Source organism: Panthera pardus, unplaced genomic scaffold (assembly GCF_024362965.1).
Source record: "Panthera pardus isolate Hobbes unplaced genomic scaffold, ASM2436296v1 HiC_scaffold_8, whole genome shotgun sequence".
Lineage (NCBI taxonomy): Eukaryota > Metazoa > Chordata > Mammalia > Carnivora > Felidae > Panthera > Panthera pardus.
The window spans coordinates 12,020,658-12,081,605 of NW_026527013.1; the positions used below are offsets into that span (position 1 = coordinate 12,020,658).

The 60,948-nt window shown below is 47.3% G+C and overlaps 6 protein-coding genes across 6 annotated transcripts; 2 read left to right on the forward strand and 4 right to left on the reverse strand.

Annotated features, from left to right (window-relative positions):
* Positions 1-788: 788 nt before the first annotated feature.
* LOC109247952 (olfactory receptor 10H3-like) lies at positions 789-1,388 on the reverse strand. The gene has a single exon (XM_019417225.2). It carries the CDS (start codon positions 1,386-1,388, stop codon positions 789-791), a length of 600 nt encoding a protein of 199 aa, XP_019272770.2.
* Positions 1,389-5,611: 4,223 nt separating this feature from the next.
* On the reverse strand, positions 5,612-6,556 carry LOC109247988 (olfactory receptor 10H3-like). Its single transcript, XM_019417258.2, has one exon. It carries the CDS (start codon positions 6,539-6,541, stop codon positions 5,612-5,614), a length of 930 nt encoding a protein of 309 aa, XP_019272803.2. The 5' UTR covers positions 6,542-6,556.
* A 14,307-nt stretch (positions 6,557-20,863) lies between these two features.
* LOC109247989 (olfactory receptor 10H3-like) lies at positions 20,864-21,808 on the forward strand. The gene has a single exon (XM_019417259.2). The coding sequence runs from the start codon at positions 20,879-20,881 to the stop codon at positions 21,806-21,808; it is 930 nt and encodes a 309-aa protein (XP_019272804.2). The 5' UTR covers positions 20,864-20,878.
* A 7,984-nt stretch (positions 21,809-29,792) lies between these two features.
* On the reverse strand, positions 29,793-30,752 carry LOC109247990 (olfactory receptor 10H1-like). The gene has a single exon (XM_019417260.2). The coding sequence runs from the start codon at positions 30,750-30,752 to the stop codon at positions 29,793-29,795; it is 960 nt and encodes a 319-aa protein (XP_019272805.1).
* Positions 30,753-41,114: 10,362 nt separating this feature from the next.
* Positions 41,115-48,427, reverse strand: CLEC4OP (C-type lectin domain family 4 member O). The gene is made up of 7 exons (XM_019416161.2): positions 48,292-48,427; positions 47,852-47,959; positions 47,292-47,345; positions 47,106-47,195; positions 44,700-44,851; positions 43,726-43,829; positions 41,115-42,324 (listed from the first exon to the last, which is right to left on the reverse strand). Exons 1-7 carry the CDS (start codon positions 48,371-48,373, stop codon positions 42,186-42,188), a joined length of 729 nt encoding a protein of 242 aa, XP_019271706.1. The 5' UTR covers positions 48,374-48,427; the 3' UTR covers positions 41,115-42,185.
* Positions 48,428-58,893: 10,466 nt separating this feature from the next.
* On the forward strand, positions 58,894-59,838 carry LOC109247953 (olfactory receptor 2Z1-like). The gene has a single exon (XM_019417227.2). It carries the CDS (start codon positions 58,894-58,896, stop codon positions 59,836-59,838), a length of 945 nt encoding a protein of 314 aa, XP_019272772.2.
* Positions 59,839-60,948: the final 1,110 nt, after the last annotated feature.

Genomic DNA, 60,948 nt, shown 5'->3' on the forward strand with positions numbered 1-60,948 from the left:
AAATGGTGTTGGGAAAACTGGATGGCAACATGCAGGGGAATGAAACTGTACCACTTTCTTACACCAGACACAAAAATAAATTCAAAATGGATGAAAGACCTACATGTGAGATGAGAAACCATCAAAACCCTGGAGGACACAGACAGCAACTTCTTTGACCTTGGCCATAGCAACTTCTTACTAGATACGTTGCTGAAGACAAGGGAAACAAAAACAAACTTGAGCCATTGGGACTTCATCAAGATAAAAAGCTTCTTCACAGAGAAGGAAACAATCAACAAAACCAAAAGGCAGCCTATGGAATGAGAGAAGATATTTGCAAATAACATATCTCATAAAGGAATCATATCCAAAATCCATAAAGAACTTATTGAACTCAGAGCACCTGGATGGCTCAGTTGGTTAAGCATCTGACTTCAGCTCAGATCATTATCTCACGGTTCATGAGTTCAAGGCCTGCATCAGGCTCTGTGCTGATGGCTCAGAGCCTGAAGCCTCTGTGTCTCCCTCTCTCTCTGCCCCTCCCTGCTCACATTCTGTCTCTCTCTCTCTCTCTCTTTCTCTCAAAAATAAATAAACATTACAAAAAATTTAAAAACTTATCAATCTTAACACCCAAAACTCAACAACCCAGGTAAGAAATGGGTAGAAGACATGAGAAGAAACTTTTCTGAAGAAGACACCAGATGACTAACATACACATGAAAACATGGAAGCTTCTCATTATGGCGTTCTTGAGCTCCTTATTCCTGAGGCTGAAAATGATCGGGCTGAGAAAGGGGTGAAGACTATATAGGTGGTGGCCACAGGATGTTACTGTCCATAGAATGGGGGCCCTTGGGCTTGAGGTAGATAATGGAGGCAAAGCCGTAGTGCACAATGACCACCGTGAGGTGGGACACACATGTGGAGAAGGTCTTGTGCCTGCCCTCAGCAGAGGGGATCCGCAATATGGCGGCCACGATGAAGACATAGGAGAGGACGATGAGGAATAAACAGCCCATCAGAGCTGAGACACACACCAGGATCACACCCAAGGTGACAGAGGATGTCTCCTTCCCACAGGCCAACTTTAGAAGGGAAAGCACGTGGCAGGCAAAATGGTGGATCACATTAGACCCACAGAAGGTGAGGTGAAAAACTATCAGGGTCACCATCATCCCCATGATCGAGCCACCAGCCCAGGACCAGGACACGAGGCGGGCACAGCCACGGGGGTTCATGAGCACATTGTAGCGCAGGGGGTGGCAGATGGCCACGTAGCAGTCGTAGCCCATGATCATGAGCAGGAAGGAATGTGTGAAGCCAAACGTGAAGGAGAAAAACATCTGGCTGGCACAGGCCGCCCAGGTGATGGTGCGGCAGGTGGAGAGCATGTCAACCAGCATGACAAAATGGTGGATCACACAAGACCTACAGAAAGTGAGATGAAAAACCATTGGGGTCATTGTCATTCCCAGCTGAGCCACCAGCCCAGCCTTGGGATGTAGGACAGCACAGCCACAGGGACTCATGAGCATACTGTACCACATGGGGTGGCAGACGGCCACGTAGCAGTCATAGCTCCTGATCATGAGCAGAAAGGAGTGCTCTTTGTTCTCACAATACTTTGCCTTCATTTAGCATGTGTATAGTCAAGAAATGTTCTTCCAGGAGCGCCTGGATGTCTCAGTCGGTTAAGCGTCTGACTTCGGCTCAGGTCATGATCTCATGGTTCATGAGTTCAACCCTCGTGTCAGGCTCTGTGCTGACAGCCCAGAGCCCGGAGCCTGTTTCGGATTCTGTGTCTCCCTCTCTCTCTGACCCTCCCCCGTTCATGCTCTGTCTCTCTCTGTCTCAAAAATAAATAAACTTTAAAGAAAATTTAAAAAAAAGAAATGTTCTTCCAGGCTTATTTTGTATGGAAATATTCCAGGTGCTAGGATCTAGCAATGACCCAGGACTAAGTCTCTGCTCTCCCCTTTTCATGGTTCATTGAGAGAACCTGTCATATAACCAAACATGACAATACACAGTGGTCAGAGGTGTGAGGAGGGCAGCCTAGGGATCTGCAGAAGCTAAGGGAGAGTCACAGACCCAGCCTGCAATTTAGAGACTTTGGCAATTGGTAGTGTCTACATTGAGACGTGATGCCTAATTGGCTGAGCCACCAGGCGCCTCTCACCTGAATTTTGAAGTGCTTTGTGGCACAGGTTAAGGACCTGATGAGTGGATGGAGGGTCACACAAGGAGCAGGTGGGGAGCATGTCGCTGGGGTCGTTGTGATCATCCTCACTTGCTATGGCCACATGCGGGTCCCCGCTGCCATCTCCAGTTCCGGCTTCTGTCCCCAAGGCTGAGAGCAAGGGTAAGTCCATGGGCTGTTGTAGAAAATAATCTACTTTTTATTTTGCTACTGGTTTGCATAGCCACTTTTCTCTTCTGGGTGTTTATTTTAAAGACCTTAGTTTGGGGGTGCCTGGGTGGCTCAGTCGGTTAAGCATCCGACTTCAGCTCAGGTCATGATCTCACAGTTAGTGAGTTCCAGCCCCGCATCAGGCTCTGTGCTGACAGCTTAGAGCCTGGAGCCTGCTTCAAATTCTGTGTCTCCCTCTCTCTCGGTTCCTCCCCTCTCATGCGCTGTCCCTCTCTCTCCCTCAAAAATAAATAAAAATATTTTTAAAAATTTAAATAAAAAAGACCTTAGTTTGTATTCTTTAAAAATTAGTATAAAAATTTGAAGTATTATAATTTGTAAACTAAATTATACATCTTGTATCACATGAGCTTAGTAGTTGGAACCACTTAGTCTTTAGTCACAAGACTACTTGTTAGAGTACCAAGGAAAAAATGTTATTTGTGCTTTGAGATTGGTCACAGAAAAGAAAATAGCAACAAGCAGTAAAAAGATGAATTTAAACATACTGTAACATTATTACATATGTTATATGTTATATACACTTATGTATATATGTTCACACGCGTATATACACATTCATTCCAGTGGTTCTGTTTTTCTGGGGAACCCTGACTAACACAAAAACCTTAAAAGAAAAAGAGGCCTTGTAAAAATGTCCCTTTTCCATCTAAAGAGATGAGACCCAGACCTCAGGATCCCTGGTGGTTTGTCCTGTGGGTAAGCATTTCCCCCAGGTCAGCCCCTGCAACTCAGCGTCTCTCTGAGGATGTGCATGATGCTGTGTCTTTATTCTAACGCAGGGGCCCCATCACACAGGAGGGTGAGCATCCCTCCTGAGTCACATGGTCCACGTCGAGCACGGAGACCGTTCATGCTGTCTTCCAGCGCCTGCTCCGATAGTGTTGGTTGAGGGCACACCGCACCCCAGGCCCTGTGCTGGGGCCCCTGCAGCTACACGGTCAGGTGAGTCCTCAAAACACACCCCAACGAGCAAACCCTGCAGCTGGGCTCCCGGGACTCCTTCACCTTTGTTGACCGAATTCCAAGGACACTCAGCACTTCTCGAGAGCCATCTCAACGCCCCAGGTCTTCTCCACAAAGAAGAATGGTCTAAGAATCTGGCTTGAAACTAATTGTAAAGTGAAACCCAATAACTTTTAATGTCAAGATGCCATTTCACGAGTCAGTTTCTGGGGCTGCTGTATCAAAGCATATAAACCTTGTGCCCTGACACCACACACATCTATCCTCTTCTATGCTGGAGGCCAGAAGCCGAATCAGGGTCACCAGGTGTGAGTCCAGGTGTGAGCAGGGCTGCATCCTTCAGGGGATCCGGGGAGGGATGTGTCTCCTGCTTTCCCAGCTTCGAGGGCACCACGCATCCCCTGGCTCGTGGTTCCTGCCTCAGCTACTCCGATTCCTCCTTCCGGTGTCACATCCCCTGCTGCTCCCTGTCTCTGGCCCCTCCTGCCCCCTTGTCTAAGGACACTTGCAATTATAGCAGCCCATCTGGGTGATGAGGGTAATCCCCCTGTCTCAGATCTTAACTGCATCTCATCTGCACACTCCCTCTTGCTGGGTAAGGGAAGGCAGCCACAGGCTCTGGAGAAGCACATCTTAGGAATGGTGGGGGCATCCGTCAGTAACACCGATAATGAGCAAAATAATGAATGGAACCCCAAAACTGCCATAGCCGGTTTTGCCAAGCACTCGTTGTCAGTGTTCATGAGACAAAGTGTCTCATAAGCTCCTCTGGAGTCCGTGTTTCCCTCTGGCTGTGTGAAAGGGGTGTGTGCCTAGGGCTGCACCTGCCCTCCTTCCCTGAAAGGGGTCTCTTCCTTCTAATGACAGCCTTCTCCTCCTAGTCATGACCTCACTTCTCTCTGTAGACACCTGAGGGAGGTGGGTTCCTGGTCACCAACTGCACACACATGCACATTGTAATCTATTCCTCCTCCCTGCCTCCATGGTGCTGTGGCCTGGGACAGATTTGCATTTTTCACATTTGAAAAATGTGATTAGTGATAGATGTGGGTCATATCTAAATGTGGAGAAAGGATAATTTATTTTGAGGCTTAGAAGAGTGAATGCATAGGAAACCCTTCCCACAGCATTTAGCAAGTGGCAGGTACTCATATGTGGCAACCATCCTTAGATTAGTATTGTAAGACATCTTCTGACTGCAGCTCAAATATCTGACCACAGTTTAAGTAAGAATTTACACCAATGGAAGGCCCCCTCCTGGAGCTTCAGACATGGTTTCCCAACCCCAGCATGGGAGTCAGACACACCTAAAGTTGCGTGTGACCCCTTCACTCACATGTTGTGTGACCCCCCACCAACATTTCTCATCAGCGTAAAGGAGGTACCTACACCCTTGACCTTTCTCTGTGCCATCTTGAGATAGCACTGTGCCGTCCAACACATCCTTCAGATAGCTGCAAGCAAACATAGTAGTGACAAATTGATGTTTTACTGAAAGCATATGGGGGAAAAGGTAAAAGGATCTCCTTAAGATGTCAGATAGCCACACCCTTTAAGCATTGTGTATGTCATTACTCAAGCACTGAACCCTCTCTCCTTTTTCTGTCTCTTTCTTTCTCCACTTTGCCTTCTGACATCCTTCACTCGACTCAGCTCAACAGAAAATCTCCTTCAAGTCTATCCCCTCAAAACACAGAAGGAACTATACACATTCAGTCATCTTCTTGGACAGAAATAATGTATTTTCTTTTGTGCACTTGGCGTAATTAAAAGATATGCTTATACAACACTGAGCACAGAGCCTGATAGGAAAAGTCCCGATGATGGTGGCATTTATTATTATGCTTATTGTTGTTTATCCTTATAGAGGAAGATGGGAAAATCCTCCTTTGCTTGTCCATTCAAGAACCATTGGCATCGGTGCCCAGATACATCCATGTGATGCCCCCCACTGGCCCATAGGTAGATAACACATTCTTAGAAGTAATGGGATAGAGTTGATCACATGGGGTCTTAAACAAGAGATCATGGTCCCTAGAGCCTATGCAAGAGGGGGCACACAAATTGGGGAAAAACAAATACCTAGCAGGTATCCAACACCTATGGGTGCATCCAACAATATCTTTTCAGTATTTACATATATTGAACCCCTACAATAGTCCTATGGAGACAATGTTATTATTTTCAGCCCTTCTGTCATATTTCCTCACCACCATGTTTCCTCCAGTGTTAGGAGCTTAAGGGACTGAATTTTCTCTGGAAGCTTTTCTTTATGGCATTCTTGAGCTCCTTATTCCTGAGGCTAAAAATGATCGGACTGAGAAAGGGGGTGAAGACTATATAGGTGGTGGCCATCAGTGTGTTACTGTCCATAGAATGGGGGCCCTTGGGCTTGAGGTAGATAATGGAAGCAAAGCCGTAGTGCACAATGACCACCGTGAGGTGGGACACACACGTGGAGAAGGTCTTGTGCCTGCCCTCAGCAGAGGGGATCCGCAATATGGCGGCCACGATGAAGACATAGGAGAGGACGATGAGGAATAAACAGCCCATCAGAGCTGAGACACACACCAGGATCACACCCAAGGTGACAGAGGATGTCTCCTTCCCACAGGCCAACTTTAGAAGGGAAAGCACGTGGCAGGCAAAATGGTGGATCACATTAGACCCACAGAAGGTGAGGTGAAAAACTATCAGGGTCACCATCATCCCCATGATCGAGCCACCAGCCCAGGACCAGGACACGAGGCGGGCACAGCCACGGGGGTTCATGAGCACATTGTAGCGCAGGGGGTGGCAGATGGCCACGTAGCGGTCGTAGCCCATGATCATGAGCAGGAAGGAATGTGTGAAGCCAAACGTGAAGGAGAAAAACATCTGGCTGGCACAGGCCGTCCAGGTGATGGTGCGGTGGGTGAAGAGCATGTCAACCAGCATGCGAGGGGTGATGGCAACGGTGAACAGAATCTCGGAGGTGGACAGGGCGCACAGGAAGAGGTACATGGGCGTGTGCAGGCTGCGCTCACTCCAGACTGTGGCCATGATGAGCAGGTTCCCCAACAGCGTGAACAGGTACATGAGCAGGTACAGCAGGAAGAAAGCGGGCAGGAGATGCCGTGGGAAGTTAGAGAATCCCACGAGGATGAACTCAGTCACCATGCTATAGTTCTGACCAGGCACGGGTGCTGCATCTGGTGAGATCAGAAAGGGAATGAGGGTGCGTAATTTATCCCATGAATGACAAGGATGATTCAGAATAAACCTATCATATAGTTAGTCACATGAATAAGTTAAAAAGGAAATGTCATATAATTATATCAATCTAGAAAGCTATCCTGGATTGCTAAAGTTCAATTCCTATATGGTTTTTAAAATTGATTTATAACTGAAATACATTATATTATTTTAATACACAGCATAATGATGATATGTTTATATATCTTGAGGATTTTTTTAAAGCTTTGTCAACATCAAATCAACTGAGACTTTCTTAGTTAACTAAGAATACATGCTACAAACTAGGAAATAGTACAAGAAGTGGGAGACAGATAGATGCATTATTTTATAAATTTTTTTTAACGTTTATTCATTTTTTGAAAGATAGAGACAGAGTGCGAGCAGGGAAGGGGCAGAGAGAGAGAGAGAGAGAGAAATGGAGACACAGAATCTGAAGCAGGCTCCAGGCTCTGAGCTGTCAGCACAGAGCCAGATACAGGGCTGGAACTCACGGAACTGTGAGATCATGACCTAAGCTGAAGTTGGACGCCTAACTGACTGAGCCACCCAGGCACCCCTAAATAGACTATTTTAGAATCAGAAACAAGCCAAGGTTACTCACTGTCTTGGCTGTTCATTAGCAGGGGACTGAAAGCCAGGAGAGGTGCTTGAGGATTGTTAAAGAAAAAAGGAATACCAGGATCGGAAGCAAAGAGACGTGATCATCTACCTAGAAAGGTACAAGAATGAAGGCAGAAAATCTTTGAGCAAAGACAGAACACATGCTGTGGAAGACAGATCAACTTCCCAAACTCATAGCATTTCCCATAGAATTGCACTCATAGTAATCATGTGAAAGACAGAATTCAAGGAAAAAGCAAGGTAAAATTCCCAATAGTGACACAAACTATAAGGAGACAGTTGTCAAACATGTTGGTTGCAGTATTTCTTTTCTTTTTTTAAGTTTCATTTATTTTTGAAAGAGAGAGTGTGCCCAGGGGGAAGGGGCAGAGAGAGAGAGGGAGACAGAGGATCCACAGTGGGCTCTGTGCTGACAGCATAGAGCCAGATGTGAGGCTTGAACTCAGGAACCAAACCATGAGATCGCGACCTGAGCCAAAGTCAGACCCTTAGCCAACTGAGCCACCCAGGTGCCCCCATTTGGTTGCAGTGTTTCTTTATGTTAAAAAAAACTATTGAGTCCCCTTGAAAGCTTTTGTTTGAGTGAGTTAGAACTCTCCATTCTTACTATATTAGCAATTTAAACTGAGATTCTTTGAAAATATTGAATTCTTAACCCATTTAAAAGTGCAATAATCAACCCAGGCACCTGGGTGGCTCAGTCGGTTGAGCGTCGGACTTTGGCTCAGGTTATGATCTCACGGTTCGTGGGTTCGAGCCCCGCGTCAGGCTCTGTGCTGAGCGTGGAGCCGACTTAGGACTCTCTCTCCTGGGGAGCCCGGGTGGCTCAGTTGGTTAAATGTCTGACTTCAGCTCAGGTCATGATCTCACGGCTCGTGAGTTCAAGCCCCATGTTGGGCTCTGTGCTGGCAGCTCAGAGCCTGGAGCCTGTTTCAGATTCTGTGTCTCGCTCTCTCTCTGCCCCTCCCTCACTCACACTCTATCTCTCTCAAAAATAAACATCAAAAAAAATTTTTTTTACTATCTAGAAATTAACCAAACACATGCAATACCTCCAAGGACAGAAACTGTAACCATGGATAGATATGTAGAAGATGGTCTGGCTACATGGAAAGCTGTAAATCCATGTGTACTCTTAGATGGGATGAGCTACTATAGCAGTTATGTCGGTTTCTCCCCAAATTATGCTCAGTGCAGCTGCATTTACAATTAGAGAAGTTAAATTTAAGAACTATCATAAGCCTACTTCTGAAAAATGAAGTCAGTGAAAAACTGTACAGGTCTTCTAAAAACGAAGCACACAAGAGAGACAGAGAGATGTCCCTCATGGCGTTGAGACTCACTACCAAATCAGAATCATTTGTTTTTTTATTTTATTTTTTCCAACCAGCCATTCTTCCTCTTTTTTTTTTATGTTTATTTATTTTTGAGAGACAGAGTGCAAGCAGGGGAGGGGCAGAGAGAGAGAGAGGGAGACACAGAGTCTGTAGCAGGCTCTAGGTTCTGAGCGGTCACACAGGGCAGGGCTCAAACTCACAAACCATGAAATCATGACCTGAGCCGAAGTCAGATGCTTAACCCACTGAGCCACCCAGGTGCCCCACAGCTATCCATTCTTCTACTGATACAGCATCATTTTTTAAAGTGAGACCCTGGGGCAGACAGAGGTGATGTGTGTGATGCCCAGATTGGATACCTAAGAAAATATCCCTGCATGATTCAAAACTGGGAGCACAAACCAAATGAAAAAAAGGAAGGATGGTTTACTGATTTGTGGTGGGAAAACTGGTCATTTTAGGACGCGGCGTAAATCTGAATTCTTGCCTAAGGCCCCATGCAATCTAGATGGATTTCACACATAAAATGAAATATAACATTAATAGGAGAAGGATTCAGGAGAATAACTTTGCTATGTAAGAGTGAAGAAGGACTTCTCAACCAAATCTCAAACACAAATGTTAAGGTGAAGTGGAGAAAAGGCAACCCTCTTGCCCTTTGCTGGGAATGCAAACTGGGTAGCTCTCTGGAAAACAGTGTGGACATTCCTCAAAAAGTTAAAAATAGGTTTACCCTATATCCAGCATTTTCACTACTAGGTATTTACCCAAAGAACATTAAAATACCAGTTAAAATGGAAATAGGCACCCCAATGTTAATAGCAGCATTACCTACAGTATCCAAATTATAGAAGCAGTCCAATTGCTTGATAAAGAAGATGCGGTTCATATGTACAATGGAATATTCCTCAACCATAAAAAAGACTGAAATCTTGCCATTTACAAAACATGGATGGACTGGGGCACCTGGGTGGCTCAGTCGGTTATGCTTCTGACTGCGGCTCAGGTCATGATCTCGCGGTTTGTGAGTTTGAGCCCCATGTCGGGCTCTGGGCTGACAGAAGCAGTCTCTGTGCTGACAGCAGGAGCCCAATATAGGGCTCAAACTCATGAACTGTGAGACCATGACTTGAGCCGAAGTTGGACACTGACCTAACTGAGGCACCCAGGTACCCCAAATTCCATTCTTAGTACATAAATGTTAACTCCTTGGGAAAAAATAGACATAAAAACTTCCCCAAGGATTTTGTTCAACAAAGGATATCCAGGATACATGAACAGGCAGATGGAGATTTGGGAAAGGAGCCGATGCATTGACTAAAATTGACCAGGGAATACTGTCTAGAGTAAATAAGAAACGAGTCACATTAAGAAGTAGAGACTCCATACAGAAACGAGTCCAGGACATGAGCAGAGAACCCACAGAAGGGGTTACACAGGCAAGTGAACAGATGGTTTCAAGACAAGGAAAGGGAAGGGGAAAACGACCCTGAGATTTCCCTGTACACCTATTCATTTCCCCAGATTAGGAAGTGCCCAGTGCCCACAGCTATACGGGGAGGGAGCCATCCCATGGCCTGCAGGTGAGAACCGACAATGGAGAAGTGCAACCTTCACCTGCACCTGAACCTCTATCTCCATGGCGCACACCTACCTGGACGGAGCATGTGGGATGCAGCCCCGCTTGTAGTGCGGGAATGCACAAGCCTGCTTGGGAACAGTAACTGGGAAGGGGGCAGGTCCCACGGGCCAGATGCAAACCCTGGAGCCCCAGCCAGGAGTTCCATGCACACACAGCAGCATAAATGAAGCCGTAAAATGACAGAGTGAATGAGGCAAAAGGCAGCTCAACTCTCCAGCATAATTGCATTTGGGCGCATTAAAAACAGAACACCTGACACTATTCTGTGGGATGCTGGAACGCTGTATACACGCCACTGTCCACTGCTCCAAACCCACAGGCTGCAACACAGACAGTGAGCCCTAGTGTAAATGGGGGCGGAGTTACTATAACGTGTCCTGATTGGTTCACCAGTGGAACAAACGCCCCACACTAATACCAGATTGTATGATGTGCAGCATCCCTGGCCTCAACCCTCCAGATGCCGGTAGCATCCCTCCCTCCCCATGAGCTGTGACAACAAAAGGGCCTCCGGGCATGTGCAAATATTTCAGGGGGACAGGATCAGTCCCAATCAACAATAGTGACCTAGAAGCTGCCAAGGTCACTAGGCTGAGTGAGGAACCCAGGACCCAGCAGGGGCAACCCGAGAAAAGTCCCACCAGCTCCCAAGGCTAAGAGCCTGTCTTACCACCTTTCTCCCCAGTCCTGTTCCCACCCCCAACCGGGGCTTGCTCCCCACAACTGCCTAATATTGCCACCTACCCTGTCCCTCCTGGTCCCCCTCTTGCTGGGCTGCCTCTTCCAGGAAGCAGCCAGCAGGGGAGGACAGAAGACGCTCTCTTGGGTTATTCTGTCAGCAGCACACAGGGGCAGGTGTGGGGCCAGACCTCTGGGCTCCTGGAACTGATGCTGTGTGCTTTATCCCTGCCGCAGCTTCCCAGCAGGCTGCTCCCTAGAGCATCCCTGGAACACCAATCTGGAGTGCTGTCCTCAGGGTCTGGAGAGGTCAGAAGGATCATCAGAGGGCCTCTGGGACCTGCAGCCTCTACTCCTTCCTCCAACTCTCCAACACAACTCCCTGCTGTCTCTGGTGCCCAGAGAGTCCCAGTCCCTGCTGAGGACTAGGAGCTCCCAGTCTTGGGGGAGACAGGACTGGAGTAAATGCCTTCAACCCCTTAGGGTCAGGGCACAGTCAGAGGGGAAGAAGGAGCTGCAGCAGCCCAGAATGGGAATCCAGGGCTCTGCCCTGGGGTCAAGGCAGCTGGAGGGCTTCCCACAATAAGGGTAATTTAGAGCTGGGTCATAGGGAGCGATTTCTCCTTGTCAATAGAAGTGTTCAATGTCTCCTGGACACACTGGATTGCCCCACCTCGCCTCATGGTCAAGTTCGACCCTATCCCTGTCGTCCTGGTGATCTGAGCCTGAGGGTCCACATCAACATAAGCCTCTCTGTGATATAACCAAGCAAATATTTGGTCTCCTGTGTTGTCCTTGTTCATTGACCACCGAGGAGACTCTTGTATGCTCACGAGGTGACTGGGAGCTGTGGGTTTAACATTACATCACATCTTCTGCCTCCAACTCAAACATCTGGCCTCACCTTTGAGTAGTAGTTTAGATCCACAGAAAGCCCCCTTCCTGGGTCCCCAGACCTATGGTTTCCCAATCCCCAGCATGGGAGTCAGACAGACCTCAATCTCCATGTGACCCTTTCCTTCACATGCTGTGTGACCTCCACCAAGGGTTCTCATCTGCATAAAGGGGGTACCCATACCCTTGACCTCTCTTTGTGCATCTTGAGATAGCACTGTGCCTACAACAAATCCCCCAAATAGATTCTTCCAAACTTAGAAATGAGAAATTGATGTTTATGGAAAGTAATGTGTGGAAAAAGGGAAAAGACTTTCCATAAGCTGTCAGAAAGCAAAACCCTTTTAACATGCTTTATATTCTTATCCAAGCACTGCTCCCCCTGCCCTTTCTCTCTCTCTTTTCCTCCCTATTCCTCTCCCCCCTCTTCCTCTCTCACTCTCCCTTCCCTTTCCCTTCCTCTTATGAAAAGTGCCTGTTACCAACCTCCTTCTCATTCTTTATGCCTTTCCCAGATTTTGCCCTGTATGCACTTTATCCAACTTCCTGTTCAGATCCCACTAGTCTGTCTGTCTCTGTCTCTCTGTCTCTCTCTCTCTCTCTCTCCCTCCCCCCTTCACCTTCTGAACCAGCTTAGCATAGAAAATCACCGTTAGGGTCTATTCCTTCAAGGCAGTGAGGAATAATAAATAGGAACCATCATCTTGAAAACAAATGATTTATTTTCTTTTGTGCATTTCTTATAATTAAAAAAAACAATACTATCAAACACTGGATACAGTGCTTGATAAGACAAGGCCCAATGTTGCTGGCACTTATTATTGTTCCTATTTTTGTTTAACCACCTGATGGATGAGGGGAAAGTCGTCCAGTCAAGAAGAACCATGTGCATCAGTGCCCAGTCACGTCCATGTGATGCCCCCCACCTGCCCATATGAAGATAAGACACTCTTAGATAGAACTGATGGGATGGAGTTCATCAGACAGGGTCAAGAACAAAAGATCATGACCACTAGAATCTATGCAAGAGGGAGGCAAACAAATTGGGGAAAAACAAATACCCAGCATGCGTCCAACAGCTATGGATGTGTGTATTTTCATATACTGAATCCTTACAACAGTCCAATAGAGACAGATGTTATTATCCCCAGCCCTTCTGTCATATTTCTTCACCACCAAACTGGTTGTCAGGAGGTTAGGGGAATGAATTTTCTTTGGAAGTTCCTCCTTATGGTGTTCTTGAGTTCCTTATTCCAGAGGCCACCAGTCCAGAAACAAGACACAAGATGGGCACAGCCACAGGGACTCATGTGCACATTGTAGTACATGGGATGGCGGGTGGCCAGGTGGTGATCATAGCCCATGGTGATGGGCAGAAAAGAGTGCCCTATGTGTTCATGGCACTAGGCCCTCATTTATACATATACACACACACACACACACACACACACACACACACACGTATATATTTATTTATATATATAAAGACATATATATATAAAGACATATATATACATATGTGTGTGTGTGTGTGTGTGTGTGTGTGTATATATATATATATATATATATATATATATATAAAATCAAGAAATGCTACTCAAGGTCGCTCAGTCAGTTAAGCATCTGACTTGGTTTAGGTTCAGGTCATGATCTCATGGTTCATGAGATGGAGTCCCACATCAGGCACCGTGGCTGACAGCTCAGAGCCTGCTTGAGATTCTCTCTCTGCCTGTCTTTCTGCCCCTCCCCTGCTCACACACTCTCCTTATCAAAATAAATAAATAAATAAAAATTTAAAAAATGTCATTCAAGGCTTATTTTACATGGAAATCTTATAGGTGCTAGGATCCAGCATTGACCCAGGACTAGGTCTCTGCTCTCTCCTATTCATGGTCTACTGAAGGAAGCTGTCATATAATGAAAGATGACTGCACAGAGTGATCAGAGGTGTAATGAGGGCACCCTAGGGATCTGCAGAAGTCAAGTGTGGGTCAGAAGCCCAGCCTGCAATTTAGAGACTTGGGCGATACGTGGTGGCTACACTGAGACCTGAAGGGAGAGTAGGTATGATTCAGATGACACAGCAGGTGGAAAATGGGCTTCCAGCAAGAGCAAAGGCTCAGGGTGACAGAGGCATGGTGCATTTGGGGACGATGGCTGTCCAGTGCACCCTGGAGAGTTGGAGGTGGCTCTGGGGATTCTGGATTATGAAGGCAGACAGGTGGGTAGGGCAAGATCATGCAAGACCATGGCATCCACTTAAGGAGTTTGTTCCAAGGACAATGGGGGTACTCTAAATACTTTTAAAATACATTACATAAAAGACCTGTATGGTATTCTATTATAAATATATATTCACAGATGTTTCCACTTGGGGGTCCTATGACGTCTACTACATGTTCCTTCGTGGATTAATACTTACATGTTGTGTTGGGTCTGAAGCTAGCAGTGTAAATGCCGAGTCATAGGGGATACCTATGTTCAGCTTGAATAGATTCTGCCAAATGGCTTTCCAAAGTAATTATACCAAGAGGTACATTTTAAGCCCATACACCATGGTCAGATTCCCATTTGTAGGGAGCCCCTCTGGCTGCTGTGAGGGAAGCAGGCTGTTGAGGGCTGGTGGGGTGGGCAGATGCAGGAAGAGATGGGCAGAGGTGTGCGTGGGCATCCTGCACTGGGTCGAGTGGCAGACTGGAGGTTGATTTCAGAGGCAGAATGGACAGTGTTGCTGATTGGACACAGGGACACAGGAAGTGAGCTGTTTCTACACCTAACACTTAAGACCGAATGGGTGAGTTCTTCCCACAACAATGAACAATTCTTCAACTTCCCAGACACCAACTTGCAGTCCCATAATTCAGTTCACTTCTGACACGAACTACCTGGAGATGCCAGTGACAAGTTTTCAGTGTTCAGGGTACCTGCACTTTTGTCTGATGGGACTTCACAGTTGGGGTTTCTAAATTCCCCCCTTTCATTTTGGATACTTTGCTGGAATGACTCACAGAAATCAGGAAAATGCAACACTTACTCTTCCCAGTTTACTATAAAAGACACAAGTCAGGAACAGCCAGGTGAAACAGGTGCATCAGGCAAGGTGTGGAGGAAGGACCGAGGACCTTCCATGCCCTCTCCAGACACACCACCCTCCTAGCACCTCCACGTGTTCACAAATGGGAAGGTCTCTGATTCCCATTGCTTAGGGAGTTTTTGTGGAGGTTTTGTTACACAGACATGATTGATTAAATCATTGGTCCTTGGAGATTGAATATCAATCCATAGCCCCTCTCCCCACCTGGAAGTCCCAGCTCTCTGATCTCACCTTGGCCATTCAGGGGAGCAGCCTCCTTCCTAGACTACCCAGGGGCCCCAAACCACCACGCATCTCCTTAGCATGCAAAATCCAGTATCATCACTCCTGAGACAAGGGCTTTAGGAGCTGTGTCATGAAGTGGACAAAGACCAAATGTGTTATTATAGCCCAAGGATGCACGTACTAATGGAGATGTTCTGGCTCAGATCACCAGGACAACAGGGATAGGGTAGAACTTGACCAGTGGGGGGAGGTGGGGCTATCCAGTGTGACCAGGAGACCCTGAAAACTTCTATTGACCAAAGGAAATCAGTCCCCAAGACCCAGCTCTAAATTACCCTTATTCTGGGACACCCTCCAGCTGCCCTGACCCCAGAGCAGAGCTCTGGATTCCCACTCTGGGCCGCACCAGCTCCTGCCTTCCCTCTGACCCTGCTCTGACCTTAAGGTATCTACTCTAGCCCAGTCTCTCCCAAGACTTGGAGCTCCTAGTCCTCAGCAGGGACTGGGGCTTAGGGCAGACAGAGACAGCAAGGAGTCTTGGTTGTGTTGGGGATTCCAGGATGCCCACGTGGACTTCTGCTCATCTCTTTCTGTGTTTGCCCACCCCGCCGGTCCTCAGCAGCCTGCTTCCCTCACAGCAGCCAGAGGGGCTTCCTACAAACAGGAATCTGACCATGTTTCTTGGGCTTAAGACGTACCTGTTGGTATAATCACTTTGGAAAACCGTTTGGCAGAATCTATTCAAGATGAACATAGGTACTCCCTATGATTTGGCATTTACACTGCTAAATAGAGGCTAAATAGAAGAGTAGAAGCTGCAGGTCCCCAGAGGCCCTCTGATGATTCTCTTGGCCGCTCCAGACCCTGAGGGCAGCCCTTCCCAGTTGGCATCCTGGGGAGCCCTGGGGAGCAGCGTGTTGGGAAGCTACAGCAGGGATAAAGCACAGAGAATCAGTTCCAGGAGCCCAGAAGTCTGGCGCCACACCTGCCCTTGTGTGCTGCTGACAGAATAAGCAGCCCTGTTGGCTGCTTCCTGGAAGAGGGAGACCAGGAGGGACAGGGTAGGTGGCAATAGTGGGACACTTGTTGGGAGCAAGGTCCAGACAAGGGATGGGGACAGGTCCTGGGAGAAGGGTGGTAAGACAGGATCTTACCCTTGGACAGCTGCTGAAAGTCTTCTCAGGTACCTGTTATGGGTCCTGGGTTATTTACCCAGCCTAGTGCCTTTTGTAGCTTCTAGGTCAGTGGTCCTTAGCCCAGGGTAGTTCTGCCCCACAGGAGACATGTGGGCATGTCTGGAGACATTTTTTTATTGTCATGACTCATGATTGGAGGGGATGCTACTGACATCTGATGGGTTGAGACCAGAGATCCTGTTAAATGTTATATAATGCACAGGACAGCCGCCACCCCAGAGAATGATCCTGGTCCCAAATCCCACACGTATTGAGGTTCAGAAACCTTGTGTCAGGTATGTGTCTTGCCTTGGCCGTTGTATCCTGGGTTGGCTGAAGGTGGCCTTTCCTAACCTGGAGGTGATCCTTGAGGGGAGGCACAGAGGTTGAGCTGGATTCATTCCTGGATGCAGGTGTGTGACATGAGCTCAGTACCTGTGGGAGAGCCAACCTCTGTGAGACCAGAGTAGATGAACTCTCTCCTGCACCTATCGGAGGAGATGGGGGAGCCCAGCCCGGCGAACTGCAGCCACTCCACCAAGTGGCAGGTGGGAAGGCAGACAGAGTGAGGCAGGGGCCAGGCAAGGGGGTGGAGGTTGGACAAGACCCTAATGGAGCTGTGTTTTCAGGTCACCAGAGATCCTAAGGGCCCCAGTGGGGAGACCATACATTTATAATGGGACCAACTGGTGCATCTGGTACAGACTGATGACAGGAAAGCAGCTCAGAGGACAGGGAAAGATATCAGCATCAGGGATAACACCCCATGTTAGGTAAACATGGAGCCCTTTCCATGAATCCTCTGGACCTTCTGAAGATAGTTCTCTGCTTACTCCCATTTTTCAGTTGGAGAGAGGAGGCTCAGGGCTAGAATGTTCTTTCTCAGACACACACACCAAAGCTGGGGCTTGAACCCTGGCCCTGATGACTGCACACCTGGGGTGCGTTTCAGACAGTTCTCTCTGGAAGCCAGAGTGCAGTGGGAGCAGAGGAGGGGCCTGGGGCAGTGAGCAGTGCAGGGAGGGAGGTGGAGCCATGCAGATGGATAGGAGCAGAGCACACAGACAGCTATTTAGCAGGGGGAGAGGGTGCTGAGTGATGGGGGTTGAGGCACAGAAGGGGGCTGACATGGGTGTCTCGGTTCCTGGTCTGGGAAGGGGGGAAGGCTGCATGGTCAGAAGACTTTATTTCCAGCTCACCAGCCCAGCCTTCCTCACTCTGGGAAAGTCCCTCCCTGTCCTGCTGGTTCCGTGTCCTCTAGGCTCCAGGCTGACCCCTATTGTGGGGGATCCTTCGGAACAACACATCAGTAAGACCAGGGGGTGCAATTATGGCTGAGTCCTGCCCCAGATCCAAGGGTTTCAGGAGCTGTGGGCGGCATCGAGGCTCAAGTTATTCATAAAAACATTTTTGTTTTGTTTTATGGTGGATGTCAGGTGCAGAGGTTTGAGTCAATGACGTTTCTGGGTCGCTGCGCTTGACAAGCATTGGTTTTCATCACGTCCTTCTCTTACTTTGCTCACGTTCCCTTTCAACCACCTGATCCCTCCAGTGCCAACAACCTTCTCCCATACTAAAGGTATGCGCTTTGATTTGTATGTGCTCTTGTACATGCGTACTGTCTTCTCTGTGCATATATGTGCTGTGAATTATTTGCATCCTTTTAAATTTCATAGAAAAATTTTTGCTTTTTGATTTTATACAAAAATTATAAGTTTGCAGGAAAACACATACTGCCTCTCTCCCTCACACGGTTTCCTCTTTTACCTCTTGGAATAGTGTATTTGTTCCTGTTGGTGAGCCAATATGGCTACATTGTTGTGAGCCATCCTGTTGGTGAGCCAATATGGCTACAACCAGAGCCCACGGGATACATTAGGGTTCACTGTCTGTGTCGTGGGTTCTGTGGATTCTGACAGATGCATAATGGCATGTATCCACCGTTACAGCATCCTACAGAATAGTGTCAGCTGCTCTATTTTTAATATGCCGAAAGGTTATTATGCTGGAGCGTTCGTCTGCTTTTTGCTTCATTCATTCAACACATCTTATGGCTTCATTTATGCTGCTGTGCGTGCATCGAACTGGCTGGGGCTGCAGGGTTTGCATCCAGCCCATGGGTCCTGCCCCCTTCCAAAGAATGGACAAGCAGGCTTTCCAGTTCCCCACTAAAAGCAATGCTACAGAAACACCCTCTGACATGCTCCCCTGTAAATGCCTTTGAGCAATCGCGATAGATGTTCAGGAGCACATGTGCTGGGGCACAGAGCACGTGCCCTCCTCATTTCCACTATTCTGCGCTCTCACAGGCCGTGCACGAGGGTTGCATTCTCCCCAAAACTGATCAACACCAGGGAGTTTCTAACTTGGGGCATTGAATAGATATACACTGAATTTCCGTTGCATTTCCCTTCCTTTGTCTCTCTGTCCCTCTCTCTCTTTTTTCTTATTAGCATGTTTTTATTGGCTCTTACTACACCCTCTGTGAGCTATCTCCTCATACCTTTGCTAAATTCTGTTTTAAGCCTCGCTCATTTCTGTATCCGGCTTTCTGCTTTTTGTACACATAATCGGTCTCTTGTTAATTCTAGATTATATTCCCCAGTCCTTTTTTGTACAATGAAAATGATTTTTCTCACCTTTCCATCTCCCATCGACTGGATCCAGGATATCTTGTTGAACAGAAACACATCGTGCTGATGTTTTCATGTCTTTCAAAACCACCTCATGTTTGTGCTTCTGAAGTTTGTTTAAGAAGTCCTTCTCCACTCCTACATCAACAGAAGTATTTTCCGACACCTTCTCCTACTACCTTCAGGGCATTGTGTTTCCTATTTAAGTCTTGAATCCACCTGGATTCCACCTGTGTGTATGGCCTTAGGCAGAAATTCAGATTTGCTTTGCTTCATAAAAGGGCCAGTGTTCCCACCACGGACTCCTAAACCATCCATCTTTTCTCTTGGATTTGTGCTCCCACCTGTATCAAGTTTTGAATCACGCTGGGGTACTTTCTGAGGTGTGTAGCCAACTTCATCGCTGTCTGTGGCTGCTCCAGGGTCACACTTGGAAATGACAACGATGTGTATGATGTCTATCATGGGTCTCCACACCTGCCAGGGCATTTCTCTCCTAGTTAACCCATTGTTTTAGAAGACTGGTATGGTTTTGCACTGACTTTATTTTCCAGAAGGAACTTAAGGAAACTTTTATCAAATGTACATTTGATTCACTGTAGCCGAACATGCAGGTATACTGATGATGTAATCATCACCATATTCGCTCATCCACCCGAGACAGTGATTGTCCTTCGTGTATTCAGATAGCCATCGACATTTTTACTAATGGTTAACATTTCTGAATCTGGAGGTATTGCTTGTGTTTGATTAGTTCCTAGATATCATACAACAGAAGTTTTCAAAGTGTGATATGAGGACCCTGGGGTCCCGGAGACCCTTTCTGGGGGACCATCAGGTGCTTACTTTTCCAATGAAGGTGAGGATGTATCTTCATCATATGCTCGACTAAAACAACATGTTGCCACAGGCTGAATGAAGAAGCAGAATGAGCATCAATTGGTCTCCAAATTTGTTAAAATGTTTTTTTAAAGCCACTCTTCTCACTAAATGTTAATTTTGTAAATGTACTTACTTTCCTAAAAATATGTTACTTATATTGACAGTTTGACTTATATTGCAGTTTGAACAGGTTGACCTTTCTTTCTTTCTTTCTTTCCTCTCTCCCACCTTCCCTCCCTACCGCCCTTCCTTCTTCCTTCCCTCTTTCCTTCCTTCCTTCCTTCTTTTTTTCTAGGGAGAAGAGAGAGAACATGTGCAAGTGGGGGTGGGTAGAGAGAGAGAGAGGATATCATAAGCAGACTCAATGCTCAGTATTGATGCCAACATGGGGCTTGATCTCACGACTGTGAGATCATGACCTGGGCAGAAATCAAGGGTCAGACCATTAACTGACTGAACCTTCAGGTGTCCCATGAATGTATCCATACTACATATTTTCAGACAATCTCAGTGTTAATTTCTAATATGGTGAAAACAGAGAGTTGTACTGCACCCAAACAGGAACCCATCAGAGTCTCACATTTTCTTGAGTGTTAAGAAATCACCAGACCACAATGTTGGCGAGCCGTGTCTTTATAGTTTGTGTCACCATTGGGAATGTTATCTTAGTTTTGCTTAAAGCTTATGCTTTGAATGATTACTGCTGGAGTAATTCTGTGAGAAATACTGAGTGTTGCGAGCCGATCTTGTCTTCTGCAGACTGTGCTCTCTATTGCTGTGGTACCTTATGTCTTCATTCTTTACTTTTTCTGGGTGAAGGAGCATGTCTCTTTCCTTCCCATCCGTACATACCTTCTTTCTTGTTCTTATTTATAGCACCGCTCATGACTTTCAGTTCCATGCTAAAGAACAGCAGAACCAGTGAGTATCCGGGTCACTTTCCCAATCCTAACATACTGCATCTATAGTCTCCCCATTTCATATATTGTTGTACAGACTCATGATTGTCATGATGGTCACCTTCATTCCTCTTCTGATCTCACCAGATGCAGCACCCGTGCCTGGTCAGAACTATAGCATGGTGACTGAGTTCATCCTCGTGGGATTCTCTAACTTCCCACAGCATCTCCTGCCCGCTTTCTTCCTGCTGTACCTGCTCATGTACCTGTTCACGCTGCTGGGGAACCTGCTCATCATGGCCACAGTCTGGAGCGAGCGCAGCCTGCACACGCCCATGTACCTCTTCCTGTGCGCCCTGTCCACCTCCGAGATTCTGTTCACCGTTGCCATCACCCCTCGCATGCTGGTTGACATGCTCTTCACCCACCGCACCATCACCTGGACGGCCTGTGCCAGCCAGATGTTTTTCTCCTTCACGTTTGGCTTCACCCACTCCTTCCTGCTCATGATCATGGGCTACGACCGCTACGTGGCCATCTGCCACCCCCTGCGCTACCATGTGCTCATGAGCCCCCGTGGCTGTGCCCGCCTTGTGTCCTGGTCCTGGGCCGGTGGCTCAGTCATAGGGATGATGTCGACCCTGATAGTTTTTCACCTCACCTTCTGTGGGTCTAATGTGATCCAGCATTTTCTATGCCATGTGTTTTCCCTCTTGAAATTGGCCTGTGGGAAAGAAACAGCCTCCGTCACCTTGGCTGTGATCCTGGTGTGTGTCTCAGCTCTGATGGGCTGTTTATTCCTCATCGTCCTCTCCTATGTCTTCATCGTGGCCGCCATATTGCGGATCCCCTCTGCTGAGGGCAGGCACAAGACCTTCTCCACATGTGTGTCCCACCTCACAGTGGTCATTGTGCACTACAGTTTTGCCTCCATTATCTACCTCAAGCCCAAGGGCCCCCATTCTATGGACAGTAACACCCTGATGGCCACCACCTATATAGTCTTCACCCCCTTTCTCAGCCCAATCATTTTCAGCCTCAGAAATAAGGAGCTCAAGAATGCCATAAAGAAACGCTTCCAGAGAAAATTCAGTCCCCTAAGCTCCTGATGGCCAGTTGGTGGTGGGGAAAATGACAGTAGGGCTGGGGATGATAAGGTCCATCTCCATAAGACTGATGTAGGGATTCAATGTAAGAAAATACTGAGAAAGTATTGTTGGATGGGTCAATAGGTGTTGTATACATGCTGCGTATTTGCTTTTTCCAAGCTGTTTGTGCCTTTCTTGCATAGGTTCTAACAATGATGATCTCTTGTTTAAGACCCCATGTGATGAACTCCATCCCATTCTGTTTAAGAATGTGCTATCTAGCTATGGTTTGGAGGGAGATTCACATGGATGTGTCGGGCACTGATGCCCATGGTTTTTCTTGAATGGAGGATCAGGGGAAGACTTTCCTTTCTCTATCATAAGGATAAACAAAAGTAAGCATAATAAAAAATGCCACCAGAATGGGGGCTTTTCTTTCAGACACTGGGTCCAGTGTTTTATATACCCCTTAATATAAAAATGTACAAAAAGTAAATAAACTATTTCTCTCCAAGGAGCTGGTTGACTGTGTATAATTGCTTCTGCCTTTGTAAGGGATAGAGTCTAAGGGATATTTTCTACCTTGATCTGTGTTGAGTGAAGGATGTCAGAATGTGAAGTGAAGGGAAAGAGGAAGAGACAGAGGAAGGGAGGAAGGGAGAGGAAGAGAGAGAGGGGAGGAGAGGGTTCAGTGCTTGGATAAGAACACACAAAATGTCAAAAGGGTGTTGCTATCTGGCATCTTATGGAAATCCTTTTCCATTTTTCCCCAATTACTTTCAATAAAACATAGATTTCTCATTCCCATATTTACTTGAATCTATCTGCGGGATGTGTTAGAGGGTACAGTGCTATCTCAAGATGGCACAAAGAAAGGCCAAGGGTGTGGGTACCCCTTCAGGCAGATGAGAAATGTTGGTGAAGGTCACACAACATGTGAAGGAAGGGGTTACATGCAACTTTAGGTCTGTCTGACTCCCATGCTGGGGTTTGGGAAATCATATGTCTGAGGATCCATAAGGGGGTCTTCTGTTGGTGTAAATTCTTACTTAAACTGTAGCCAGATATTTGAGTTGCAGGCAGAGGATGCTTCATAATAATAAACCTAAGGAGGGTTGTCGTCACATATGAGTGCCTGCTGTTTGCCCAATGTTGTGTGAAGGGTTTCTGACGCATTCATTCTTCAGACTCTCAAATTATTCTTTCTCCACATTTAGATATGACTCACGTCTATGCCTATTCATATTTTTGAAATGCAGAAAATGCAAATCTGATGGATAATTTGTCCCAGGCCACAATGTACACGTGTGTGAAGTTGGTGATCAGGAACCCACCTCTCAGGTGTCTGCAGAGAGAAGTGAGGTCGTGACCTAGAGGAGAAAGCTGTCATTAGAAGGAAGAGACCCCTTTCAGGGAAGGAGGGCAGGTGCAGCCCTAGGCACACACCCCTTTCACACAGCCAGAGGGAAACACGGACTCCAGAGGAGTTTATGAGACACTTTGTCTCATGAACACTGACAACGAGTGCTTGGCAAAACCAGCTATGGCCGTTTTGGGGTTCCATTCATTATTTTGCTCATTATCGGTGTTACTGACGGATGCCCCCACCATTCCTAAGATGTGCTTCTCCAGAGCCTGTGGCTGCGTTCCCTTAACCAGCAAGAGGGAGTGTGCAGATGAGATGCAGTTAAGATCTGAGACAGGGGGATTACCCTCATCACCCAGATGGGCTGCTATAATTGCAAGTGTCCTTAGACAAGGGGGCAGGAGGGGCCAGAGACAGGGAGCAGCAGGGGATGTGACACCGGAAGGAGGAATCGGAGTAGCTGAGGCAGGAACCACGAGCCAGGGGATGCGTGGTGCCCTCAAAGCTGGGAAAGCAGGAGACACATCCCTCCCCGGATCCCCCGAAGGACGCAGGCCTGCTCACACACCTCATTGTGCCCAGTGCTTGCAGACCTCTGGGCCTGGGGCGGGCGGGTGCAGGGGGAGCCCAGCTTTGTGTGTGGCTACGACTGTTCCTGTGTACAAGGGTCATTTATTTCCACAGAGTGTGCGGGATTTTGCTAAGTTTGCTGGGGGGGGGAGGTAAACCCTCGGCTCTTGATGCTCTTAGCACTGGCACGTGGTGCAGAGACCTTGTGTGTGCACTGCAGGGTAGTTTGTATGAGTTATTTGCACTTAGCAGGATTGCCATACAGGACAGCACACATTGGTTCTCCTTTCCCCGGTTAACCTCCCCACTAGGATGCAAGCTCCTGGGGGCAGGGACTCTGTCTGGACACCATCACAGCTCCACCATGCTTGGCACACAGTAGGTTCTAAATAAATATATGTTAACTGCCTGGAAAACTCAATCTTGTGAGTAACTAATGTTCTAGTGCGATTACAATACATTATAGATTATAGTATGCTATAATTGTGTTGTTCCATTTTATAAAATACAATATGTATTGAACTATATATATTTTATACTGTGATATTGTATATAATATATATAATATACAATATTATATGGCAAATGTCAACACAGTATATAATATACTATATTAATATGGCATATATTAACATAATATATAATATAGTATATATTTCATATATTGTATAATATATATTATATTTCCATATATAAATATAATTAACATAATTACATGGCATGATAACATAAAAAATAAAAATATATTTGATGTAAGAATATATTAAATAATTTATTATGCATTTTATATATTATTATTATTTTATTATTTTTATATTATTACACACTTTTAATATTAATAAAGCATAGTATTTTTCATACATAATGTATATACTTATGTTATGTATAAAATTTAATATAATTAAATTTTATAATTGTATATTATTATTACATGCTTTTAATATTAATAAATTATAGTATTTTTCATATGCAATGCATATACTTATGTTACATATAAAATGTAATATAAATTTAATTTTATAAGCAATGATAATATGTAATCATTAATATATCATATAATAAAAACACAGTATATATTTTTATAATATATATGATTATATATTAATGTGATATTATATATAATAAATTATCTGTTATGTATATTATATAATGTTATATAATATATTGTACAATAATAATTTTTAAAAATGTAATGCAACATAACATATAATATCATATTACATTATGTTATTGATTCATATGAAGATATTTATTATAGGAAGAAATAAGGAACCAACCCAACATTGGTTTGGAGTTTTGGGGAAGTACTGTTCTTTTTTTAAGTTTATTTATTTATTTTCAAAGAGAGAGAGAGAGAGAGAGCAAGGTGGGAGGTGCAGAGAGAGAGGGAAAGAGAGAGAATCCCAAGCAGCCTCCACACTGTCAGCACAGAGCTGATGTGGGGCTCAAATTCACAAACTCTGATGTCACGACCTGAGCCAAAAATCAAGGGTCAGACACTTAACTGACTGAGCCACCCAGGCACCCCTAGGAGCACTGTTTTAAAAACTACACAAATTTATTTAACTCATGTGGATAACATGGTAGAGTTTTGTATAAAAAGTGGAAAGCCACCACACAATTCTTACTAAGCTTGCACACAGCTCAGAGTTGATGTAGCATACAGGACATAGTGATTGTAAGATTTACAATATCCTTTCAAAAATGGAACGTCAACCAGCACCAGATTGTTCCAGTTCAACTTTAAAAAAATTTTTTTTAACGTTTATTTATTTTTGAGAGACAGAGATAGAGCACGATCAGGGGAGGGGCAGAGAGAGAGGGAGACACAGGATCTGAAACAGGCTCCTGGCTCTGAGCTGTCAGCACAAAGCCCAACACGGGGCTTGAACTCATGGACTGCGAGATCATGACCTGAGCCGAAGTCGGATGCTTAACCGAGTGAGTCACCCAGGCACCCCCCAATTCAGATCCTAGCATAATTTTTTTTAACAAAAGACTAGACTTGGGTTTTTTCTTTATTTTTCCATTCCTACTTAGAAAAAGGACTATAGGTACTGACAAGCTCTGAAGTGGGACTCAACCCAGATGTGGCTGCACAGAGACCCTGAGCTCCTTCCACTTGGATTTTAAATAGTAGTCATGAGAATAATTATTATTATTTTGAATTCTTACTATGCACCAGGACCCGTCTACTAAGCACTTGAGGGGCATGATCTTACATAAACCCCAAGCAGCTCTGTGAAGCACAGACCATTATCATGAACAGCATGTGGCCAAGGGACTGGCCATGGCCTGGGGGGTTGAGGGAGCCCCTCGAGGAAGTCCTTCCAGGCTGGGCTCCATGGAGACCCTGAGTGATGTCCACTGAGCTTTCTTCCCTCCTTCCCCAGAGGGACGGCCGCCATGCTGGGGCTACACCACAGTTCCATGTCTGAATTCCTCCTCACGCATTTCCCAGTCCACTGTAGTGGAAAAATCCAACGGAATCAATATAAAGGGGGGTGAGCTGTCAACGATATCACATGCCGCTAACCTTTGGCACATTACCAAGCCAACTAGACATTTCGCCAGTAAAAAATCAGGGAGAAATGGGTACCCTGCGTGAAAGGAAAACAAAATGTTCAAAGTGCAGATAGAAAGTAAAATGTGAGAGAAGATTCATTTCAGGAAATGGGAACCAGAGAGATAGGTATTGCTGTGCTGATTTTTGAAGCTCCCTGAGTAAGAGTGGGTAGATCAGAGAGAGTGTCAGTGGCACGTTGGAAATACCATCTACGTATTTTCTCTCTTCCTTGGTTTCCTTGCCTGTAGCAAACAGCCAGCTCGTTAGAGGGAATTCTACCTGTCGCGTGGTGATGGCCCCTCGCGTTTGTTTGCTCCGCTCCACATCAGGGTGACCCAGGGGGAGGAACAATAGACTCCCAAGGCAGCAAGCCTGGTTCCTCCTGGGTCCACTTTGAAGTCAGATCTGACCAAGGTGCATTCAGCAGACCAGTGCAGCTCAGCAAGGTCATGACAATGCCACACATTCGTGGGCAGGTAAGGAAGAAGCCTTATAGTCGATGTCACGTGGAAACTGTCTAAAACCTAACACCTGTGTTCTCTGCACCACGTTCGTGTCCAGGCTCTGAGCCATCGGCTGTCTCTTTCCCCAAAGATACCATCACTACCAACAATAGGGTCTTCTCCTCTCTCCCACTCTTTTTCCCACCCAGCGGAGCCCACAGCCCCATCAGGTGAAGCCACCGCTTCTTTCCTTGCCTTGCCTGGCTTCCTCTCTCTGTTCCACTGCTAATGTACAGAAAGAAACCTCTCTCTCTCTCTGTCTCTCTCTCTCTCTCCCCTCCATTCCCCTCCCCTGCCCTCTCTTGCCCTGCATCTTCACACCTAGTGCTCCATTTAGAAATAAGTTTATTCCTATGACTTCAAAGGCAGCAGGAAATTATAAATAATAAGACATTTTTTGTTGGCACAAATTGCCTTCCTCCCCCCCACCCCCATTTTCAGGTTTTTAGGAGTAAAGAAATGCTATCTTAAAAGTACTCAATATAGGGGAATTAGGGTGGTTCAGTCGGTTGAGCGTCCAACTTTCGGCTCAGGTCATGATTTTCAAGGTTTTGTGAGTTCAAGCCCTGAAAAAAAGCTCTCTGTTGTCAGCACAGAGCCAACTTTGGATCCTCTGTCCCCCTGCCCTCTCTGCCCCTCTCCCACTCGCGGACATGCTCTCTCTCAAAAAAAAAAAATTTAAAAAATACAAAAATAATGAATATAGCATAATGCTCAACACATAGTATATATTCATATAGTGACTATTACTGTTACCATTGCTAGACCAGCATCAGTGACAGCAGCCCAAGAGCCAGAAATAATGCTACTGTTTGCTAATTCAATCCCACACATATGCGTGGGGTGACTTCCCTTTCCCCACATCCTTATAGAACCACAGGTATGGACAACCGATGGAAGTTCACAGACATGGTCATTTTCAAGGAGATGAACCCAGCCAAAACTAACATTCACCCCTACTTCACACTATGTTCAAAAATTAACTCCACGTGGACCAAAGACTTAAATGTAAGAACTGAAATTATAATGTTCTTAGAGGGCAACATAGCTGTGAATCTCCGCGACCTTGGACTAAGCAATAGTTTCGTAGACATAACACCAAAAGCGTAAGCAACAAAAGAAAATGCATAGATTGGATGTCATCAGAATTAAAATCTTCCGTCCTGCAAAGAATACCAACAGGTTCGTGAAAAGACAAGTCAGAATGCGAGACAATATTCGAAACTCACAGATCTGCTAAGGGCCTTGTAACCAGAAACTCTAAACAATTAGCCACAACTTAACAAAGAGACAAACAACCCGATTTTAAAACTGGGTGAAGTATCAAGGGCATTTCTCCAAAAACACACAGAAATGGGCACCAAGCATGTGATGAGATGCACAACGTGATTAGTCATTAGGGAAATGCAAGTCAGAACCACCAAGAGATAAACTTCACAGCACAGAGATAGCTACGATGAACAGGACAGATAATAGCCAGTGCTGGCAAAGATGTGGAGACGTTTGAACCCTTCTGCACTGCTGGTGAGGATACAGAATGGTGCAGCCACTTTGGAAAAGAGTCTGGAACATTCTTCATAATTAAACATAGAGGTACCATTGCATCCAGAAAACCCACTCCTTGGTATATATGCAATAGTACGAAACTATATATTCAAGCAAAAACCTTGTACACAAACATTCATAGTGGCAATATTCAAAATAGCAAAAGTAGAAACCCTGAGATGTTCACCAAGCAATGAACAGACACATGAAGTCCAGTATGTCCACACAATGGAATAGTGTCTGGCAATAAAGAGGAATGAGGTTCTGGGGCGTCTGGGTGGCTCAGTTGGTTAAGGGTCCGACTTCAGCTCAGGTCATGATCTCCAAGTCCATGACTTCGAGCGCCGCGTTGGGCTCTGTGCTGATGGCTCAGAGCCTGGAGCCTCCTTCAGATTCTGTGTCTCCCTCTCTCTCTGCCCCTGCCCCACTCGCCCTCTGTCTTTCTCTCTCTCTCTCTGTCTCTCTATCTTTCTCTGTCAAAAAAATAAATAAATATAAAAAAAAAAGATGGGGCTCCTGGGTGGCTCAGTCAGTAAGCATATGACTTCGGCTCAGGTCACAATCTCATGGTTAGTGAGTTCAAGCCCTGTATGGAGTTCTGTGCTGACAGATCAGAGCCCGGAGCCTGCTTCAGATTCTGTGTCTCCCTCTCTCTCTGTCCCTCCCCAACTCGTACTCTCTCTGTCTCTCTCTCAAAAATAAACATTAAAAATTTTTTTATAAAAAGGAATGAGGTTCTGATACATTCTACAACATGGAAGAAACTTGACATTATGCCAAGTGAAAGAACTCAGTCAAAAACATCCCCTAACATATACTTCCATTTGTAAGAAATGTCCAGAACAGGCAAAGTAGATGAGTGAGTCCCGGGGATGAAAGGTACAACATAGGGAATGTGTCAATGGTGTTGTAACAGCATTGTGTGATGACAGATGTATACAGTTGGCTGAGCATATGTTGTATAATTGAAACCAAGGTAACACTGTGTGGCAACTCTACTGCAATTAAAAATTTTAAAAATACATATTTTTTTGAAAAAAAGTGCTTTCCTAGGGCTGGGGGTTAAGGGGGTTGGGGAGGAAATGGGGAGTGACTGAATGGGAATGAATTTCTCTTTTGGGTGACAAAAAAATGTTTCTAATTAATCATGGTGAGGATCGCATAACTGTGAATATACTAAAACCAACTGAATCGAGTGCTTTAAATAGATGAATTATACGGCACATGGACTATATCTCAGTAATGCTGTTTAATTATAAAATAAAATTAATATCCAAGACACAAACCAAGGGAGGAAGAAGAGGAAAAGTTCACATTTATTAGTACCTGCTCTGCCATGGGTGTCATCACACAAATCTATACCATTCTCACTAGGTAAGCATTGTTAAGCCCACTGTACAGATGAGGGTATGGTCATCCTTCCCCTTCTTCAAAAACTGCCTCCACACTGGCCACTTAGATGCTGGAGGGATGGAGTTTGCTGAGGAAGGTCTTGGTCATGGCAGTCTTCAGCTCCTTGTTCCTGAGACTGAAGATGATGGGGCTGAGGAAGGGGGTGAGGACCGTGTAGGTGATGGCCATCAGGGTGTCTCTTTCCAGAGACTGGGGACCCTTGGGCTTGAGGTAGACGACAGAGGCAAAGCCGTAGTGCACAATGACCACAGTGAGGTGGGACGCACAGGTGGAGAAGGCTTTGTGCCGGCCCTCAGCTGAGGGGATCCTCAAGATGGCGGCCACGATGAAGGCGTAGGAGAGGAGGATGAGGAGACAGCAGCCCAGCAGGGCCATGATGCACACCAGCCCCACGCCCTTGGCCACTACTGGTACATCAGTTCCACAGGCCAGCTTCAAGAGAGGGGGCACATGACATAAAAAATGGTGGATCTCATTGGGTCCACAGAAGGTGAGGTGGAAAACGGCAGTGGTCACCACCAGCCCCGTGACCGAGCCACCTACCCAGGACCAGGCCACCAGGCAGGCGCAGCCGCGGGGGCTCATGAGCACATTGTAGCGCAGGGGGTGGCAGATGGCCACGTAGCGGTCGTAGCCCATGACGGTGAGCAGGAAGGAGTGGGTGAAGCCGAACGTGAAGGAGAAAAACATCTGGCTGGCACAGGCCTTCCAGGTGATGGTGCGGCAGGTGGAGAGCAGGTCGGCCAGCAGGCGCGGGGTGATGGCCAAGGTGTAGAGGATCTCGGAGGTGGACAGGGCGCACAGGAAGAGGTACATGGGCGTGTGCAGGCTGCGCTCGCTCCAGACTGTGGCCATGATGAGCAGGTTCCCCAGCAGCGTGAACAGGTACATGAGCAGGAACAGCAGGAAGAAAGCGGGCAGGAGATGCCGTGGGAAGGTGGAGAAGCCCACGAGGATGAATTCGGACACGGAGCTGTGGTTTCGGCCCAGCATGGCGGCCATCCCTGGGTGGGGAGAGAGCGAGGGCGGCCAGGTGGGCAGGAGCTACAGGTGTGTGCTGAGCCCAGCCTGGGAGGACTTCCCCGAGGAGGTACCCCCTCACCCCACAGGCCATGGCCGGTCCCTCGGCCACAGGCTGCTCGTGACGACAGTCAGCACTCCTCTGAGCTGCACGGGGTTCATGGAAGATTGTGGGCCTCAAGTGCTTAGCGCTGGTCCTGGTGCGTGGTAAAAACTCAGTAAAAAATAATACTGACAATTATTATGACTACTATTACCATTATTGACTCCATGTACAACCACCAGAATTTTCTGTCTTTGAGCATGCGGCTCACTCCATGTTCTCCCCAACTTGTGACTCTAAATCCTTCCTGATTTTAAGAGAGAGCTACTCCCTAACAGCCAGCTCAGCTGGAAGTCTCGTCTCCTACGTGTCTTGGAGAGGACATAGGCTCTGGTTAAATCTCAGCAGTATCCCTTACTAGCTCACCTGGAACATGGAATAATAATGCTTATTCCACACAGCTGCCGTGGCACGTAGGTGAAGGGATGCACATTCGGCTCTTAGCTACTGTGGTTGTTGTGCGGCCTGACTTGCGCGAGTCCCTCACAAGGACATGGTCTGACTGGCATCACCAGAGTCGCATTCTCTGACCCCTGCTGTATCGCTGATCATCTCACGATGCCATTCTCTGAATCCCCGCCCCTCCTTGAGTCCTAGCCACGCCGCTATCCCCAACCTCCTGCTTCCTGGAGCAAGCAAGGCTCCCAGCTACAGGTTCTCCCGCATCCTTCCCCAAGTGACAACAGACTCACATCTGGCCCAGCTCCTCGTGAAGGTAGCTTTCCTTCCAAACACCTGCTCCATCTGGTGTCCCCTCTCTGTCTCTCTGCTTTCCTTTCTCTGCCACCAACAGGCTTGATGCAAAAATGAAACATTTTTTTTTTTTAATCGCAGGATGGATCAACAGATGAGTAGATAAATGAAAAGTTGCATGCCCATGTAACAGGATACCAAAAGCACAACACGTGGCCCATGCTACGACACGGTTGAACCTCAAAGACATTATGCTGAGCGAAAGAGGCTAGCCACAAAGACCGCACATTGTAGGATTTCGTTTATTAGAAATATCCAAAGGAGATAAATGCATCAAGACGGAAAGCAGACCAGTGGTTGCGGGGGGGATGGGCGCAGGATAAGCGGACGGTGACTGTTAATGGCTTGTAGATCTCCCTTTGTGCTGGTGACAGGTATGGAACCAAATAGAGGTGCGTGTGTCACGACTTTGTGAAAGTTTAAATGGCAAGGATGGAGGCACCTGGGTGGCTCAGTCAGTTGAGCATCAGACTCTAGATTTTGGCTCAGGTGATGATCTTGCGGTTCGTGAGCTCGAGCCCCACACTGGGCTCCACACGGAGGGCACAGAGCCTGCTTGGGATTCTCTCTCAGCCTCTCTCTCTGCCCCTCCCCCACTCGTGCTGTCTCTGTCTCTCTCAAAATAAATAAATACACTTAAAAAAAAGCCACCTTTAGAATTGCTAACTCTATATTATGTGATTTTTGCCCCATTGTTTTAGAAAGCAAAATGGGACTGGGGTGCCCGGTGCCTCAGCTGGTTGAGCGTCGGACTCTTGATTTTGGCTCAGGTCGTGACCCCAGGGTTGTGGGATGGAGTCCTGGGTCGAGCTCTGCGCTGAGTGTGGAGCCTGCTTGGGACCCTCTCCCTCTCTCTCTGCCCCCTGCCAAAATAAATAAACATTGAAAAAAAGATTCTCTCTCCCTCTGCCCCTCTCCCCTACTTGTGCATGCACTCTCTCTCTCTAAAATAATAATAATAATAATAATAATAATAATAAAAGAAAGCAAAGTGGGCCTTCCTTGGCCCCCTTCTACTTCTGCGCTGTTGCTCCCCTGGTTCACAGCCCAGACTGTCCCCAGAGAGGGAGAGGGAGGGTCTGAGTGCCCAGGGCCAGTCAGGAGCAGAGGGAGGAAGAACCCACCACCCCCCTTATGCTTTCCTGTTCCTTCTGGCAGGAGACCCTGAGCCTCTGCCCAGGTGTGTGTGAGAGCAGAAGGGGAGGCCCTCAGGGCCGCTCTGCTCAGGGGTGGGTGGGGGCCTCCTGTTCCTACGGACCTGGACCCCGGTGCCCCCTGTGTCTCACCAACATCTACACGTGGGTGGGTGTGCCCCCCCATCTCCACGTACCTGTACTCCACCTCCCGTCCCCTCCCACCCCGCACAGCTGCTGTGAGCTCTCACACCAGATATGCACACAGGGGGCCCACATGTACCTGCTGCGATCAGACCCAGACAGTTACTCAGATCAGAGACCCCGCCTGGGGAAGGACTCACACACCCGCGGAGTTGCGGCTATAGGCAAGCCTGCAGGCACACACAGACAGACGCTCTCACAGTAGAAGCCGGAAGACGGTGACTGACGCCCGTGTCCCTGACAACCTTCACCCTAAGATCTACCGCCACAGCCAGGATGCGCATCGGATGTGCGTGCACTGTGCGTACGCGGCCAGCCTGGGTCAACAATTTGGGAATCAGAGGCCTCCGCTCAGATCCTGTTTGCCTTGGACTTCGTTCGGCTGGGCTCTGGGTCCCAAGATCCACCCCAACACTCTGATTACCCACAGTCCTTCCCCACAACCCGGGCTTGCATCACCTCCTCCGGGAGACACCCAGGGGCACACCCTCCGTTGGCGGCGGCGGGAGCGCTCTGAGTGGGTAGCAGAGGGAGCCCTGGGTCTCCCCACTGATGCTCAACACCAAAAGCCCCAAAGTGGGGTAGGCAGGGCGGGAGGTTGCTCCTGCAATTTTCAAGCTCTTCTCCAAAGGCATCCCAGAGGAGATCTGTGCTGGGGGCGGGGGGGGGGGGGATGGGGAGGGCACCCTCAGGGCCCCAGAGTCAGGAGGGGGCCTCAGGGAGACAGCCAGAGGCTTCCCTGAGATTAGCCCACAGGGGTACATGTGGCCTCCAAACCTTCCCTGAGGCCCTCTGTGCCCAGTTGGGAGCTGGGCTGTTCTGAAACCCCACAGAAGAGGGTTAGGTGGGGACAAGGAGGTACGAAGACGACCTCTAAGGGGACAGGGCAGGGAACACAAAAGGAGGTGATGCCCCTCCCCTTCCCTCTCAGGGAGTGTGGAGTGTGGACACCCCATTCCCAGTGCCCGAGCTCCATCCACACCCCACCAACAGGCACCCCAGGGCCTCCAGAGAGGATGCCTCCCAGAGCAGGCTGGTGCCCACTTTGGTGAGGAAGCCCCGCGTCCCAGACGCTGGCAGTGGTCCAGAGGAGGGGCTGACGTCCGGCCTCTGCAGAGGCAGAGGCACCGGGACAGAGATGGGCTCTCCACAGCATGGCCCTGCTCTGGGCCCAGGCTGCCCCAGGCTGAAGGACTGAGGAGGGAGGAGACGGTGCCAGGCCGCCCCAGCCACCCGCAGCCGGGCTGGCCTCGCTCTCGGGCCGCAACGCAGCTCAGCCTCCACTCTCCTCCTGGATCCGTGTTGTCACTTCCGACACGCCCACCTGGGGCGGGCACGTGTAACCTAGAACACGGCACCAGCCCGTGTATTCGTTTCCTGGGGCCGAGGAGACAAATGGCCACAAACTGCGTGGCTCAAAACAACAGCGGTGTGCTGCCTCACAGTTCTGGAGGCCAGGCTTGGGCAGGGGGAGCCCCTTCTGGAGTCTCTGAGGGAGTCAGTCTTACGCCTCTCTCCTGGCTTCTGGTGGTCACCAGCACCTTGACTGCATCACTCCGATCTCTGCCTGTGTCTTCCCATGAACTTCTCATGTCTGTATATCTTCTCCTCTCCTTGTAAGGACACCAGTCATTAGACACCAGCCATATCGGGGACCACCACCCAGGATTTCATCTCGAGATCCTTATCTATTTACGTCTGTAAAGACCCTATTTCCAAACAAAGTCACAATTCTGAGGTTCCAAAGCAGACATGCATTTCTTCTTCTTTTTTTTTTAATACTGTAGTTGGGTTTTTCCTGTTTTTTTAAAAAAAAGTTTATTTCTTTATTTTGAGACAGAGAGAGAGAGATTGCATATGTAAACAGGGGAGGGGCAGAGAGAGAGGGAGAAATAGAGAACCCCAAGCAGGCCCCATGCTGTCAGCACAGAGCCCGACTTTATCTCATGACCGGGAGACATGACCTGAGTGGAAATCAAGAGTCAGACGCTTAACCGACTGAGCCACCCAGGTGTCAAGAACACACATTTCTGAGTGATACTATTTAAACCCACTTACAGCATCCCCCCTGCCTCAGTTCTCTGCTTTGGCTCTGACTTCTGCACCTGCTTCCCACACAACACCAGAGGGATCCTGCTAAACAAATCAGATTCCATCCTTCCCCTTGCTTAGAACCATCCATGGCTCCCTAGTCCCAGATGCCTCCCTGCAGCCAAAAGTCTGCTCCTTGTTAGTCCCTCCAGTTTCCTCTCAGCCCCCCCTCTCTCTTCCAACACCCACTTTGCATCTCTAAGCTAAAATGAGATGGGAGCATTTTCAATTTCTTGAATGTACCAGACTCTCACCCCAGGTCCCACCACATCCCTCATGCCTCCCTCCCATCTGCCTCAACTAACTGGTCTCAGATCACCTGCCACCTCCTCCAGGAAGCCTTTCGTGATTACCCCACTCCTGGCTGGGTCTGGTGCCTCTCTGACTCCTCACTTCCCCGGAGATCCCCTATCATACAGTCTTGTCCCTACCTGGTTATGGGTCGCTGTCTCCCATGACACTGTGACATCATGAGGGCAGGGACAGTGCCTCACTGGTTCCATGCTGTGTTCCCAACATCAAAAATGATTCCTGCACATAGTAAATTTTCAATAAAAATGCATTAAAGAAAACAGTGAAGGAAGGCATGCAGTGAGTGTTGTGAGACCCCACAGTGCAGGCGGCAAAGGAGGGACGGGCCATCTGAGCTGAACTCGGAAGGATGAAAAGTCTCCCACACACAGTGCCAGGGACGGAACAGCAGGCAGAGGAACCAGCAGAGCCAAGGCATGGAGAAGTGTCCAGAATGGGCTCAGAGGAGGCTGGGGACTCAGACTGGAGCCAAAATGTGAAGGGACTTGGAGGCACCGCAGGACCGACCCTCTAGGGCCCAGGAGGAGAGAGTGGGCTGGAAGGAGGTGCCAGCCTGGACTGAGGTCCAGCCAACACTCTCCTCTAAGCTCTATCCCACTGGGACAGCAGAAGAGCCAGAATGTGGGGGGAATCTGGGGGATTTTCTGGCACAACTCAAATCGGGAAAGGCATCAGAGAAACACACGGTCAACCTAGAAATGAGCTCAGGACGAAGAAGAAATCTCTTTTACTGCTGCTTCTGGATGGCCAGAGAGGTCAGGATACCAGGCTAACATCGCACCCGGGAGTCAATACCAAGCCCCAGGAGGAGTGGAGACCAAGGTCTCAGTTCAGCTGCATGTTGCAGCCCTGCCTGGAGAGGGCGCTGTGGCCCCGGACAAGTGGTTTGGCCTCTCTGGGCCTCACCTGCTCTTCTGTGAAATGGGGCTGAATGAGGATAACAGACAGCATGTGTGCAGAGCTTGGCACCCAGTAGGTGCTTGGTCGACATGAGCCCCTCTCCCCGCTCAGCGCCCATTTCAAATGTTTTCTTGAACGATGGGCACCCTGCTTTCGTTTGTCTCACAGGTATTTCCTGCGCACCTGCTGTGTGCCCGGCATGAGTGTGTGGCCACCGGAGATAAATGACCAGTAACCAAAGTCGCTTTGAGCCACAGCCTTGCAGCTCTGCTCAGCCGTTCTCCAGGACAGGCCCGTGCATTTCTGGGTCTCGCCACCGGGTCTGAGCAGGGGTGACCGAGGAGCATTGTTCAAGTGGCTCTGTCCCCCAGACGACCATCAGCCCTTGCTGGTGTCAGAGTCTTTGCTCACAGCTGCAGACGGAGAGGTGGCTCAGACCCAGCCTGTCCCCAAGAGTAGCGCCCTGCACCTGCTTCCCTCCACCGCACCGCGCCCCTGTGTCTGCCACCTGAGCCCAGACACAAGTACAGGACGGCGCCCTCTAGTGTTGGTGGTGAGTTCACTGTCAGTGGCTTTTCTTCCTGGCTCCTTGTACCTCGATGGCTCTCAGGGAGGTCGGGGGGCTGTGGCGTCCTGGGAGTCGGTTGTATCATCATGGCATTTATCTCCCAGATTTGAATGACCTCAGCGCTCGCTTGTCTCTCCCTCTTGTCCAGTTGCTCTTAGAGGTGGAGCTCGGGTCCAGTCACTTTCCATCTGTAGCACAAACCAGGGACACCGTGAGTGTTTATAGGACAAAAGTCCCACTGCGGATTGCCCAGTGAAGTCAAGCTGAAGAAGTCTTCAAATCCTTGGTCATCGTCTTGCTTAAGAAGTCCCCCCTCATCCCCTCACGGTGCATGGGGGGAGGAAGCCTCATGCTTGATCTGCTCTTTGATAACTGGGTAAAGTCGGAACAGGGCACACCAGCTGCTTAGTTTGATAAGCATGTCCGGCCTCGGTACCCAAAGACTGTGCACGAGGTAACTCTTATCTCCAGCTCAGAGGAAGTCCAGCCCCAGCCAGCATGTGTCCAACAGCTGTGTATGCAATGCCTGAGCCCTTTGCCAGGGAGCCCACCGTGACTGACATACCTGCTCCTGTGAACGTTACAGTAGAAGGGCGAGGGTGGATGATGGATAACTGAATGGAGACGAGAGGGTGAGGAGTTTGAGGGAAGGAAGGCGGTTGGCTGTAGGAGCCCAAAAACCAATCCACAGAGCGTAGGGAGGGTAGAGGTGGGCATAGGGGAGCGGGTTCGTGGATAAAGTGACATTTCAGCTGCGACATTTGTTCCAGGGGCAGAATGAGAGGAAAGGGTACACCAGGCAGAAGGAGCAGCATGTCCAAAGGACCTGAGGCAAAAAGATGATTGTCCATCCAAGGAACAGAGTAAGGCTGACATGACAGAGTCTTGGGCAGCAAGAGGGGTGAGTGGCTCAAAATGGCCTAAAATGGCAGGTGGGGATCAGATTACAGAGTACGTTACCCCATAACCCCAACAGGCATTAGACGACACACAGTTTACAAGAGGGAGACTGGCTGTGATGTCAGTGAATTTCAGATAAATTGGGGAATAGCCATTCACACCTCAGGGGGACCTTGCAGCACACGGACTTCCCATAGGGTTGTAGTGAGAGGCTAGTTTGTTCTCTCAGCCAGTTTTATTGAACACCTATTAGGTGCCCGGCTGGGGGGACACAATGCTAAGCAAGTTCAGATTGGTCCTGCCTCTCAGGGCTGCCAGTATCGTGGGGAAGGAGGGGCGGTGTTGGCCAGGTAATACCCATAACTGCAGTGAGCCTGCTGCAGAAGTAGAATTGTCAGCCGCCCTCGGAGCTCTGGACACCCCCACCCACATAGTCAGCAGCGCGGAGCGATCACAGCGGCCACGCCCGGCAGCAGGTGCTTTGCACGCTTGGGTTCTGCTGCCCGGGGCCCCAGTGTGCATGTTGTAGCATTCGGCTGTTTGCAGCTCTGGGAATCCTGTGGCTTGGGGGAAAAGAATGTCACCTCAGTTGCCACTTCTGTCTCTTGATGTTAATCAAATGGCCAGCTTTGGGCTTGAGTCTAAGTCGGAAAACTATCTGGGGACCAGTTCTCCAGAGGGGGGTGAATCCCTGGCCCTGTCTCCACCTTAGCCCTGGGCTGTGCATCAGATCTCATCTGCCTGCAGCGCTGTGGCTGATCCACAGGGACTCTTTAATTTCCACAAATGAAGTGGAGGGTGGGGAATTGTGAGCCAACTTTTAATGAGTCCCCAGCTGTCACTTGAAGTCCTGTGACTCTTTCAGTAATGAGCCCTATCTTGGCTTCCAGGGATTGGTATGCCAGGGGGTTTGGCAGGCTGTGCAGGGAAGGGGTCCCAGCGTGTTCTTTAATGCCATCGACCGACTCCTGATGACCCTAATTCTGTTCACCTCTCTGCGTCCTCCAGGAAGTGTGTCCAGGGGCCTTGGCTGATGAGGTCTAAACGCATGGGATGAGGCTAGGGTTGGTGGGTTGAGACAATGCTTCTAATCGCCTGCTACCCCAAGACATGGCTTCCAGCAAATTCCTGGGGCTTGTCGTTTACTTCTTTCAACGAAGACTAGCTGGCCACCAGTGCGAACTGTTCAGTTGTCTTCAGGTTCTTAAACACAGATTAATAGGCAAGGACAGATCTTGTGTGTGGTAACTTTGGTAGCCCTTGTGCCTCAGGGCACTGACTCACATCAGACCGACTCAGGTGGAAATCCTGGGAATGACCTCACCTCTCCGATTCTCTGTCTGAAGACGGGGAAGCTAATAGTAATAGCATCTACCTAACGTATAAACTGTCTGGCACTTAGCACATGTTATTATTTTGTCACTCAGGGGAGCCCTGTAGGACTGTGGCCAGAGGGAACGGAGGCAGCTCACTGTTGGCCTACCTTGCCCCATGCCTTTGGAACTTATCCATCCGTTCATTCACCAAACGTTATTGAGAGATTTCTGCGTTCCAGGCTCTAGAAATTCAAACACAGAGCAAGCAAGATGCGGTTCCTTCTGGTGTTTACCTTCTCAGGGGGAGAAACTAGTTTATGCAAATATGAGTTAAAGAGTCCACACGAGCAAAATGCTACTTTCTTGGGCTGGCTGTAGCATCGGAGTCAACAAATAAACGGACGTTCTCTCAGAGTCAGGGAGGGCTGCGATGAAATTATTTTCCTGGATTTGGATCCTTCCCCAGTGAGGATCAGGTCCCACTGTTGCTTGTTCAGAACCCCCGTCGTGAGCACTCTATGGAGGCACGTACACACGTTGTGTGTGTCCCCACGGGGTCTGCTTTGTTCAGCCATACGGCAAGGTTAACGTAATTGTAAAGCAGGCTCAGGATTCCAAACTCGGTGACATTTTACTACGTGTTTAACTTGGCTTCACTCACGTCACATGAAGCAAAGTGCAAGACAAAGTCACACAACTAACAAGGCACCGCAAGGGGTAAGAAGTCAACAAAGCAAATGCGAGGTCAGTCCGTGAGTGCACAGCTGGGATGAGGCTTCAGTCTGGTCTGGGTCCGCTCCCGGCACATGTTATGTTATTATGTTCAAGTGCTGGAGGATGATCTCTGAACATCGGGCAGACCTTTTGTGGGCAGTCGCCTTTTCAATGCGGTTAGATGTGAAAGGGGCAGCATCTGGAGACTCTGACAGTTTGCTGCAAAGATACTCCCCCCCCTTTTTTTTTAAGAAATACCTAGAGTATTTCTTTTTTTTTATGTTTATTTATTTCTGAGACAGAGAGAGACAGAGCATGAGCAGGGAAGGGGCAGAGAGAGAGAGGGAAACACAGAATCCGAAGCAGGCTCCAGGCTCTGAGCTGTCAGCACAGAGCCCGACCTGGGGCCCGAACTCACGGACTGTGAGATCATGACCTGAGCCGAAGTCGGATGCTTAACCGACTGAGCCACCCAGGCGCCCCGGATACTCCCTTTTGAAAAAGAGCTGCATCAGTCTTGGGCCTCAGCAGACCTCTTTTGGCTCTGCAGGTTACCAGTTCTGGATGCCATCAGCTTGTGCTGGTTTCGGTGTAGGTCTTTGGCTGCATGTGTTCCTGCTTGACATAAGTTACTGCTTGACATGAGTGACTCCGTCTTGCTCTCTACCCCTGTTCTATCAGCTCCCCCTCTGCCATAAACTACAAAGCCCCATCAAGGCAACCTGGTGACAGGTGTGTCCACCCTGGTTCTTAATCACTGTCTCTGGCATATTATAGGTACTTGTGAGTTTTTACTGAATGAATCAGTTGCAAAATGCATCCAGAGAGAGCACATGGTTTGGTCCCCTTCGCCAAATCATTTTGAGACATCTGGTCAACGTGGCGACTGCATTTTTCTAATAGCTGAACTTCAGCTACACTTTCTGAAGAACAAGAGGCCACTCCTATTTTCTGACCACTCATCTCCATGGTCCTGGAAGAGAATCACATTTTATCTTTCTCTTCTCTGCAGCAGGGATACAGGCATGTATCTCATCCCCATACAGTTTCAGATTCTGACGAGAGAGATGGCAGGGACCAGACCAAATTGCTATTTTGGCCAATTCAAAATGAAACTTGTTGGAGAACAATTATTCTGACAGATCTTAACTTTCTTGTGCCATGACTATCTAGCCATGAGTGACACACGTATAAGGAAGAGAGCCTGGGCCAGGTGCAGGGAATGGCCATGCCTAATCCTAATGCCTGATGCCTGTACTTTCTGACAGATCTTGGTCTCAAGAATCCAGGCTTACAAATGTGGAGGAAACTGACATAGGTTTTGGAATTAACAGAAATGGCAAGACACAGTTAAGGGATTGAAGGATTTTTTTTTTAATGGGTTAAGAATCCACTGCATTGTACAACGTAAATCATAATCACAAAGTTAATAAAGGTCTCTGAGAGGAAAGCAAGAGTCAGACTCTTGAGTAGCCCATGCAGATGGTACCAGTTGATTTGGGCCCAGTGAAGGATGAGGAAATGTCCCACAGGAAGCCAGGGGCAGAGAGCATTCCAGGCAAAGAAAACTACAAGAGCAAACACATGGAGGTGTGAGGGGCATGAAGAAAGGGAAGTGGCCAGATGGTGAAGGGGCTTTGGAGATGTCTTAGAACAATCTCACTGGGAACCAGAGAGGAGACTGGCCTGGAGGGAGATGCTGAAGAGGAAGCTGGAGAGGCTGGCTGAGGTAATGGTAATGTTGAATGAATGTGAGGGACCCAATCGCCCTGTATCCACAAGCTTTAGGCTTTTTGTGTTGGAAGAAAGCCCTAGATCTTGGGGTTTTATGAAATGGAACTTCATCCCCTGTATCAGTCAGCATAAGTTTAGTATGCTGGCGGTAACAACTGGTGACCTCAAAATCTTAGTGGCCAATAACCACAAAAAAATTCACTTCTTGGTCATGTTTATGGGTCAGCAGAAGCTCTGCCTGAAGGGGATCTTCTTCACTGCAGGACCATATTTGAAGGAGCTGTCCTTTGTAGGGAGAGGTGGTCTTCCGACAAGGGCAAAATGAAGATGGCAGAACCACACAAGGCTCTTAAGATTCCTGCTTAACGTGGCACATGTCAATTCCCATCACATTTCATTGGCTCAAGCAAGATCGTGGCCAAGCCTGGATTTAATGGAAGTTAAGAATTATCATTCTCCTCCAGGGATGGGCCCAGGACTGCTTCTGGAACATTCCACTCAGCAGAAATCGGGAAAGGAAATAAAGGGTGAGAAAGCCCAATGCCAAGAAAAGGACACTAGGCTTTGGAGAAATGTCCTCTATTGTTGCCTCTGTGAACTCAGAACCCAGAGAAGGCAGGGATAGGGCTTGAGGCTGTATATCAAGGGTTCTGCGTCAGTCCCAGGAAGTGCGGTATAAGGGCTTGGTTAGCAGTTCTGTCGCCTCTCACAAATGAAAGCAAATCTCCCTGATTCACAAGAGAAGTTGCTCCAGTATCCATGGTTGTGTATCATCATGCAGGCGGGGGCAGTTCCATTATCATGTAGCTTCTCGGACTCCCAGTTACTGTCAAGAGATGCCCACAAATTCCTGAGTAGATGGGCCAGTGCCTGAGCCCCCTACCCTGCTCTCTATGAGTGAGGGTCTGGCCCTAAGGTTCTTGAGGCCCCAAGTGGGAATCATTTATTGAGCCCATCTTACAGTAGTCATCTGGTCAACCCCTTCCCATTTTTTTTTTTCCAAGTGGAGAGACTGAGCTCAAATGGGAGTAGCAACAGGAAACAGTCTTCAGGGGAGTCTCCAAGTTCTGGGGCCACTTTCTCTGACTCCTTCATCTCGCTGACCCTCTCCCCTTCTCTGAGGTCCATTCACCCTGAAGCCAGATTCACCCTGTCCAACTTCTAGCTCTGCCACCTGTCATCTATGTGACCAGGGCAACAGTCTTAATATCCGAGCCTCTGTTTTCCTCTTTTGCAAAATGGGAGCACATTCTGAGGATGTGATGACCAGGGCATGTAAGGTATATGGTACGTGCTCAGACGGCAGGTGAGTTTGCCAAGGTGATTAATTATGCCCTGGGCCTGGACCCATCCAGAGCAGTTTGCCAGACAGGGAAGGGTGATGCTGGCAGATGGAAATGTCCAAAAGCAAAGAGTGTGAGAAGGCAGGTAACTGCCAGGAAGGTATAGTGGGTTCAGTGTTGTCCCCATTGAAAAGATATGCCCACATCCTAACCCCAGATATCTGTGAGTGTGACCTTACTTGGGAAAGAGGTCTTTGCAGATTAACTTAAGTGAAGGATGCTGAGAAGGGATCATCCTGGATTGACTGAGTGAGCCTCAATCCAACTATAAGTGTCCTTATAAGGGACAGAAGAGAGAAGACACAGGGGAGAGGAGAAGGGTATGTGACCACAGAGGCAGAGATTGGAGTGATGGGCCCATGAGCCAAGGAACAACTGGAGCCACCAGAAGCTGGAAGAGGCAGGAAAAGATCCTCCCCTACAGGCATTGGAGGGAGTGTAGTCCTGCTGACATATTGGTTTGGGACTCTGGCCTCCATAACTGTGAGAGAGTAAGTTTCTGTTGTTTTCACCTCCCAGTTTGTGGCTCTTTGCTACAGCGACTACAGGAAACTCATACAGTTGGCAAATGCTACATTATTATACTCCTGAATAGGCACATCCAAGGCTCTGAGAAGTCCTGCAACACAGGACCAGTTTGGCATTGAATCTACTGTTTCTCAAGCATTTTAAATGGGAACACCATTCCCAAGTAATAAAATAACAATAGCTGCTATGATAGAAAGGGCTTGTGTTTGGGGAGTTGCTTCAGGTAAATAGTGAATGAATGACAGGGGAACATCCAGAGTGGTCATAAAATCTCTCTTTAAAAGCCCTGCCAGTATCTTAGGGGAAGACTGTCTTGGGTGGTTAGGGACATCTGCATCACAGACAGGGAGACTCACGTGTAGGTGGGGGTTGAGCCATCCATCCACCTGTGGTTTCCTTTCTGGCCCTCTTTGAAGAGGCCTATCCAGGATGTCACCTGCTCAGTTGATGTCAGGAAGTCCTAGATGGGAGAAGGCACACTGCGAGGTAAAATTCCATCAGAGCTGAAAGGACAGAGGTTGGAGTGTCCGGGGACCGGAGGAGGGCTAAGGTGTAGAGGGGATTTTGGGTGGGCAAGCAGACAGAGGCAGCCACGCACAGCACTTTCTATCCTAATGCGAACTCCAGACCTACTATGTGCATATCGTATGGCCTCAGACATTTAATCCACCCCTTGGTTTCTTCATCTGTATAATGGAAAGAATAGAATCTCCACTTCATAGCATATTCTCAAGATCAAAAGAATAGACTGTGTGAGGTATGTGCACCTAGAAAGAAGCACTGGACAAATATTGGTTGTAACTGTTTTTTAAGGTCAATGCATACCAGAGCAAGGTTTGATCTTAGGCTGTAGGAATATCTCTGGCTGGAAACCCAGCTCAAAAGACACTCTTGATGCGTTTCTTCGGGCCAAGCCTTGCTTCTGGACCAGGAGAGCCAGATATTATTTAGATCCAGCCCCACACTTACAACACTGATGCAGTGTGAAGTTCTGTGGTGAAGGTCTCTGATGATGTCATGAGAGAATATGGAGAAGGGATGTTTGTATTGGGGTTTTGACAGGTGAGTAGGAGTTCTCCACACAGCAAGAGTAAGGGCACTGCAAACCGAGGGACCTACATGAATCAGAGCTTGGAGACAGGACCTCGGTGCACAGGGTCCATTCCCCACATGTCACAGCAGTGAGCTTGGGTTGAAGCAAGATGAAGCAGGTCTTGAAGACCATACTAGGAGTATTGTGCTAGACCCCAAAGGGGACGGAAATATGAACCCCCAAATTCTTTTATAATCCCTCTCCCAACCTGCTAAGATTCTACCTTCCGTTTCCCACCTGTTCTGCTCGGCTGTTGATGATAACCAGGTGGGCTTGCTTCTGGGCACAAGAATCGTTAGCCTGGGTCCAGGTGAGGTTGTCCAGGGAGAAAAAGTAGCAGGAGCCCTGAAAGAACTTCCAGTCCAGGGGGCAAGGCTCACATGAGGATTCTGTGAGAATGGAGCCATTAGCCAAGCTGGCATATCCAGTTTCCCATCCGGTGAAGGGGTGTGTCCCCCATCACCCCCTGGTCACATTCCCAGTGGTCTCCACTTGAACACACCCAACAGTTGGAAGCTCACTACCTGGTAAGATGGCACCCCCCATTATTGAACCTCATCAGATGGAAATAGGACAATGCTATAGATAGCCTATGAGATGGGGAAAAGGGACTCAAGGAACAGTGTGAATAATATCCTACTTTAGTGTAAAATAGAGGGACATAGGTTTTGACATTCCTCATTTGCTTAAAGAAACTCTAGAGCAGTGGTCTCCTTTGTGGGGAAAGTGATTCTTTGCCCAGGGGACAATGGCCAACACCTGGAGACCTTTTTTGGTTGTCATAACTCACAAAGGGTTACCCCATCAGGTGGGTCAAGGCCAGGGATGCTGCATTACACAGGACAGTTTCCCCCCACTGGAAGAATGATTCAGCCCCAAACATCAATGGTGCACAGTTGAAGAAACTGTGCTCTGAAGAAAAACTATACAATATAACTACAGTGGTTCCTGGGAGTTAGGTGGGAACTCGGCAGTGAGGGCTCAGGAGTGATACAGAGAATTCTCACTGCATTCATCTATATCCAGTTAGTGAACGCACACACACACACACACACACACACACACAGTGGATCTTTGTTATTTGCAGGCTCCGTATTTGCAAATTCACCTACTTGTTAACATTGATTCGTAACCCCCAAATCAATACTTGTGAGGTTTTCCTTGTCACTCACAGACCTGCACAGAGTAGCAAAAAGCTGGAGTCAGACGGAATAAGGCAAGTTCTGCCTTGCTGTTTCTTTTCTCATACCATAAGCAAGTTCGCCTTTGGTGGGCCATTTCGTGTCACGCGCTTCATGTTTTTATGCCTTCTGTGGGCGATTTTGCTGTTTACAAAGGCCCTCAAGAGTCGTGCTAAAGCACTGTCAGTGTTCCTACATGCGCAAGAAGGCTGCGACGTGCCTTACAGAGAAAATGCGTGTGCGTTGGGTAAGCTTCCTTCAGGCATGAGTTATAGTGCTGTTAGCCATGAGTTCAATGTTAATGAAACGATATCTATTAAATATATTTAAACAGGTGAGCCTGGTGGCTCGGTTGGTTAAGCATCCGTCTCTTGATTTTGACTCAGGCCATCATCTCATAGTTCTTGGGATCGAGCCACAGGTCAGACTCAGTGTTGAAAGCACAGAGCCTGCTTGGGATTCTCTCTCTTCCTCTCTCTCTTTCTCAAAATAAATAAACTTTAGGGGCGCCTGGGTGGCTGAGTCGGTTAAGTGTCTGACTTCGGCTCAGGTCATGATCTCATAGTTGGAGCCCCCTGTCAGGCTCTGTGCTGGCAGCTCGGAGCATGGAGCCTGCTTAGGATTCTGTGTCTCCGTCTCTCTCTGCCCCTCCCCCACTCGCTCTCTGTCTCTCTGTCTCTCTCAAAAATAAATAAACATTAAAAAATATTTTAATAAAAAATAAAAATAAACAAACTTTACATTTATACAGAAACACACAAAAACAAGGTTATGTATTGATCAGTTGACAAAATGTTATGACCAGGGGGTCAAGTAAAACTAATACTGTTATTTCTGCAATGATTCAGTATTCGCCAATCCATCATTTGCAGGGACCACATAAAACATAGCTACATGAATAATAAGAACTAAATGTACGTATACCGCATCTCACCCACTCACGCAAAAGTTATATAAAAAGTATGTAGCACCAAGAACACTCCCTCCAGCAGCATTCGATCCAGTAGTGTTGTTTGCTTGGGGCCCAGAAATTTACACTGTGGCAAGTTCTCCAGGTACTTCTAACGTGCTGGTAAGGACTGACCACATTTTGTAACACACTAGTGTGGTTTTTAAGAGTGGAGGCTCCAGATCCTGACTGTCTTAAAGAAGATAGTGTTAATTTCCCCCCACTTTACAGCTGAGGAAACTGAAGCTCAGAGTGGTTTAAATGGGCTGCCCAAGGTCATGCACAACCACAAGCCTAGACCAGATCTGGCTGTCTCAAAAGTCTTGTTTTCCTGGGAGCCCTCCACTCTAAGTGTGATCTGATCATGTCACTTGAACTTTCTGAAAAGATCTGAGGAGCCATTGGCATCGGGGTGCCCCTCTGAGAGCCACTTGCCAGAAGCCCCACCACTGTTACAGGTGCTGTGACGGGAGCACAACCCCTCCCTCTCACCTCCCCTCCCCCACTCCTTACCATTGCCTGCCAGTACAGCCTTCATTTGCCGGAACATTTCACCCCGAATGAAGTCCAGGTCATGCCTAGCCTGCCCCAGTCCCTGCATCACTGGGAGGCCCAAAAAGAAAGGGCTGGTCAAGGTCTTGGCAGAGGGAGGAGATATGGTGGAGAGGCAGGAGGCCAACCATGTTGAACCCCACTCACCTTTTTCATTCAGTTGAATGACTTCCTTCTGCACCTGCTGTGTCCTCTTCAAGACTGGGGAGAGGCGCAAGTAAGTGTTCTGGACCCCAGAACCTTCCTGGGGTCTCTCCATGTTCCTCAAACCTCAAGGGGCCAAGACTTTCTCCCGTTCCCAGAGCAAGGCATTCTGGGGCTCTGAAATGCCCCGCCCATTTTTCAGATGAGGAAACTGAGGCCCAGAGAGGTAAAGATCCTTGTCTAAAGCATCCAGCTAGTAAGCGGCAAGACAGGACCTTTGTTCAGGTGTATACTTTTAGCAGGGAGGCTGGAGTTCGAGTCCAGTTGGGGGATGAGCTTTGGGAAGACACTCACCAACAACTCAGACTGACTTGGGCCCATGCAGGCCCCCCAGCCTGTTAGACTGGTGGGGGAGTGAGCTCCATTCTGTTGCCATTATGATCCCACTAGGGACACAGACCGGCCACCCCTGCACCAGCCCTGCAGACCTGCCTTTGCAGGGTAGGAGCCAAGGTGCTTGCTTCCCTGTGGTCACCCTGTCCCCATTGGCCCAGATGCCTTACCTTTGGGCAGAACCACACAGAGGATAATGAACATGAGAAGCAGGATCAGGGACACGGCCAGGCAGAGATATCTCCAGGTCTTATCCTTGGACGTCTGTCCCCATCGACCTGGGGGAAACCAGGTAAGCCTCCCTCTACCCAAGGATATACACTCTCTCACCCCCTGAGATGCCTCAAACAGTCTTCAGGAAACTGCCGTATCCCCGGGGTATTCTGGGTTCACTACCTACCAGACGGGAGGACTTAGAAAGGGCTGGAAAAAGAAGGCCATCTCTCTAGTATAAGAAGTCACGGCGGTGACGGCGGATGGGCTGAAAAGGGGCTCAGGAAGACTCAAACCTGATATTCCCTTCCTCCAACCTGTGAGGGAATCAGGGCAACCCAGCACCCAGCTCTTCCTGACATGGAAAAGGGCCCCTGGTCCCAGCTCCCTGACTCACCAGTGTTCCCCGGCTGCGGGGGGAGTTTGGCTCTCAATGCGGTAATCTCATTGGGGTTTGGGAAGTTCCTGGCTTCAGCCATGGCTACAATTCACTCAGCTCTGAGATGCCCCTGCCCTGCAGGCTGTCGGGTGACTCTACCCAGCCCTTAGAAGGAAACCCCCTCGTCCCCAACCCTCCCACATTTGTCTTCCTTCCTGGCTCAGTGTGGGGCCCCAAGATCTCTAGATGGCCTGTGATCAAGTAATCTGATGGGGGAAGGGACCCGGGCACCTGGGGCAGAGGCCGCGGGCACCGAGCTTCCCCTGCAAACTTGATCTCCGCCCAAGGTGGTTAAGACACAAAACAACCCAGAACTGGATCCAAATCCCTATACTCATACCATCACCCCTCTCTGCTTCTAACAGCTTCGTGTAGACAGTTGTCCCAGGTTTGCACAGTAAGTGGTGGACATTTGGCCTTAGGAAATCACTTGTGTGACTCTTTTCTTGGCTACTGAGGCGGGTGTCACTTCCCAGCACCATTCATTCATTCATTCATGCATTCATTCATGCATTCCTCTAGTTAGCTAGCTGATTAACTATTATTTTAAAGTTGTAAAATGTTGAGTATAATGCAATGACAAAGGAAGAAAGAGTTGGTATTTACTGACTGCCCTGTTTGTCAAATACGATGAAATGCCGTTTCTTTTTTTTTAGTTTATTTATTTTTGAGAGAGAGAGACAGACAGACAGAGCATGAGCCAAGGAAGGTCAGAGAGAGAGGGAGACACAGAATCTGAAGCAGGCTCCAGGCTCCGAGCTGTCAGCACAGAGCCCAATGTGGTCCTCGAACTCATGAACCACGAGATCGTGACCTGAGCCAAAGTCAGATGCCCAACTGACTGAGCCACCCAGATGCCCCAAAATGCCCTTTCTTTATACATTCTATCCCATTTCATTTTCACAAAAAACTGTCCAAGATAGCGACTGTTCAACACAGGGTAGATGAAAAGCTTGGCATGGTGAAAACTCAAGGCTAATAAAAAGCATAGCTGGGATGTAAATCAATCCTTTCTGACACCAAGCAGTTTTCCCCATCATTCTCTGCTGTGTTACCAACATCAGCTTTATGCACTTGAAAGAAAGGAAAGAAAAGTTGCCTAGCCATCTATTATGAGTTGAATGGTAACCCTCTACCCACCCCCCAAAATTTATGTGTTAGAGCCCTAACCTCCGAGACCTCAGAATGGGACTTTATTTGGAAATAGGGTCGTTGCAGATGTAATCAGTTAAGAGGAAATTATATGAGGGGTAGTAGGGTGGGCCCCCTCATCCAACCTGGCAGGTGTCCTTATAAAACATGGGAACTAGTCCACAAAGAGAATACCATGTGAGGATAAAGGCAGAGGTCAAGGTGATGCTTCTACAAGGCAAGGAACGCTGCAGATGGCCAGCATGCTACAAAAACCAGGAGAAATGCTAGCAACAGATCCTTCCCTTACACCCCCCACCTCCCGCCCCAGAAAGAACCAACCTGCTGATGCCTTGATCTGGAACTTTTATCCTCCCAAACTGTGAGACAATAAGCTTCTGTTGTTTGAGCCCCTCCCCAGAAAGAACCAACCTGCTGATGCCTTGATCTGGAACTTTTATCCTCCCAAACTGTGAGACAATAAGCTTCTGTTGTTTGAGCCCCTCGGTGTGCCGTACTTTGTTACAAAAGCCCCAGGAAACTAACATACCACCTATTTTCCATATTGCATTGTAATCTTTAGCTGCATGCATACGTATTTCACACAATTATGACCATAGTGGTATATGTCAGAGAGTTTCCTCATGCTTCTAGGCAGTCCTGATAATTTTTTAAATAGGAAAAAGTGCTCACATTTATTAGTAATCGGGAAAAACACAAACCAAATGACAAGGGAATATTATTACATGCATATCAGATTGGGGCAAATCTTTAAGTCCGTCAGGAAGTGTTGCTGGAGATACGGAGCGACTGCAACATTCCTACACTGCTGGCGTGAGTGTAAATTGGTGCAGTAATTCAGGGCGCCTGGGTGGCTCAGTCGGTTGAGTGTCCCATTTCGGCTTAGGTCATGATCTCACAGTTCGTGAGTTCAAGCCCCGCGTGGGGCTCTGTGCTGACAGCTCGGAGCCTGGAGCCAGCTTCAGATTCTTTGTCTCCCTCTCTCTGCCCCTTCCCCGCTCATGCTCTGTCTCTGTCTCTCAAAGATGAATAAACATTTAAAAAAAATTTTTTAAAAATGGTGCAGTAATTCTAGAAAACAGTTGAGCACAGACGTCAAAGCTGAGAACACACATACCCTTGGAGTTGCACTTGTAGGTGTATATGAAACACAGCTGTGTGCTTATTTGCACGGGAGGTGTGTTCAAGAATGCTCATCACAATCTTTCATAATGGCCAAAATTGAGAATAATCAAATAAAATAGAAGAATAAGTTGCAGTATATCCATATGATGGAAAACCAGAAAACATAAATCAATGAAGATGAGCCAACAAGAGCTGTATACAGCAGCTTGGATGAGTCTTTCATATTTTATTCTGATGGAAAAAAACCCACACAAGATTACATAAATTATCTCCTCAGAAGCTAAAGCAATTATTCAAAAACAATTTGTGCAACCCACTCTCAAATGGAAGAGCAATGAAGAGTATATGTGAGGTAGGTAGATGATAGGTGATAGATAGAAGATAGATGATAGATAGATAGATAGATAGACGGACACATGGACAGATAGATAGATAGATGGATAGATAGATAGATAACTCTGTAAAGTAAATATATCACAGAGTTGATAAATGGTGAAGCTAGACAAAGGGCACACAGGTTCATTGCGCTATTCCTACAACCTTTCTGTAGATCTAAATGTTTTCAGTTTGATGGGGCACCTGGGTGGCTCAGTTGGTTAAGCATCTGACTTCAGCTCAGGTCATGATCTCGTGGTTTGTGGGTTCGAGCCCCGTGTTGAGCTCTATGCTGACAGCTCAGAGCCTGGACCCTGCTTTAAATTCTGAGTCTCCCTCTCTCTCTGTCCCTCCTCTGCTCGCACTCTGTCTCTCAAAAATGAATAAACGTTAAAAAATAAATTTTTTCAATTTGAAATTTGTGGAGAAAAAGTTCAAAAATGTGAAACACTAATATTCTTAGCAGTTTTACTTTTAATAGCCTCAAGGCTGAAATAGCTAAAATGTCATCAATTCGTGAATGGATAAACAAATCATAATATCCACACAATGGAACACCACTGAGCAATGTAAAAGGAGTGAATTCCTGACCCATGCAACAACATGAATGATTCTTAAAGCATGTTGAGGGGCACCTGGCTGGCTCAGTCGGTTGAGTATCTGACTCTTGATTTCGGCTCAGGTCATGATCCCAGGGTTGTAGGATCCACAACCTTCCATGCTGAGCATGAGGCCTGCTTCAGATTCTCTCTCTCTCCTTCTGCCCTTCTCCCCTGCTCACACACACTCTCTCTCTAAAGTACGTACATACATACATACAAGCAAGCATGTTGAATGAATCAGACCAAAAATACTAGCTTACTGTAGGTCTCATCTATACAGAGCTACCTATAACAACAGAAAATAGAATATAGTTGTCTGGAAATATGGAAATATTCTATATCTTGATTGTGGTGAAGGTTCTGTGCCAAACTCATCAAAATATATAACTTAAGGGGGCGCCTGGGTGGCTCAGTGGATTTAGCATCCGACTCTTGATCTCGGCTCAGGCCATGATCCCAGAGTCGTGAGATCAAGCACTGTCAGTGCAAAGCCTACTTGGGATTCTCTCTCTCTCCCTCTGCCCCTAACCCCAACCTATACATACATGTATAAATACGTATATATCTTAAGATGAGGTCATTTTAAGTAAACTATACATCAATAGAGTTGGGTTTTTTTATTTTTAATGTTTTTATTTATTTTTTGAGAGAGAGAAAGAGACAGAGCATGAGTAGGGGAGGAGCAGAGAAAGAGGGAGACACAGAATCCAAAGCAGGTTCCAGGCTCCGACCCGTCAGCACAGAGCCTGATGTGGGGCTCGAACTCACGGACCGAGAGATCATGACCTGAGCTGAAGTCGGAGGTCCAACTGACTGAGACACCCAGGCGCCCCTAAGAGTTATTTTTTTTTAATGGCAAAGCTAAACTATATTCTTTAGGGGTGTATATATACATGGGTAGAAAACTGTAAGGAAAATCAGTACATGATTATCAGAAATTCAGGATACTGGATAAGTCTGGAGAACTAACCCATGTGATGAGAGACAACTATGTGGGGGCCTCTGGGTCTGGCGAGAGCACCTTTTACTGCACTTGGGTTGTAAATGTGGGAACTTTTATCATATAACCATCCACTGATTGTGCGTGTTTGTTTATACATCTTGCGTATATGCATTATGTTTCATAATAAAGGTTTAATAATGTAAAAAGGGATACAAAAATACTTTGCAAAGTTAAACTGCCATACGGTTGCTAATGGAATGAGGGACTTTTATAGTCCTCTTGCTTTTTGTGATTAAACTTAAAAAAAAAAAAAAAGACGGCTTTTTCAGTTTGGAGATCCATCTATCAGAACGGTATTTTCTGAGGACCTATTTTAGAGGTCAGCACAACAACACTGTCTTACTCATACACAACACAGTTGGCTCCTATGTAACCACAAAGTCAGAACATTTTTATGTCTGGTATTGAGCAATGCTGCCTTCTAAACGATTCCCATAAATTCTGTTTCCACCGTCCTGGAGAGAAATTATTCAAGGAAGGTCAAGGATAAGGACAGAGCCTTCCTATACCTGGATTCACTGTCTGGGAACTTGGAAGTGTTGGAAAAACAAAAATCAAAACCCAAAGAACATGGCAATTCCTAAATACAGAATTAGCTCAGTTTACTATTGAACAAAGAAAAGGCCCAGAATGCCTGCGGGTAGCCTGTAATTGGTTACAAAGATGTAAGTGTTCCGCTCTATTTACAAGGAGTTAAAACCACAGTTGACACACATCACCTTTTAGTAAACAGTCAGCAGTTACTGGATTTGCATTGGTATTTTGTATTAGTCGTGCCTTTTTATTTTCTGATGTGTTGACAGCTGGGGCCTTGCTGATCCTGGAGAGACTAGACAATGTCTAGAGATAGCAAACAACTCATCTGGGAGCATATCTTCCATATGCATATCAACCAATCCAAAAAAGCCCATAAACCCCAACTACCTCCTTTATCTATATACAAATTGCATAACTTATATAAACTTTATGTAACTATTTATAAATATTCATATATTTATTTTGTATGTATAAAGTATTTATAAGTACATTTTAAATTTGTATTCATACATTTATATTTAATATTAATCAAATATTTCTCAAAAGTCATCATATATGCTGTCCAAGAAACACTCAACAGATTCCAGACCTCTGGTTATGGGGCCCTCTTGCTCAACCAAGTTAAAACCAGAAAGAGACAAGACGGCTTAACTCACACACTAAAACCCATTATGCTTATCTCTTATCACACTTTCTCTAAGCATTGAGGAAGGTGTTTTGCAATGACCGGAACATTCCAACTGCCAGACCAGAAAAGCCCACACCCCACGCATCCCCTTTCCTGCCCGAGAACCTCAGATCCCGTGCTGAACACAGACCCAGCCCCATCCCCCTGCACACCCTGATCACATGCTCTCTGTCTGCTCTCTGCCTGCTTTCCTGCAGCAAACCAACCCCTCCACCTCTCCTTATAAAAATCTAGGACTCCTGGGGCACCTGGGTGGCTCAGTCGATTAAGCATCTGACTTTGGATCAGGTCATGATCTCACCATTCGTGAGTTCGAGCCCCGCATCGGGCTCTGTGCTGACAGCTCAGAGCCTGGAGCCTGCTTCAGGTTCTGAGTCTCCCTCTCTCTCTGCCCCTCCCCCGCTTGTGCTCTGTCTCTCTCTCAAAAGTAAATAAACGTTAAAAAAAAAAATCTAGGTCTCCTTCTTGCCGGCACAGAGGTTGCCACCTGCCCCAGCTGTCAGCACCCAAAATAAATCCCCCCTTCTCTTCCAAACAAACCCTCCTCTCTTGAATTATTGGGGGCAGGAAGGAGTGGGGTGGGGGTGGAAGGAGGTGGGAGTAGGGGGTTGAAGGGGAGCGGGGGTGAGGGTGCACTGCTGGCCTGGGCAGTGTCCTCCCATTCATTTCCTGACTTACAGACTATGATTGATCATTCGGTGACAGAGCCTGCCCTCTTTGACTGAATGCAAATATGTGCCTGTGCATTCTGTGAGTGCCCTCAGAGAGACAGGAATTACTCTAGAATAGGCAGAATAAGTGGGGGCTATTTCCTGGTTATTCTTCTAACATCACAGCTTCATTATTTCGCTCAAAAAAATTCTCTAAAAATCAGAAATGTTAATTTTGTGTGTGTTTATGTTCATGTGTATCCATGCTTTAAAAAAGGCGGGGGGATGGGGGATTCCCACATCCCCTTCTCTCACAAGGGGACACATAAAGACTTCTGAATTATCAGACACTATTGTTGGCCTTTAGATTCTTTGGAGAGTTCAGTTATCTCCCACAGTGCTTCCCACCTTCCTGGAATGGAGGGCTGGGCAAATGTATCTCCTGGCATAATTTCAGTCTCGAGGGCTCTAGCTCCCATGGCTATTGATTTTCTCTCTCTCTGACAAAAGGAGATAAAAAGAAGCTTTCTGATGTAACACAGTCCCCCAGGGCCTCTATCCTCAGACAATTTTGTCAGTCACCCCGTAGACCAAGGCAAGATTAATTAATCAAAGGATTAATTTAATGCTGGATTCTGGGGAGGTTTTATCAAGAAAGCATCCCAGTATAAGAAGTGAAATATTTGTGAGGGCCTAGAGGGGGGTCTTTCAGACCCTGGCAAGTAGAAGTGAGAGCCCGGAACCCCACTGCTTGTGGAGGTTTCTGGACAGTAGGCATGGTTAGAGAGGAGATATTGAGGGCAAGAAAGAGCCTCAGAAGTTGATAGTTTTATATTCATTTTTATGATGGTGCAGAATTTGAGTGTATGCAGGCATTTTCAGGGACAGGGATTGTATTTGCCTCTTCACCTTCCCCGGCTCACAGGTGAGCATCTTACCATCTGTTTTATCTCGATCCGTCAGCACTGCCAAGAGCCTGAGAGTGCCAGACCCTGGGATGTGGGGGTGGGGTGTCTATTTTAATGTCCACACATGAACTTTCATAGAAGCTGCCCTCTGTCTGATGGAGGGAGGGCTCAGCCACGCTTCGTCATAGGGGAGTGATGGTGTGAAGGTTTTACTGGCAACAGGGAGTCCACTAACTCCAGGGCCTCTTCTCTCACTTTTCATTTCAGCAAAAGGCATCAGGTCTGAAATGCAAACAATAATGAGGAAAAGGTAAGAAGGAAGGAGTTTAAAAGTCAGCTCAAAAAACTGGTTGGAGAGGTGCCTGGCTGGCTCAGTAGGTAGAGCATGCAAATCTTGATCTCAGGGTTGTGAGTCCAAGCCCCACATTGGGTATAGAGCTTACTTAAAAAAAAAAAAAAAAAAAAAAAAAAAAAAAAGACTGGCTGGAGTTGGAGAGACTCTTGATCCTAAGATATGAGGGAGCTGGCTGACTTAGAACAAGGAGACAACACACCCAAAGCCAAGATTGGTCCCTGTCCCGTGCTTCCTGCTGCCTGGCTGGGGAAGGTGGGTTGAGTGGAAGGAAGCATCCTGTCCTGAAGGAAGAATGTGCACAAAGCCCAAGGCAAACAAACCATGATAGAGGGGCTCACAGACAGTCGTGTTGGAGAAGCTGCTTACAGGAGCTTCCAAAAGCCAGCAATGGGAGAGTGTGCTGCTCTGTGGATGTAGCATTAGCAAAGAGACCACTTGGAAATTCTGGAAGGGAAAGTGAGGTCAGGGAAACAGTGTTGAGGGTGAGGGAAGGAAGGGGGCCTTTACTGGGTAAGACATTGGGGAGATATATAGTCTTCAGAGATAGAGGATTCAAGGTACCAGGGCAAATGGTACTGAGTTCACATCACGCTCCAGACCAACTGACACTTCTTGGAGGTAAACCAGAGTTGATCTGCATGGTTTCTCAAGGTGAAGAGTAGGGGACTGTTGACCAATCCAGTGAAAGGACGACCATGCTAAAGCCAGGTGAGTGAGTGGGAGAGCTCCAGGGCAAGAGTATCCAAGACCATGGACCCACAGCTGGTGAGGTCCTGGCTCCTGCCCCAGGCCACACAGGTAGATAATTCTCCAACAGAAGAGAAGAACATAGCATGACTGGAGCAGGAAAGCCAAGGGTTTACCTAGAGAAGCAGGACCTGAACAATCCATTATTTTTTGTTAGAAAGTAGGATGTGAAGAAAAAAACATAGGAACCCTGGAATCGCACCAGCTATTGTTCAAAAGTTGATTCTACCACTTGTTTGCTGGGTAACCTTGGATTGGTGTATGAGTGTGCGGGGGTCACAAACTGGGTGGTCTAAAGCAAGACATGTGTTCTCTCACAGTTCTGGAGACCAGATGTCCGAACTCAAGGTGTTGACAGGATTGATTCTTTCTGGGAGTTCTGAGGGGGAATCTGTCCCATGGCTCTTTTCTAGATTCTGGCATCTCTGGCAACCTTTGATGCTCCTTGTCTTTTATCTGGGGCAGTCCAATCTCTGCTTCCATCTCCACATGTCCACCTTCCCTGTGCCCGGTCTTAGAGGACACCCTGAATCCAGGATGATTTAGGCTCAAGATGCTTAACAGTTACATCTGCAAAGACCCTCTTTCCAAATAGGGACACACTCCGAAGTTCCAAGGGGACATGAATTTGAGAGAAACATTATTCAACCTAATATACTCAGCTATTGCCCTTCTTTGAATCCCTGATCCTTCACCTATACAAGGCAGATGATAATACCTACCAGCAAGATTAAATTTAAAAAATGCCTGTAACATACCTAAAATGATCTGACCCAAAATGTCAATAGCGTCAATGTTGAGAAACCCTCAACTGAAACCCATCAGCCTTTCTCTGACCTTAGCAGGGTGTCTGATGCATAGTAAATGCTTAAAAGGAATTAGCTTCCTTTTCTTCCCTTTGGTGTATGGGTTGAGGGGGAGGAGATATGGGTGAAATGAGAAGAGCTAAGTACACTGTCCACTTGCAAATCCTTTGACAAGGTCCAGAGGGACTGTTTGGCTATGAATTTGCCCCAAGGAATAATGATTAAAAGAATAAACCCTTCTCTATACAGAGTCATGGAAACAGTGCAGTTCTCCAGGGATTTCAGTTGGGACTAGTCTTATTAATATTTCCTTTAAAATGTATCTGGAAATTCAACTTCACAGATTAATCTCCAGGCATGCATGGGACACGAAGCTCATCTCTGTTGGATGACCAAGACAATGGACTCAAGAGATCTCCCAGAGGCTCAGCTCCAGGTCAGAGAAGAGTTGATGGGTATCAGTTGAAGGGTTTCTCGACCTTGGCACCATTGAAATTTGGGACCAGACAATTCTTTGTGGTGGGGGCCATCCTGTGCCTTATAGGATATTCAGTAGCATCTCTAACCTCTACCCACTAGATCCATTAGCACTCTGTCATGACAATCAGAAATATCTCCAGACATTGCCAATGTCCTCTGGACAGGAAAGAGGGCTAAATTACCTTTGGTTGAGAACCACTGACTTAGGGTAAGGACAGGGAAATTGTCATTTCAAGAGAGCAGGACTGAGAATAAACTTGATCGGTTTTTGCCATGCAACTGGACAAGAATTATAATGTTGAATAACATCAACAAAAAGAGCTAATATTTACTGAACAGTACTACAATATCCCAGACATTGGGCTAAGCACCAGGCATACATTACCCGACTATAGCTGAATTTTTTTAATGTTTACATTTCCTTTACGATATGAGTAATAGTTGTGAACTTAAATCAAGAAATTACCACATGGTTGTCATTGTGCTGAGCTCTTTAATTCACTATCTCATTTGACACTCAGAGCTACTCTTACGAAGAGGTGTTATTTATCTCCATAGGCAGATGGGGAAACTGACTCCCAGAAAGGTTAAATAACTTGTCCAAAGTCACAAAGCTAGGACACAGCTGAGTTGGCATTCGAATCTTGCTCTAGCCCAGAGTATATTCTCTTAACTATATGCCAAACAATCCAAACACACTACATTCCTTCTCCAGCCTCATCCTCTCCTATTATCTTTGGCAAAGTCTCCCTAGTTGATATCTAATCTCTTTGGAATACAACCTCTGCTTTGGCTCCAGGACATCTGGGATGGGCGTATTCCAATATTGCACTGGGATTGACTTGGACTCCTTAGCTTGAGGATAGAGAGTTTAACTGTAAGTACAGGTGGATAGGGCTTGCCTGGAGGGTAAAGGCAAGACTTTGCTATTCTCTACCTCCTGACCAAAGCAGATATAATGAATCAATTATTTTTTTTCTTACTGAGACTGAATGTGCTCTTCATCCTTCTTGAGACTCCAGAGCAACCCTTACCAAACAATTCTATTTGGCATGCAAGACAAAACTACTGCCCACTGAGACTCCTTCCAAATATCCCCTTCTTCCTGCAGATGGGTGATGCCTCCTGGAGGATGGGGGAATCAAATCAGTCAGTGACCTCAGACTTCACTCTCATGGGGCTCTTGAGCCACTCGGGGCCACATCTGGTCCTATTCTCCCTTGTGGCTGTCATATTCACTATGGGCCTTCTGGGAAATGCCATCCTGCTCTTCCTGATCCGCACAGACTCCAGGCTCCACACGCCCATGTACTTCCTGCTCAGTCAACTCTCCTTATTGGATGTTGGCTTTCTACTGGTCACCATCCCCAAGATGGCAGCCAACTTCCTGCAGGGAGAGGGTTCCATCTCCTTTGGGGGTTGTGCAGCTCAGATGTTCTTCCTGATGCTGATGGGTGTCTCTGAAGGTGTCCTGCTATCCCTCATGTCTTACGACCGCTATGTTGCAGTGTGCCGCCCCCTGCATTATCCTGTACTCATGAGACGTCAGGTCTGCCTGCTCATGGTGGGCACCTCCTGGTTGTCAGGTGTGCTCGTGGCCTCCATCCAGACCTCCATCACCCTGCACTTCCCCTACTGTGCCTCACACACTGTGGATCACTTCTTCTGTGAGCTACCGGCTCTGCTGAAGCTCTCTTGTGCAGACACCTCTGCTTATGAGTTGTCACTGTCCATCTCAGGAATGCTGATCTTGCTTCTGCCCCTGTCACTCATCGCCACCTCCTACAGCCATGTGTTGAGGGCCGTTCTCTGCATGCACTCAGCAGAGACCCGACACAAGGCCTTCACCACCTGCTCCTCTCACATCACTGTTGTGGGGCTCTTTTATGGGGCAGCCATGTTCATGTACATGGTTCCAGGCACCTACCACAGCCCACAGCAGGACAACGTGGTCTCCCTCTTCTATAGCCTTGTCACCCCCACCCTCAACCCCCTCATCTATAGCCTGAGAAACAGAGAGGTTCGAATGGCTTTGGTCAAGGTTCTTGGCAGAACTGGCTTTATGTCAAAGAGATGACCTCATGGAGGATTCTGGGTTGTTTCTGGGACCCTCCCTTACAGCTGAGGCCTATCCTTCATTTACAATTCATGTGGTGCAAGGTGTACTATATCCAACTCCCTTTCTCTTCCAAGAGTTGCTTTTTCTCTTGGGGATTTATAGAAAACAAGAACCCAATCACTTAAATAAGAGGAGGAGTTGTTTGGTTGTTTGTTTGGTTTTTTTTTTCAGTGTTAAACAGAAGGAAATTTTACTGAAATAATGTTAACCCAACAGCTTGTGGATATTTTGGTCACCTGTTATTGTTCTGGCTTACACCCTATTCTTATACATTTCTGCAGAGTGAGTGATGGGTCTGGGATCCCATCTCTGAAATCCGAGTAAGCCATGGTGGTTCTCAGTGGTATCTTTGTTTGAGTCATATTTTTAGGTTTCACTGAAATGGAAGACTGTCACTCACGATGACCCTGGTTGGACAGTCCAAGCATGTGTTATATTTACTATCTCAATTATTATGAAGCGGTTGTAAGATGGTGAAGACCACTCTTATCTGAATGCCCAGGCCTTCTAAGATTGGATGCTGCCATTTTTAAACTTTTGTTGTCATCACCATTGACTACAAGAGTTAAGATTACTCAATTAAGGATTTCCAGAAGAATGATACATCCCTACTCTTTGTCTTTGCAGAGATATTTACCTAATGTATCTTTGGGTTAAGAATCAGAGCTGTTATGCATACCAAGGCTGAGTTGACACGTTATCCTAAGCATTTTGAATGATGGGTGTCAATCTATGTGTGTGGAGGTATTGTGTGTGTCGAGGAAAGGAGTTATTGAGTGAGGGCTTTTAAGTATTTGAACTATGTCATCAAGCCCACATTTAAGCCCAAGTTCCATTTTCAGAGCTCTCTTGGACCAGTCAACATAGGTATCAGGGATGATACCTGTAGAATACTATACTACTTGTAGTACACAATATTGCAATATACTATCACAATTTGACTACAGTATAGTATCAGAGTAGTATAGTATGGTATTAGAGATGACCTATACTGGAATTTATGTGGGTGATAAACTTTTATTTATAAAGCCAACAGGGTTTCTATTGTCACAGCATATACCCTCAACA

Coding starts and splice junctions, on each gene's coding strand:
- LOC109247989 (XM_019417259.2), top strand. CDS start 20,879: ATGGTGACTGAGTTCATCCTCGTGGGATTCTCTAACTTCCCACAGCAT.
- CLEC4OP (XM_019416161.2), bottom strand. CDS start 48,373: ATGGCTGAAGCCAGGAACTTCCCAAACCCCAATGAGATTACCGCATTG. Junction 44,852..47,105: donor GGCTGTACTGGCAGGCAATG/GTAAGGAGTGGG, acceptor CCATTCTCACAG/AATCCTCATGTGAGCCTTGC. Junction 43,830..44,699: donor TCAACAGCCGAGCAGAACAG/GTGGGAAACGGA, acceptor TCTCCCATCTAG/GACTTCCTGACATCAACTGA.
- LOC109247953 (XM_019417227.2), top strand. CDS start 58,894: ATGGGGGAATCAAATCAGTCAGTGACCTCAGACTTCACTCTCATGGGG.
- LOC109247988 (XM_019417258.2), bottom strand. CDS start 6,541: ATGGTGACTGAGTTCATCCTCGTGGGATTCTCTAACTTCCCACGGCAT.
- LOC109247952 (XM_019417225.2), bottom strand. CDS start 1,388: ATGCTGGTTGACATGCTCTCCACCTGCCGCACCATCACCTGGGCGGCC.
- LOC109247990 (XM_019417260.2), bottom strand. CDS start 30,752: ATGGCCGCCATGCTGGGCCGAAACCACAGCTCCGTGTCCGAATTCATC.